Genomic DNA, 72,089 nt, shown 5'->3' on the forward strand with positions numbered 1-72,089 from the left:
GCAGGATTAGAACCCATGACCTCTGACTCCCAAGCCCGGGCTCTTTCCACTAAGCCATGCTGCACTAGAATACTAATGGTATTTGTTAAGCGTTGATGCCGCACCAAACCCTGTTCTAAGCACCTGGGTAGATGCAAGCTCACCTCCTCCAAGAGGCCTTCACAGACTGAGCCCCCTCCTTCCTCTCTCCCTCACCATCCCCCCCACCCTACCTCCTTCCCCTCCCCACAGAACCTGTATATATGTTTGTACAGATTTATTACTCTATTTATTTTACTTGTACATAATTGCTATTCTATTCATTTTGTTAACAATGTGCACCTAGCTTTAATTCTATTTGTTCTGATGACTTGACACCTGCCCACTTCTCCCCCTTCTAGACTGTGAGCCCGTTTTTGGGCAGGGCCCATCTCTAGATGTTGCCAACTTGAACTTCCCAAGCACTTAGTACAGTGCTCTGCACACAGTAAATGCTCAATAAATACGATTGAATGAATGAATGAATGCAAGAGAATCAGATTGCCCCACGTGGGGCTCGCAGTTTTCATCTCCATTTTCCAGATGAGGTAACTGAGGGCACAGAGAAGTTAAGAAGGTTGCCTAAGGTCACACAGCAAAGTGGCGGAGCCGAGATTAGAACCCACGTCCTCCGACTCCCAAGCCCACGCTCTGGCCACTAAGCCATGCTGGCAGTCCCTAATACCATCATTATTATAACAAAGCAGGGAGACATTTTCCCTGGCCACGATGAGCTCATATTTAATTGGGTGCTGACTGCATGAAGAGCACTGTACTAAGCACTTCGGGGAGTAGGAAATCCTGTCTGTTCAACCTTCACAAAATTACTAAATTCCCCCCTCTAATCCCGGCCCTGATAAAATTGTGTGAAAATATCCGGCTCCTCACGGCTCCGAGTGACAGAAAGCTCATCATGGGCAGGTAACAAGTCTGTTTATTGTTACACTTTGCTCTCCCAAGTGCTTAGGACAGTGCTCTGCACACAGTGAGTGCTCAATAAGTACAACTGAATGGAGCAGGGGCTGATGGGAGTATCATCAGCTTGCTATGTGGCCTTGGGCAAGTCACTTAGCTTTCCTGTGCCTCAGTTTCCTCAACCATAAAATGGAGATTCAAAAGCTGTTCTCCCTCCTACTTCGAATGTGAGCCCCCTGTGGGACAATGACTGTGTCATTCATTCAATCGTATTTATTGAGCGCTTACTGTGTGCAGAGCACTGTACTAAGCGCTTGGGAAGTACAAGTTGGCAACATATAGAGACGGTCCCTACCCAACAGTAGGCTCACAGTCTAGAAGGGGGAGACGGAGAACAAAACAAAACATATTAACAAATGTCCAACCTGATAAACTTGTAACTATAATAATAGTAATAATTGTGGTATTTGTTGAGTGCTTACTATGTGCCAGGCACTGTCCTGGATTCAAGCAAATTGGATTGTACTTACCCCAGCGCTTAGAACAGGGCTTGACCCATAATAATAATGATAGCATTTATTAAGCGCTTACTATGTGCAAAGCACTGTTCTAAGTTCTGGGGAGGTTACAAGGTGATCAGGTTATCCCATGGGGGGGCTCACAGTCTTAAACTGCCTTACTGCCTAGAGGGGTAGACAGACATTAATATAAATAAAATTACAGACTGGTACAGTGAAGCGGGCCTAGGATTCATTCATTTATTCACTCAATCATATTTATGGAGCGCTTACTGTGCGGAGCACTGTACTAAGCGGTTGGAAAGTACAATTCGGCAACAGATAGAGATAATCCCTACCCAACGACAGGCTCACGGTCTAGAAGGGGGAGACAGACAACAAAACATGGGGGATGAATAAAGAGAGCAAGTCAGGACAATGTAGAAATGAGTCACTCGTATTTACTGAGCGCTTACTGTGTGCAGAGCACTCTTCTTGCTCTTGGGAGAGTACAATATAACACTGTAACAGACACATTCCCTGCTCACAACAATCTTACAGTCTAGACTGTGAGCCCACTGTTGGGTAGGGACTGTCTCTATATGATGCCAACTTATACTTCCCAAGTCGCTTAGTACAGTGCTCTGCACACAGTAAGCGCTCAATAAATACGATTGATGATGATGATGATGATAGAAGGGAGTGGAAAAAAGGAAAAGTGGGGCTTAGTCAGGGAAGGCCTCTTGGAGGAGTTGGGCCTTCAGAGAGGCTTTGAAGGGGGAGAGAGTCATTGTCTGTTGGATTTGGAGGGACTGTCTCTATATGTTGCCAACCTGTACTTCCCAAGCGCTTAGTACAGTGCTCTGCACACAGTAAGCGCTCAATAAATACGATTCATTGATTGATTGATTGATTGAGCCCACTGCTGGGTAGGGACTGTCTCTATATGTTGCCAACTTGTACTTCCCAAGCGCTTAGTACAGTGCTCTGCACACAGTAAGCGCTCAATAAATACAATTGATGATGATGATGATTTGAGGAGGGAGGGCATTCCAGGCCAGAGGAGGGTCGTGGGCGAGAGTTCGGCGGTGAGATAGGTGAAATCAAGGTACATTTGTTCATTCAATCATATTTATTGAGCGCTTATCTTGTGCAAAGCACTGTACTAAGCGCTTCAAAGAGCCTTCAAAGTGCTTCAAAGAGCCGAGTATAGTAAGAAGCTTGGCAATGGAGGAGAAAAGTGTGCTGGCTGGGTTGGAATAAGAGAATATAACAAATAATTCTGTTTGTTCTGACGATTTTGACATCTGTCTACATGTTTTGTTTTGTTGTCTGTCTCCCCCACATAGTCTATGAGCCTGTTGTTGGGTAGGGACCATCTCTATATGCTGCTGACTTGTACTTCCCAAGCGCTTAATAATAATAATGATGGTATTTGTTAAGCACTTACTATGTGCAAAGCACTGTTCTAAGCGCTGGGGAGGTTACAAGATGGTCAGGTTGTCCCACGGGCGGCTCACAGTCTTAATCCCCGTTTTACAGATGAGGTAACTGAGGCACAGAGAAGTTAAGTGCCTAAAGTCACACAGGTGACAAGTAGCGGAGCCAGGATTTGAACCCATGACTTCTGACTCCAAAGCCCGTGCTCTTTCCACTGAGCCACGCTGCTTCTCAATACAGTGCTAGTACAGTGCTCTGCACACAGTAAGCGCTCAATAAATATGACTGAATGAATGAATAAATGAGAATAGCCAGGTGAGGTAGGTGGGGACAAGGTGATTGCCTGCTTTAAAGCCGACAGTAAGGAGGGATAACAAATATTGCTATTATCGTTCCCCCATGAAAATCTAAAGGTTAATGTTATTCGGGAGCCTATTTTACTTGGAGAATATGTTATTTCATTAAAGAGCTTAATTAAGGCCATTACAAAGTATTTCTGCACTCTGGTTGAGGGTTTTTATATTTGCATTTTTATTAAACCCTTATCCATGGTTTCTGTTCCTCACAGCCCAGTTATTTAGGAGGAGAGAATGCACAGGACCCTACAGTAATATCTGAGGGGTGAAACCAGGCCTCTGATTTCATGGTATTTATTGAATCATTGCTTGTCTCCACATCAGCGCTTAGTACAGTGCCCGGCACACTGTAAGCACTTAACCAATATCAGAATTATTATGTATTATTATAATCTCCCAAAGGTCCTTCTCCTATCATTTACAGCATTCATTCATTCATTTAATCGTATTTATTGAGCACTTACTGTGTGCAGAGCACTGTACTAAGCGCTTGGGAAGTACAAGTTGGCAACATTCATTCAACCGTATTTTTTGAGCACTTACCGTGTGCAGAGCACTGTACTAAGCGCTTGGGAAGTACAAATTGGCAACATATAGATATGGTCCCTACCCAACAACAAGCTCACAGTCTAAATGGAGACCACAGGTTTATGGGCTGGGAAAGTTCCATTGATTATAATAATAATAATAATAATAATAATTTTGGTATTTGTTAAGCACTTACTATGTGCAAAATACTGTTCTAAGCCCTGGGGAGGATACAAGGTGATCAGGTTGTCCCATCTGGGGCTTAAAATCTTAATCCCCATTTTACAGATGAGGTAACTGAGGCACAGAGAAGTGAAGCGACTTGCCCAAAGTCACACAGCAGACAATTGGCAGAGCTGGGATTTGAACTCATGACCTCTGACTCCAAAGCCCAGGCTCTTTCCATTGAGCCACGGGGATTATTTGTTTGTTTTTCTCTAAACACAAAGTTCTTTGTCTAGCTAGAATGGTGCTTGGCACATAGAAACTCCTTAACAAATGTCGTAATCATTATTATTATTATTATTATTATTATTATCATTAGCGCAAAAGTTGTTGAGAAGCAGCATGGCACAGTGGCTACAGCACAGTCCTTGGAGTCAGCAAGTCCTGGGTTCTAATCCCTGCTCCACCACTTGTCTGCTCTGTGACCTTGGGCAAGTCACTTCTCTTCCCTGTACCTCAGTGACTTCATTCATTCATTCATTCATTCATTCATTCAATCGTGTTTATTTAGTGCTTACTGTGTGCAGAGCACTGTACTAAGCGCTTGGGAAGTCCAAGTTGGCAACATATAGAGACGGTCCCTACCTAACAGTGGGCTCACAGTCTAGAAGGGGGAGACAGAAAACAAAACAAAACATATTAACAAAATAAAATAAATAGAATAAATATGTACAAGTAAAATAAATAAATAGCATAATAAATATGCACAAATATATATATATATATATATACATCTGTAAAACGAGGATTGAGACTGTGAGCCCCACTTGGGACAGGGACTGTGTCCAACCCGATTTGCTTGCATCCACCTCAGCGCTTAGTACAGTGCCTTGCACATAGTAAGAGCTTAACAAATACCTTAATTAGCTGAGGGGCCTCATCATCAATCATATTTATTGAGCGCTTACCGTGTGCAGAGCACTGTACTAAGCACTTGAAGGGCCTGAAGCTGAGATAGAGATAACGGGTCAGTGCTGGGCACCATTGCATTGAGTAGGATAACGAGTTTTTCTGCACACAGTAAGCGCTCAATAAATACGACTGAATGAATGAATGAAGGTTCAGGGCTGGACACCTTCTCACTCGTCTCAATTTGCCATTGTATTGATTAGACAGGTGCAATTGCTTTGATCACCAATTGGAAAAGAACTTATCAAAGGCATTGACCAACTATCTCTGGGAGTCAGAGACCACACAAAAAGCTGAAGAGCCATTCAGGGCAGAATTGCTCTATTTCTGAGTACCTCACCCTCAGAAATACCAAATATGGTACCAAATACCATAATTATGTGTACATGTACTCATCTATAATTCTATTTATTTATATTAATGCCTGTTTACTTGTTTTGATGTGTATAGATCTATAATTCGATTTGTTTATATTAATGCCTGTTTACTTGATATCTGTCCCCCCTTCTAATAATAATAATGGCATTTATTAAGCGCTTACTATGTGCAAAGCACTGTTCTAACCGCTGAGTAGATACAAGGTCATCAGGTTATCCCACATGGGGCTCACAGTCTCAACCCTCATTTTACAGATGGTAATTCTATTTGTTTATATTGATGCCTGTTTACTAGCCTTGATGTCTATCCCCCCTTCTAATAATAATAATAATGATGGTATTTGTTAAGTGCTTACTATGCACAAAGCACTGTTCTAAGCACTGGGGAGGTTAGAAGGTGATCAGATTGTTTCAGAAGACATTTTATTCATTCAATTGCATTTATTGAGCACTTATTGTGTGCAGAGCACAGTACTAAGTGCTTGGGAAGTACAAGTCAGCAACATATAGAGACAGTCTCTACCCAACAATGGGCTCAGAGTCTAGAAGACTTGGGAATAATAATAATAATGATGATGATGATGGTATTTGTTAAGCACTTGCTATGTGCAAAGCACTGTTCTAAGCACTGGGGAGATTACAAGGTGACCAGGTTGTCCCACAGGGGGCTCACAGTCTTAATCCCCATTTTACAGATGAGGTAACTGAGGCATAGAGAAGTTAAGTGACTTGCCCAAAGTCACACAGCTGACAGTTGGCGGAGTCTGGATTTGAACTCATGACCTCTGACTCCAAAGCCCAGGCTCTTTCCACTGAGCCACTCTGCTTCTCTGCTTCTATACTGTAAGCCCAGTGTGGGCAGGGATTGTCTCTCTTTATTGCCGAATTGTACTTTCCAAGCAGTTAGTACAGTGCTCTGCACACAGTAAGTGCTCAATAAATACCAATGAATGAATGAATTAATTAATTAATTAATATTAGTAGTAAAAGTAATCAGTTGGTCAGTTCTATTTTTTGAGCACTTACTGTGTGCAGAGCACTGGTCTAAGTGCTTGGAGGAGTACAGTATAACAATAAGCATGGCTTAGTGGAAAGAGCCCGGGCTTGGGAGTCAGCGGACATGGGTTCTAATCCTCGCTCTGCCACTTGTCGCTGTGTGACCTTTGGCAAGCCGCTTAACTTCTCTGGGCCTCAGTTACCACATCTGTAAAATGGGGATTAAGCCTGTGAGCCCCATGTGGGACAACTTAATTACCTTGTATCTACCTCAGCGCTTAGAGCAGTGCTCGGCACATAGTAAATGCTTAACAAATACCATCACTATTATTATTAATACTATTAATATTAATAGGACTACTAATTAGTACTATTAATACTATTATTAATATATAATAATACTATTATTATTATTAAGAAACAGACACATTCCCTGTCCACAATGAGCTTACAGTATAGAGGGGGAGACAAATATTAATATAAATAATTATCAATCAATCAGTGACGCAGCCTGGCCTAGCGGAAAGAGCACGGACCTGGGACTCAGAGGACCTGAGTTCTGGCTCTGCCACGTGTCTGCTGTGTGACCTTGGGCGAGTCATTTTACTTTTCTGTGCTTCAGTTTCCTCGTTTGTAAAATGGGAATTCAATTCCTGTTCTCCCCGCTACTTGGACTTTAAACCTCTTGTGGGACAGGGACTGTGTCCAACCCGATTTATTTGTATCTACCCGAACATCAGGAAGAGTGCTTGACACATAGAAATTAACAAACATCACGATGATGATCATCTATCAGTAATATGGCTGCTTGCTGTGCGAACAACACTGTACTAAGCGCTTATAAAATGGATTATCAATACTTATGAATTGCTATTCACTGCGCTTTAAGCATGTAGTTAGTTTTCATTACAATAAGATCTTTTTTTATGCAATTTTCAAACCTCTTCAAAAATATTAATGAATACATTCTCAGGTCACAAAGCACGACCATTTCTTATTCTTAAAACTTGAGTCTGATCTTGGTTTCTACCATTTTTCAGGTACAGAGTCATTCCTTAAATTTCATTTAAGTCAATCTCCTAAATTTTCACTGGGAGGAGAAGACACAGGGAAGGGGGAGGAAAATCATTTCGTTCTTCTATGAAAATTTCCGGGCGACAGCAGCGGTATTCAATCAAAGTACCGTAAGGCGAGAAACCTGAGTGTGATGATTGAAACCATTCTGCGCTCAGCCTGCCGTCCAGCAGGCTGGTCATTTTAGGACGAAGAATATTTTTTACCTCTCTCTGTCCTGATTTGCCTGATTTAAAACGATGATGAGAAATGAAGTTGATCTCAAATGGTGTACGTGTGTGAAATGGAGGGAGGGAGAATATGGTGAGGAGATGAGAGATTAGTCATCATCATCATCAATCATATTTTTTGAGCACTTACTATATGCAGAGCACTGTACTAAGCGCTTGGGAAGCACAAATTGGCAACAATTGTATAATAATAATAATAACAATAATAGTCAGGGATGACTTCCTGGAAGAGGTGGGCTTTTGTAAGGTCTTTGAAAAGGGGGAGAGTAGGTGTGGTCTGTCAGATGTGAAGAGAGAGGGAATTCCAGATGTGAACAGGGAGGGAATTCCAGGAGGGAGGGAGGATGAGGGCAAGAAGTCCGGCTGAATTATACTGTCCAAGCGCTTAGTACAGTGCTGTGCACCAAGGAAGCGCTCCATAAATATGATTGAATGAATGTAGGAATGAAAGAAGTCGATGATGAGACAGCTGAGATCAAAGAACCAGGAGAAATAGCGTGGAAAGAGTCCCCGCCTGGGAGTCAGAGGCTCTGGGTTTTAATCATGGTTCAGCCACTTACCTGCTCTGTGACCACAGGCAAGACACTTCACTTCTCTGGGCCTCGGTTTCCTCAGCTGTAAAATGGGGATTCAATATCCACTGCTCCTCCTACTTAGCCTACTGAGTTCCATGTGGGACAGGGACTGTGTTCAACCTAATTAACTTGTATCTACCCCAAGGCTTGGAGCAGTGTTTGATTCACAGTAAGTGGAAGAAGAGGAAGAGAAGGAGAAGGAGAAGGGAAAGGAGAAGGAAAAGGGGAAATTACTCTGCCTCCATTAATAATAATAATGGTGTTTATTAAGCGCTTACTATGTGCAAAGCACTGTTCTAAGCGCTGGGGAGGTTACAAAGTGATAAGGTTGTCCCACGGGGGGCTCACAGTCTTAATCCCCATTTTACAGATGAGGTAACTGAGGCACAGAGATGTGAAGTGAATTGCCCAAAGTCACACAGCTGACAAGTGGCGGAGCTGGGATTTGAACCCAGGACCTCTGACTCCAAAGCCCGGGCTCTTTCCACTGAGCCACGCTGCTCCATTCAAAGCCTTATTGAAGGCCCACCTCCTCCAAGAGGCCTTCCCTGACTAAGCCCTCCTTTCCTCTTCTCCCATTCCCTTCTACATAACCCTGACTCATTCACTTAATTCACCTTTCCTCCCCACCCCACTTACATACATAGCTTAGTCTGGGACTTTGCACACAGTAACTGCTCAATAATATGTTGCCGACTTGTACTTCCCAAGCGCTTAGTACAGTGCTCTACACACAGTACGTGCTCGATAAATACGATTGAATGAATGAATGAATAAATATCACTGATAATAAATCTAATATCTGTAATTTATTCATTCACATTAATGTCTGTCTCCCCCTCTAGACCGTGAGCTCACTGTGGGCAGGGAATGTGTCTGTGTATTCTTACACTGTCTTCGCCCAAACGCTTAGTACAGTGCTCTGCACACAGTAAGAGCTCAATAAATACAACTGAATCGGATGAATAAAGGAATGAATTTCCTGGTTTAGGGTTCAGTGCGGCTGACGAGAGGGCGGCTCCTGGAGCCTACCAGAGAAGTGGCGTGGCTTAGTGGCTAGAGCCCGAGAATCAGAAGGTCATGGGTTCTAATCCCACCTCTGCCATTTATCTGCTGTGCAACGTTGGACAAGTCGAATCACTTCTCTGGGCCTCAGTTCCCTCATCTACAAAATGGGTATTAAGACCATGAGCCCTTCGTGGGATAGGGACTGTGTCTGACCTGATTATCTTATATCTACCCCAGCGTTTAGAGCAGTGCCTGACACATAGTACGCGCTTAACAAATGCCATTATTATTATTATTCTATGAATGAATTACCTTGAAGCATCATATGATAAATCTGCTTCAATGTGGCTCAATGGAAAGAGCCCAGGCTTGGGAGTCAGAGGTAGTGGGTTCAAATCCTGACTCCGCTAACTGTCAACTGGGTGACCTTGGGCAAGTCACTTAACTTCTCTGTGCCTCAGTTACCTCATCTGTAAAATGGGGATTAAGACTGTGAGAGCCCCACGTGGGACAACCTGATCACCTTGTATCCTCCCCAGTGCTTAGAACAGTGCTTGGCACATAGTAAGCGCTTAACAAATGTCATCGTTATTATTATTATTGTTCAACAAGTGATGAACAATTCATCCATTCATTCAATCATATTTACTGTGCGCTTACTGTGTGCAGAGCACTGCACTAAGCCCTTAGAAAATGCAATTCAACAATAAAGACAATCCCTGCTCACACTCCCAGCTTCCGATACCCGGAGCGACGAGTCATCATCATCAATCGTATTTATTGAGCGCTTACTATGTGCAGAGCACTGTACTAAGCGCTTGGGAAGTACAAATTGGCAACATATAGAGACAGTCCCTACCCAACAGTGGGCTCACAGTCTAAAAGGGGGAGACAGAGAACAAACCAAACATACTAACAAAATAAAATAAATAGAATAGATATGTACAAATAAAATAAATAAATAAATAAATAAATAGAGTAATAAATCTGTACAAACATATATACATATATACAGGTGCTGTGGGGAAGGGAAGGAGGTAAGATGGGGGGAATGGAGAGGGGGACGAGGGGGAGAGGAAGAAGGGGCTCAGTCTGATTCCAGTATTGTCTGCGTGATGCTAAGCAGAGGGTTTGATTTCACAAACGCCGTCCTCTGTGCCTCTCGAGCCATGGACGATGGAGATCGGAGAGGTGAGAGGTGATCTATTTTTCCAAGAGGAATCGATTCTAATTCAGTAGCTCTAGTCTATTTTGCAACCCAAACGGGGTCAGATTCGCCACTTTATTTCAGCGGGTGATGGATTAGTTTCATTTCCCTCAAACAGACGGTAGAAAAGAGGATAGCATTAAAATATCAAACGGTCACACTGCCGTTGTGGCGGACTTTAAGGCTCTGACATCCTGGGGATGTGGAAGAAGGCTTGATTCTCCTTTTTCAAATGCCGTCGAGTCATTTCCGACCCATAGCGACTGCATGGACGCCCCATCTTCTGTCATACTTCATTCTGGTGCGTGTCTCAGGGTTTTCTTGGTAAAAGTACGAAAGTGGTTTCCCCTTGCCTTCTTCGGCCCAGTAAAAATCGAGTCTCTGCCATTGTCCCTGATCAGTGCTTAGAGAAGCAGCCTGGCTCAGTAGAAAAAGCCCGGGCTTTGGAGTCAGAGGTCATGGGTTCAAATCCCTCTTCCACCAATTGTCAGCTGTGTGACTTTGGGCAAGTCACTTCACTTCTCTGAGCCTCAGTTCCCTCATCTGGAAAATGGGGATGAAGACTGTGATCCCCTTGTGGGACAACCTGGTCATTTTGTAACCTCCACGACGTTTAGAACAGTGCTTTGCACATAGTAAGCGCTTAATGAAATACCATCGTTTTTATTATCCAAGTTGTGATCATTACCTGTGCCTCTTTCCCGGCCCACTGCCACCCAGCACGGGTGAGTCGACTTCGAAGCTTTGCTGAGATGTTTCCATCCTGGGTAGCCCCAGATTGGGCAGAGATCTACGCTTCATCAGCCCCCTCAAACTCTCCTGCCGTGACAAGACACGTTGCCAACTTGTATTTGCTAAGCGCTTAGTACAGTGCTCTGCACACAGTAAGCGCTCAATAAATACGATTGAATGAATGAAATGAATCATCAATCGTATTTATTGAGCGCTTACTGTGTGCAGAGCACTGTACTAAGCACTTGGGACGCACAAGTTGGCGACATATAGAGGCGGTCCCTACCCAACAACGGGCTCACAGTCTAGAAGGGGGAGACAGACAACAAAACAAAACAGGTGGACAGGTGTCAAGTCATCAGAATAAATACAAATAAAGCTAGATGCACATCATTAACAAAATAAATAGAATATGTACAAGGCTTCTATTCACAGGCTTGATTACGATAACGCGAATGTTGGCGATCGATTTGATTCCAAGGTGAACGCGCTTGAACTCTAAACATATTCCTGACTCATTCATTCATTCATTCATTCAATTGTACCTATTGAGCGCTTGCTGTGTGCAAAGCACTGCACTAAGTTCTTGGGAGAATATAGTTTGACAATAAAATGATAAATCCCCATCCCACAATGAGCTCGCAGTCCAGAGACTCATTTATTCAATTATTCATTCAATTGTATTTATTGAGCACTTACATACATCCGCCAAACTAGCTCTCTTCCTCCCTTCAAAGCCCTACTGAGAGCTCACCTCCTCCAGGAGGCCTTCCCACATTGAGCCCCCTTTTTCCTCTCCTTCTCCCCATCCCTCCCACTCTACCCACTTCCCCTCCCCACAGCACTTGTATATATTTGTACAGATTTATCACCCTATTTATTTTACTTGTACATATTTACTACCCTATTTATTTTATCAATGAGGTGCATATAGAGAAGCAGCGTAGCTCAGTGGAAAGAGCCCGGGCCTTGGAGTCAGAGGTCATGGGTTCAAATCCCAGCTCTGCCAATTGTCAGCTGTGTGACTTTGGACAAGTCACTTCACTTCTCCGTGCCTCAGTTACCTCATCTTTACAATGGGAATGAAGAATGTGAGCCCCTCATGGGACTACCTGATCACCTTGTAATCTCTCCAGTGCTTAGAACAGTGCTTTGCACATAGTAAGCACTTAATAAATGTCATCATTATTATTATCACATAGCTATAATTCTATTTATTCTGATGGTTTTGAAACCTATCTACATGTTTTATTTTGTTGTCTGCCTGCCCCTTCTAGACTGTGAGCCTGTTGTTGGGTAGGGACCGTCTCTGTATATTGCCGGCTTGTACTTCCCAAGCGCTTAGTACAGTGCTCTGCACACAGTAAGTGCCCAGTAAATACGATTAAATGAATGAATGAATGATTCATAGGTTTCATTATGATACTCAAATGTTAGCAATTTGATTCCAAGATGAACACACTGAACTCTGACCCATTCATTCATTCATTTAATTGTATCTATTGTGCACTTGCTATGTGCAAAACACTGTACTAAGCACTTGGGCGAGTACACTTTGACAATAAATGGATACATTTGCTGCCCACAATGAGCTCTTAATCTGAGACATTCATTCATTCAATCATATTTATTGAGCACTTACTGTGTGCAGAGCACTGTACTAAGCACTTGGGAAGTACAATTCAGCTACAAATAGAGACAATCCCTGCCCACAAGGCACTCACAGTCTAGAAGGGGGGAGACCACCTGGATTCCACCAGTAATAATAATAATAATAATAATAATAATAATATTATGCCCATGCTCTATCCACTATACCAGGCTGCTTCTCTAGTAGCAGTATCTTATATTGTACTCTCCCAAGTGCTTAGTACAGTGCTCTGCATGCAGTAAGCACTCAGTTAATTGATCAATCAATCTGTGGTATTTATTGAGTACTTTCTATGTGCAGAGCACTATACTAAGTGCTTGGGAGAGTACAATGCAGCAGACTACAAATTTGTCTCTAAACTGTAAATCTGTCTCTAGACTATAAACCTATTGTGGGCAGGGAACTCATCTGATTATTGTTATATTGTACTCTTTTAAGCGTTTAGTACAGTGCTGTGCATACAGTTAGCGCTCAATAAATATGATTGAATGAATTAATACAGTGCTCTACACACAGTAAGTGCTCAATAAATATGATTGAATGAATGAATGAATGAATTAGTAGCTTACAGTCCATAATGAGCTTACAGTCTAGAGATGAGCACAGATATTAAATGAATAAATAATTGATTTATAATATATAATTTACAGATATATAGATAAGTGCTGAGGGGTTGAGGTGGGGCAAATATCAAATGTCTAAAGGTCACAGGGCAAATATTAATTATTTAAAGGTCACAAGTGAAAGTGCATATACGATTCATTGATTAACTTACCAAGGTATGAACTATTTCATTTTCTTTTTCTTCATGTAGTATTCCCTAGTCATGTTTGTTTTTGTTTTTATGCTACTCTGGGCCAAAATAATAATAATTGCAATAATGATGGTATTTGTTAAGTGCTTTCTACGTGCCAGGAACTGTACTAAGCGCTGGGTTGGATACATACAAATCAGGTTCATTCATTCATTCATTCAATCGTATTTATTGAGCGCTTCCTGTGTGCAGAGCACTATACTAAGCATTTGGGAAGTATAAGTTGGCAACATTTAGAGACGGTCCCTACCCAACAATGGGCTCACAGTTAGAGAAGCAGCGTATCTCAGTGGGAAGAGCACAGGCTTTGGTGTCAGAGGTGATAGTTTCAAATCCGGGGCTCCACCAATTGTCAGCTGTGTGACTTTGGGCAAGTCACTTCACTTCTCTGTGCCTCATCACCTTGTAACCTCCCCAGCACTTAGAGCAGTGCTTTGCACATAGTATACACTTAATAAATACCATTATTAATATTATTATTATTACAAGGGGGAAACAGACAATAAAGCAAAACATGTAGACAGGAGTCAAAATTGTCAGAACAAATAGAATTAAAGCTATATGCATATCATTAACAAAATAAATAGTAAATCATCATCATCATCAATCGTATTTATTGAGCGCTTACTGTGTGCAGAACACTGGACTAAGCGCTTGGGAAGTACAAATTGGCAACACATAGAGACAGTCCCTGCCCAACAGTGGGCTCACAGTCTAAAAGGGGGAGACAGAGAACAAAACCAAGCATACTAACAAAATAAAATAAATAGAATAGATATGTACAAGTAAAATAAATAAATAAATAGAGTAATAAATATGTACAAACATATAAACATATATACAGGTGCTGTGGGGAAGGGAAGGAGGTAAGATGGGGGGGATGGAGAGGGGGACGAGGGGGAGAGGAGGGAAGGGGCTCAATCTGGGAAGGCCTCCTGGAGGAGGTGAGCTCTCAGTAGGGCCTTGAAGGGAGGAAGAGAGCTAGCTTGGCGGATGGGCAGAGGGAGGGCATTCCAGGCCCGGGGGATGACGTGGGCCGGGGGTCGATGGCGGGACAGGCGAGAGCGAGGTACGGTGAGGAGATCAGCGGTGGAAGAGCGGAGGGTGCGGGCTGGGCTGGAGAAGGAGAGAAGGGAGGTGAGGTAGGAGGGGGCGAGGTGATGGACAGCCTTGAAGCCCAGGGTGAGGAGTTTCTGCCTGATGCGCAGATTGATTGGTAGCCACTGGAGATTTTTGAGGAGGGGAGTGACATGCCCAGAGCGTTTCTGGACAAAGACAATCCGGGCAGCAGCATGAAGTATGGATTGAAGTGGGGAGAGACACGAGGATGGGAGATCAGAGAGAAGGCTGATGCAGTAGTCCAGACGGGATAGGATGAGAGCTTGAATGAGGGGGGTAGCGGTATGGATGGAGAGGAAAGGGTGGATCTTGGCAATGTTGCGGAGCTGAGACCAGTAGGTGATGGTGAGGGCTTGGATATGAGGGGTGAATGAGAGAGCGGAGTCGAGGATGACACCAAGGTTACGGGCTTGTGAGACGGGAAGGATGGTAGTGCCGTCAACAGAGATGGGAAAGTCAGGGAGAGGGCAAGGGTTGGGAGGGAAGACAAGGAGTTCAGTCTTCGACATGTTGAGCTTTAGGTGGCAGGCAGACATCCAGATGGAGATGTCCTGAAGGCAGGAGGAGATGTGAGCCTGGAGAGAGGGGGAGAGAGCAGGGGCAGAGATGTAGATCTGGGTATCATCAGCGTAGAGATGATAGTTGAAGCCGTGGGAGTGAATCAGGTCACCAAGGGAGTGCGTGTAGATCGAGAACAGAAGGGCACCAAGCACTGAACCTTGGGGAACCCCCACAGTAAGGGGATGGGAGGAGGAGGAGGAGCCTGCAAAAGAGACTGAGAATGAACGACCGGAGAGGTAAGAGGAGAACCAGGAGAGGACGGAGTCTGTGAAGCCAGAGTCAGATAGCGTGATGAGGAGAGGGGGTGGTCCACAGTGTCAAAGGCAGCTGAGATGTCGAGGAGGATTAGGACAGAGTATGAGCCGTTGGATTTGGCAAGCAGGAGGTCATTGGGGACCTTTGAGAGGGCAGTTTCCGTGGAATGTAGGGGACGGAAGCCAGACTGGAGGGGGTCGAGGAGAGAGTTGTTGTTGAGGAATTCTAGGCAGCGAGTGTAGACAACTCATTCAAGGAGTTTGGAAACGAATGGTAGGAGGGATATGGGGCGATAACTAGAAGGTGAGGTGGGGTCAAGAGAGGGTTTTTTTATGATGGGAGAGACATGGGCATGTAAATATGTACAAGTAAAATAAATAGAGTAATAAATCTGTACAAATATATATACAGGTGCTGTGGGGAGGGGAAGGAGGTGCGGGGGGATGGGGAGGAGGAGAGGAAAAAGGGGGCTGAGTGTGGGAAGGTCTCCTGGTGGAGGGGAGCTCTCAGTAGGGCTTTGAAGGAAGGAAGAGAGCTGGTTTGGTGGATGTGAGGAGGGAGGGCATTCCAGGCCAGGGGAAGGATGTAAGCGGGGGGTTAACGGCAAGACAGGAGAGAAGGAGGCCCAGTGAGGAGGTGAGCAGTGGCAGAGGAGCAGAGGCTGCGGGCTGGGCTGGAGAGGGAGAGAAGGGAGGTGAGGTAGGAGGGGGCGAGGTGATGGACAGCCTTGAAGCCGAGAGTGAGGAGTTGGACACAGTCCCTGTCCCACATGGGCCTCATAGTCTCAATCCCCATTTTACAGATGAGGGAACTGAGGCACAGAGGAGTGTAGCGACTTGCCCAAGGCCACACAGTAGACAAGTGGAGGAGACAGGATTAGAAACCTCGGGCTCTAGCCACTAGGCCACTAGGCCAAACTGTTTCTATCAAAGATACTCTAATTATCTGTCTACATTCTATTGCCTGTTTGTTTTGTTGTCTGTCTCCCCCTTCTAGACTGGGAGCCCTTTGAGGGCTGGGATTGTCTCTATCTGTTGCCGAATTGTACTTTCCAAGCATTTAGTACGGTGCTCTGCACGCAGTAAGCCCTCAACGAATACGATTGAATGAAATGCTAAACTGTCTTTGTGAAAAGCCTACTTTCAAGTCCCCAGTCAGAGACAGCGAAGGAGAGAAATGAGTCAAGTCGAGAATAATTGGCAAAGATTCCTTCCGCTTCCAAGGGAATTTGCTCTAGAGGAGCTGAGTGGTTTGATGATGAACTTGGGCTCCTGCCAGATACTGCAGAAAGTTTGGCAGAGGAGAAAAAAGATCAGTTAACTGAAACAGAGAGCAAAGATGCTCCAGAAAATTAACAGAGGGACTTGGGGAAATTAGACTGCTCCAAGTGCTTAGTACAGTGCTCTGTACACAGTAGACTGGACACTCCATGAGGGCAGGGATGGTATCTACTAACCCTATTATACTTCCCCAGTACTTAGCAGACGTTCTGTACAGAGACTAGAACCCAGGCATCCTGAACTCCAGAGCCAGGCTCTTTCCCCCAAGCCCACAAAAGGCAGAGCCGAGAATAGAATCCAAGTATCCCAACTTCCAGAATGTTCATTTCTCCCTCCATTCATTCGTTCATTCAATCGTATTTATTGAGCACTTACTGTATGCAGAGCACTGTACTAAGCGCTTGGAAAGTACAATTCGGCAACAGATAGGGACAACCCCTACCCAACAGCGGGCTCATAGTCTAGATTGTGAGCTCCATATGAGCAGGGAATGTGTCTTCCAACTTTGTTATATTGTGCTCTCCTGAGCACCTATTACAGTACTCTCCACAGAGTGAACGCTCAATAAATACCACTGATTGATGGTTGACTGACTGAGTAGCCAAGTGGACTATGGACTTCTCGGCCCAATTCCCCAGCAGTGCAGGATGGAGGGAATTTTGATGATGATGATGATGATGATGGTCATGGTTTAAATCCCGGCTCTGCCAATTGTCAGCTGTGTGACTTTGGGCAGGTCACTTAACTTCTCTGTGCCTCAGTTCCCTCATCTGTAAAATGGGGATTAAGACTGTGAGCCCCCCGTGGGACAACCTGATCACCTTGTACCTTCCTCCAGTGCTTAGAACAGTGCTTGGCACATAGTAAGCACTTTACAAATGCCATCGTTATTATTATCATTATGATGGTATTTGTTAAGCGCTTACTATGTGCCAAGCACCATTCTAAACCCTGGGGTAGATACAAGATAATCAAGTTGGACCCAATCCCAGCCCCGCATGGGCCTCACAGTCTTAATCCCCATTTTTCAGATGAGAGAACTGAGGCACAGAGAAGTGACTTGCCCAAGGTCAACAACAGACAAATGGCGGAACCAGGATTGGAACCCAGATCCTTCTGACTCCCAGTCCCAAGCTCTATCCACTAGGCCACACTGCTTCTCTTTTACCTCCTCTTCAATCCCCTCCTTCTGACCCAAGATTCCCTCCATTCTACTGGCAAGTTCAGGCTCTCTCCTGGACATTATTATTATTGATATTATTATTATTATTATTAATATTATCATTATTTTCATATTAGTTAAGCACTTACTATGTGTCAAACACTGTTCTAAGGGTTGTGATAGAAACAAGCTAATCAGGTTGGACAGAGTCCCTGTCCCACATGGGACTGACAGTCTAAATCAGAGGAAGGTGAAGCAGAGAAGCACTACGGCCTAATGGAAAGAGCCCGGGCCTGCGAGTCAGAAGGCCCTGGGTTCTAATCCTGGCTCTGCCACTTGTCTTCTGTGTGACCTTGGGCAAGTCACCTCACTTCTCTGGGCCTCAGTTCCCTCATTTGTAAAATAAGGATTAAGACTGGGAGCCTCACGTGGAACAAAGACTGTGTCCATCCTAATTTGTTTGTATCTCCCCCAGAGCTTAGTAATAGTAATAATAATGATGGCACAGTACCCAGCATATAGTAAGCACTTAACAAATACCATAGAAAAGGTGGATTTTATCCTCATTTTACAGGTGAGGTAAATGAAGCTCAGGGACATTAAATGACTTGCCCAAGGAGGAAGTGTCAGTTTCCTTCTCGCCCCCCAATGTCGCTTTCGCACTACCCCTCCTCCCCCTTCCCTTTCCTTCCCTTCCTTTGAAGCCCACATTATTCGCCTCTACCACCCCCTCCAGATTCTTGTAGCGGTCATCTACCGCCCTTCCGGCCCCACCTCCAACTTCTTTAACGACTTTGACCCCTTCCTCACCTTCCTGCTCTGCTCCTCCATGCCCACTCTGATCCTTGGAGACTTCAACATCCACATGGATATCCCTGATGACTCCGCTGCCACCCGCCTTCTATCTCTCCTCGACGCTGCCAACCTCTTGCTCCACCCCACCTCACCCACTCACCAACTTGGTCATACCTTCGACCTCATCATCTCCTATCGCTGCATTGTGTCCACCCTCACCAACTCTGAAATCCCTCTCTCTGATCATAATCTTCTCACCTGTCTCCGCACTCACACCCCTTTCCCCTGTAAATCCATATCACTCCCTCACAGAGATCTCCGCTCTCTTGACCCCATCCATCTTTCTGAGCACCTCACACCCCACCTCGCCGCCCTCTCCTCTCTACCCAGTCTTGATGATCAGATTACGTCTCTCAACTCTACCCTATCTTCTCAGCTAGACTCACTCGCTCCCCTTTCCCTTCGCCGCTCTCGTACCACTAACCCACAGCCCTGGATCACTGCCACTGTCAGCCTCCTTCGCTCTTATGCTCGAGCTGCCGAACGCTGCTGGCAAAAGTCTAAACACCATGCCAACCTCGTTCACTACAAGTTTATCCTTTCCTGCCTTAACTCAGCCCTCTCCTCTGCCAGACAAAACTATTTCTCCTCCCTCATTGATACCCATGCCCATCACCCCCGCCAGCTCTTCCGTACATTCAACTCCCTTCTCAGACCCCCGGTTCCTCCCCCTCCTCCTTCCCTCACCCCCAACGATCTGGCCTCCTACTTCATTAACAAAATTTAATCCATCAGGTCCGACCTCCCCAAAGTCACTTCACCCCTTCTCCAACCCCCCAGCTCTCAACACTCTCTGCTACTCTCCCATCCTTCCCAGCACTATCCTCAGAGGAGCTCTCCTCCCTGCTCTCAAGTGCTACTCCGGCCACCTGTGCTTCTGACCCCATTCCCTCTCATCTCATGAAATCTCTCACTCCATCCCTTCTCCCCTCCTTAACTTCCATCTTCAACCGCTCACTCTCCACTGGTTCCTTCCCCTCTGCCTTCAAACATGCCCATGTCTCTCCCATCCTAAAAAAACCCTCTATTGACCCCACCTCACCTTCCAGTTATCGCCCATATCCCTCCTACCATTCCTTTCCAAACTCCTTGAACGGGTTGTCTACACGAGCTGCCTCGAATTCCTCAGCACCAACTCTCTCCTCGACCCCCTCCAGTCTGGCTTCCGTCCCCTACATTCCATGGAAACTGCCCTCTCAAAGGTCACCAATGACCTCCTGCTTGCCAAATCCAACGGCTCCTACTCTGTCCTAATCCTCCTCGACCTCTCAGCTGCCTTCGACACTGTGGCCCACCCCCTTCTCCTCAGCACGCTATCTGACCTTGGCTTCACAGACTCCATCCTCTCCTGGTTCTCCTCTTATCTCTCCGGTCGTTCATTCTCAGTCTCTTTTGCAGGCTCCTCCTCCCCCTCCCATCTCCTTACTGTGGGGGTTCCCCAAGGTACAGTGCTTGGTCCCCCTCTGTTCCCGATCTACACTCACTCCCTTGGTGACCTCATTTGCTCCCACGGCTTCAACTATCATCTCTACGCTGATGACACCCAGATCTACATCTCTGCCCCTGCTCTCTCCCTGCACACAGTAAGCATTCAAGAAATACCGCTGATCGTTTGATCGATTGATTATTGATTCAACCCAGCCTGGAGGCACTGACTCAGTGCTGTCATTGAACCTTCCCCAAAAGAATACCAGGCTCTGTTAACCCTTCTCAGTAGGCTTCCTGAAAATAGTGTTTAGCTAAACACATTTTAGCCAAGTCAAACAAAGTTGAAGAAAATATAATTTCCCACAGCAAACAGCAGAAAGTGCATTAGTGTATTCCCGGGATCCAGACTATTCTCCTAAACGATATGAATATCCATAAGAATGGAGAAAAGCTAATTGATGATAGTGGCACGATTAAATAGCAAGATGAATATGCACCAGTAATGAAAGATTTGGAATCATATTTTTGCATTCATTCATTGAATTGTGTTTAATGAGCACTGATAGCGTGCAGAGCGCTGTACTAAGCACTTGGAAAGTACAATTCGCAACAAATAGAGACAATCCCTACCCAACCACGGGCTTGCAGCCTAGTAGGGGGGAGAGGAATATGTATTGAATTTTCCAGGTGTTATCTTTCCCATCCCATTTGGCAAAATAATAGAGATGTTTTATCTAGCACAAAATAAAACAGACTATAATCCCTCTTTTCAAAGGAGATGAAGTACTTCGAAGAAAGGGTAAAAGAACTGCTTAAAACAGATATTCTTGATAGGATTTAAATGAGGGAGCTATAATTCATTTCATAATTAAATTAAGAAGAGAGGTTTTTCTCTATATTTCAACAGATTCAGTGATTCAGAGAAAGTTTATCCCATCCACCTCCTCTCCCCGGCTGCTGTGGCCAGGAAATGTGTCTACCAACTCTGTTATATTATATTCTCCCGAGTGCTTAGTACAGTGCTCTTGTGCACAGTAAGTGTTCAATTATTTATTTATTTATTTATTTATTTATTTTACTTGTACATATCTATTCTATTTATTTTATTTTGTTAATATGTTTTGTTTTGTTCTCTGTCTCCCCCTTCTAGACTGTGAGCCCACTGTTGGGTAGGGACCATCTCTATATGTTGCCAACTTGTACTTCCCAAGAGCTTAGTACAGTGCTCTGCACACAGTAAGCACTCAATAAATACGAGTGATTGATTGATTGATTGATTGATTGATAAGTACGATTGATCGATTACCTCTTTTTTTATCTCTACTCCTAGAGCTCCTTAAGGAACCCAAGATATTTGGCGAGGTGGGGGTGGGGGTTAATGGTATTTTTTAAGCACTTACTATATTCCAGGCACTGTACTAAGTGCTGGGGTAGATACAGGATAATCAGGTTGGACATTCATTCATTCATTCAGTCGCATTTATTGAGCACTTACTATGGGCAGAGCACTGTACTAAGTGCTTGGAAAGTACAATTCGGCAACAGATGGAGACAATCCCTATCCAACAATGGGCTCAGAGTCCATGTCCCACAAAGGGCTTACAATCTTCATCCCCATGAGAAGCAGCATGGCAAAGCGGATAAAATCCAGGCCTGGGATTCAGAAGGTCATAGGTTCTACGCCTGGCTCTGCCACTTGTCTGCTGTGTGACCTTGGATAAGTCACTTGCTTCTCTGGGCCTTAGTTACCTCATCTGCAAAATGAGAAATAAGACTGTGAGCCCCACGAGGGACAGGGACTGTATCCAACCTGATTGTCTTGTATTCACCCCAGCGCTTAGTACAGTGCCTGGCACATAGTAAGCTCTTAACAAATTCCATAATTTTTATTATTTTTATTATTTTACTGATCAGGTAACTGCGTCCCGGAAAAGCGAAGTGACTTACCCAAGGTCACACAGCAGACATGTGGCGGAGTGGGACCGTCTCTATATGTTGTCAACTTGTACTTCCCAAGCGCTTAGTACAGTGCTCTACACACAGTAAGTGCTCAATAAATACGGTTGAATGAATGAATGAAAAACGAGGTCCTCTGACCTCGTTCCATTCCCTTTCCCCTAAGCTCTGCAGCTTCTACCTATTCTCCTTGGAATAAAAAAACTTCATATGAAAAATTGCATCCACATCACCTAAAGACAACGTTTCTGGCATGTGTCAGAGAGTGACAGTCGGGTCATGCCACAAGCCTCAGGTGGTAGAAAAATGAAATGTCAAATTGGAGCTGGCATTTAAGGAAATTGCAGAAATATCTACTTCACGAGCTTTTCCAAATAGCACTGTGTAGTTTAGTCGTTATAGCCTCACAACGAAACCCAGCGCCAGGGTCCAATTAGACGTTCATGAATAGCCTGAATACACATTAGCAGGCTCTCATTGGGTATTTTAATTGGAATTAATTAATAGAATTGAGATTTATCACTCCAGATTTTCCAAATCCATCCCCTTCATCATTAATATTTATTTGACTGGCTTTGATAAGTGCTCAAACAGTGCATCAATTAAGGGTGAAATAAGCATTTTTTTCAGGTCGCAGAAGTCTTTGCGGCTAAGAATCCAAACTGCGCAGAATTCAGAAGCCTGCGTGTAAATACAAACTTAAACTCTCTAAGGGCAGGGATGGTGTCTACTATGGTACGTACTCCCCCAGGCTCAGACCGTGAGTCTTTGAGGATAAGGGATAGTTTTGACTAATGCTATCCTACGCTCCTACACTCTTAGTAATAATAATAATAATAATGATGGCATTTGTTAAGCGCTTACTGTGTGCAAAGCACTGTTCTAAGCACTGAAGCACTGTTCTAAGTGCTGAAGCATGGTTCTAAACCCTGAGCCCCCCTGCCTTACCTCCTTCCCCTCCCCACAGCACCTGTATATATTTATATATGTTTGTACATATTTATTACTCTATTTATTTATTTATTGTATTTGTACGTATTTATTCTATTTATTTTATTTTGTTAATATGTTTGGTTTTGTTCTCTATCTCCCCCTTCTAGACTGTGAGCCCCCTGTTGGGTAGGGACCGTCTCTATATGTTGCCAACTTGTACTTCCCAAGCGCTTCGTACAGTGCTCTGCACACAGTAAGCGCTCAATAAATACGATTGAATGAATGAATGAGCACTGTTCTAGTACAGTGCTCTGTGCCCAGTAGCCTGTAAGCTCCTGGAGGAGAGAGATCACATCTTCAAATTCTAATGTGCACACAGTGGAGAGAATACAAAAGAGTTTATTCTGCCCTCAAAGGAGCTTCTAGTCTACACTGAAATAGTATCTAAGCTTAGTTTCAGAGTCCTCTCCTGGTTCTCCTCTTATCTCTCTGGCTGCTCATTCTCCATCTCCTTGGTGGGCTCCTCCTCTGTCTCCCACCCCCTAACTCTGGGGTTCCCTCAAGATTCAGTTCTGGGTCTCCTTCTCATCTCCATCCCATCCCCTTGGAGAAATTCGCTCCCACGGTTTCGACCACCATCTCTATGTGGATGATTCCCAAATCTCCATCCCCAACTCTGATCTCTCTCCTTCTCTGTGGTCTCGCATTTCCTCCTAATAATAATGATGATGATGGTATTTGTTAAGTGCTTACTATGTGTTCTACGCACAAGGTAAGCAGGTGTCCCAAGTGAGGCTCACAGTCTTAATCCCCATTTTACAGATGAGGGAACTGAGGCACAGAGAAGTCAAGTGACTTGCCCAAGGTCACCCAGCAAACAAATGGCGGACCCGGGATTTGATCCCACGGCCTCCGACTGCCAACCCCGGGCTCTTGCCACTAAGCCATGCTGCTTCCTACCTTCAGTTCATCTCCACTTAGACGTCCCACCGGCATTTCAAACTTAACTCGACCAAAACGGAATTCCTCATCCTCCCACCCTGTCCTCCGCTTGTCTTTCCATCACTGTAGACAACACAACCATCCTCCTTTTCCCAAAATGTCTGCATCTTCCCTTTCCCAAAATGTCTTGCTTCTTCTCCTATCCCACACATATTCAATCTGTCACCAAATCCCATCCGTTCAACCTTCCCAAAATCGCTACCATCCACCCCTTCCTCTCCAAGTTCTTATCCAAGTTCTAATCATATTCTGCCTCGATTACTGCATCAGCTTCCTTGCTGTTTCCACTCCAGTCCCTATTTCACTCTGCTGCTAGGATCATTTTTCTGCGTTTTTCTGCACATCAAGCAGAAACTCCTCACCATCCATTTTAAAGCCATCCATTCCCTCGCCACCTCCTACCTCACCTCGCTGCTCTTCTACTTCAACCTACTCAATTTCACTTTTCACACCACCAACCCTTCACCCACATCTTGCCTCTGGCCTGGAATGCCCTCTCTCTTCAGCACTTAGTTCCGCGTCGGGCACATAGTAAGCGCTTAACAAATACCATCATTAATATTGTTATCATCTGACAGATGATCACTCTCCCTAATCAATCAATCATAGATATCAACTGCTTACTATGTGCAGTGCTCTGCACTGAGTGTTTGGGAGAGTATAATACAACAAAATTAGCAGACACTTTCTCTCCCTATAACAAGCTTACAATCTAGAGGGGGAGATTGACATTAATATGGAGAAGTAATTTAGAACATATAATTTAAAGATATGAACATAATTGCTGTGGGTTTTGGGAGGGGTGGTGATTATATCAAATATCCAATGTCCAATGGTCCAAAAGTCTAGACTCTAGACTGTAAGCTCGATGTGGGGTGGGAATGTATCTGTTTATTGTTATATTTTTACTCTCCCAAGTGCTTAGTACAGTGGTCTACACACAGTGTGCGCTTATTGAATACGATTGGATTGAATGAATGTTACGGATCGAAATGCATAGACGATGCAGAAGGGAGAGCAAGCTGGAGAAAAGAGGATTTAATACAGGAAAAGGGGGCTCAATGTGGGAAGGCTTTTTGGAGAAAATGTGACCTTAATAATGTTTTGAAGGTGGAGGGAGTGGAGGTCCGATGTATAGGGAGGTGGAAGGAATTCCAGGCTAGAGGAGGACGTGGGAAAGGGGTTGGCAGTGAGATAGACAAGACTGGGGCACAGTGAGTAGGTTGGCATTAGAATAGTGCTTGGCACATAGTAAGCACTTAATAAATACCGTCATTATTATTAGAGGAGTGAAGTGTGTGGGCTGGGCTGTAGGATGAGATTGGTGAGGAGAGGCAGGAGGGGGCCAGCTAATTGACTGCTTTAAAGCTGATCATGAGGAGTTTCCGTTGGATGCAGAAGTGGATGGGCAACAATGGGAGGTTTTTGAGGAGGGGGAGATACGATATGAACGCTTTTGTTGATAAATGATCCATGCAGCTGAGTGAAGTGCATGAATCAGCATGGTAGCAGTTTGGATGGAAATGAAAGGGCGGATTTCAGCAGTATTGTGAAGGTTGAAGCTGACAGTATTTGGTGATGGACTGAATATGTGGGTGAAATGATAGAGATGAGTCATTCATTCGTTCATTCAATCATATTGATAATAATAATAATAACGGTGGTATGTATATATATCTATATATCTATAGTTCTATTTATTTTAATGGTATTGACACTTTGATTCATTCAGTCGTATTTATTGAGTGCTTACTGTGTGCAGAGTACTGTACTAAGCACTTGGGAAGTACAAAGTCAGCAACGTATAGAAACGGTCCCTACCCAACAATGGGCTCACAGTCTTGTTGCCTGTCTCCCACTTCAAGACTGTAAGCCAGTTGTTGGGCAGGGATGGTCTCTATCTGTTGCCAAATTATACTTTCCAAGTGCTTAGTACAGTGTTCTGCACACAGTAAGCCCTCAATAAATGCGATTGAATGAATGAATAAGTGCTATGTGCCAAGCATTGCTCTAAGCACATAAGTAGATACAAGATCATCAGGTTGTCCCATGTGGGGCTCACAGTCTTCATCCCCATTTTCCAGATGAGGTAACTGAGGCCCAGAGAAGTCAAGTGACTTGACCAAAGTCACACAGCTGATAAGTGGCAGAGCCGGGGTTAGAACCTACAACCTCTGACTCCCAAGCCCGGGGTCTTTCCACTGAACCACACTGGTTTTATTGAGAGCTTACTGTGTGCAGTGCACTGTACTAAGCGCTTGGAAAGTAAAATTCAGCAATAAGGACAGTCCCTGCCCACAGGGCTTCCAGTCTAGAAGAGGAGAGACAGACATTAAAACAACATGAGCGGCATAATGCCTAGTAACAAGCTTATGAGGTAAGGAGAACAGTGGTGTGGTCTACAGTGATGGGAAAGACAAAGGGAGGACAGGATTCAGGTGGGAAGAGAAGGAGTGCAGTTCGGGATGTGTTTAATTTGACATATCGGTGGGACATCCAAATAAATACATCTTGAAGACAGGAGGAATTGTGAGATTGCAGGGAAGGAGAGAGGTCAGGGCCGGAGATGCAGATTTGGGAATCATCTGCATAGTGCTGGTAATTGAATTATTACTCTATTTATTTATTTTACCTGTACATATCTATTCTATTTATTTTATTTTGTTAATATGTTTGGTTTTGTTCTCTGCCTCCCCCTTCTAGACTGTGAGCCCACTGTTGGGTAGGGACTGTCTCTATATGTTGCCAACTTGTACTTTCCAAGCGCTTAGTACAGTGCTCTGCACACAGTAAGCGCTCAATAAATACGATTGATGATGATGATGATGAATTGAAGCCGTGGGAGTGATTGAGTTCTCCGAGGGAATGGATGAGACTAGAAGGGGACCTAAAACTTGTGCCTCAATGGCCCCCCCCCCCCCCCCCCACAGTTAGAGGGTGGGAGACAGAAGAGAAGCCAGCAAAAGAGAGTGAAAAGGAGCAGTTAGAGAGAAAAGAGGTAAACCGAGAGAGGAACTTGTCAGTGAGCCAAAATTGGACAAAAATTTCCAGAAGAAGGGGGTGGTCTACAGTGTCAAAGGTGGCTGAGGGGTCGAGGAGGATGAGGATGGAGTAGAGACTGTAAGATTCGGTGAGAAGAAGGTCACTGGTAACCTTAGGGAGGGCTGTTTTGTGGAATGAAGGGGACAGAATCCAGAATTGAGGGGGTCGAGGAGAGAATCGGAGGAGAGGAAGTGGAAACAGCAACTCGCTCAAAAAGTTTGGAGAGGAAGGGTCTGCTGTGTGACCTTGGGCAAGTCACTTAACTTCTCTGTGCCTCAGATACCTCATCCGTAAAACGGGGATTGAGATTGTGAGCCCCACGTGGGACAATCTGATTACCTTGTACCTACCCCAGATCTTAGAACAGCGCTTGGCACATAGTAAGCGCTTAACAAAATGCCATATTTATTAATCCCCATTTTACAGATGAGGTCACTGAGGCACAGAGAAGTTAAATGACTTGTATTATAAAGCATGACTCCCCATTTAGTCAGTCAGTCCTGGTATTTATTGAGGGCTTACTGTGTGCAGAGCACTGTATTTATTGAGGGCTTACTGTGTGCAGAACACTGTACTAAGCGCTTGGGAGAGTACATTACAACAAAAAAAGACACGTTCCCTGCCCATAACGAGTTTACAGTCTAGACTGTAAACTCCTTGTGGGAAGGGAACTTGTCTACCAATTCTGTTGTGTTGTACTATCCCTAGCACTTAGTACAGTGCCCTGCACCTAATAAGGGTTCGATACATACCACTGATGGGGAAGCAGCATGGCCTAGTAGAGGGAGGAATTCCAGCATTTAGTACAGTGCCTGGCATGTAGTAATCGCTTAACAAATGCCACAGTTATTATTAACGGATAGAGCCGGAGCTGGGAGTCAGAAGATCATAATAATAATAATAATGGCATTTATTAAGCGCTTACTATGTGCAAAGCACTGTCCTAAGTTCTGGGGAGGTTACAAGGTGATCAGGTTGTCCCACGGGGGGCTCACAGTCTTCATCCCCATTTTACAGATGAGGGAACTGAGGCTCAGAGAAGTGAAGTGACTTGCCCAAAGTCACACAGCTGACACTTGGCAGAGTCAGGATTTGAACCCGTGACCTCTGATTCCAAAGCCCAGGCTCTTTTCCACTGAGCCACGCTGCTTCTCATGAGTTCTAATCCTGGCTCCGCCACTTGTCTGCTGTGTGACTTTGGGCAAGTCATTTCACTTCTCTGAGCCTCAGTTCCCTCATCTGTCCAATGGGGATTAAGACTGTGAGCCCTGTGTGGGACAGGGACTGTACCCAACCCAACTATCTTGTATCTGCCCCGACGTTTAGAACAGTGCCTGGTACATAGTAAGCTCTTAACAAATACTATAATTGTTATTATTATTATGAATTGATGGTTTTCCATCCTAATTAAACTGTGAACCCCATGAGGGACAGGGTTTGTGTGTCTGAACTGATTATCTTTTTATCCCCCGCACGGCTTGGCCTAGTGGATAAAGCCCCAGTTTGGGAGCCAGACGACCTAGTTATGGTATTTAGTATTTGGTATGAACTTACTATGTGTGAGGCACTGTACTAAACGCTAAGGTGGATACAAGCAAATCAGGTTGGACACGAGTCCCTGTCCCACAGGGGGTTCACAGTCTTATCCCGACTCTGCCACTTAAATAATAAATAATAATAAATAATGATGGCATTTGTTAAGCGCTTACTATGTGCAGAGCACTGTTCTAAGCGTTGGGAGGGGATACAAGGTGATCAAGTTGTCCCACGTGGGGCTCACAGTCTTAATCCCCATTTTACAGATGAGGTAACTGAGGCTCAGGCAAGTTAAGTGACTTGCCCGAGGTCACACAGCAGACATGTGGCGGAGTAGGGATACGAACCCATGACCTCTGACTCCAAAGCCCGGGCTCTTTCCACTGAGCCATGCTGCTTCTTGCACTTGCCTGCTGTGTGATCTTGGTCAAGTCATTTCACTTCTCTGTAGCTCAGTTTCCTTAACTGCAAAATGGGGATTTTGTTCTCCTACTTAGGCTGTGACCCCCATGTGGGACAGGGACTGTATCCAGACTTATTAACTTGTATCTACCCCATCGCTTAAAACAGTGTTTGACACATAGCAAGCGCTTAACAAATACCATAAAAAGTACTAAAGAATACCACAGTCATTATTGTTACAATTATTATCATTATCATTATAATATGATTGAATGAATGAATGGAGGGGTAAATGCATTAATTTTTGCTCAAAACTGAATTCAGTCTAAAACTGAATTTTAAGGAATTAGGCACATTTCTTAGAATCAATCAATCAGTCGTATTTATTGAGAGCTTACTGTGTGCAGAGCACTGTACTAAGCGCTTGAAAGGAACTCAAGGAACTCAAGCTTCAGAACCACGATTTATCGACAACATGTCCTTTAAATCCTGGGTGTAGCAGAACCCATATCTACTCGTCAATTTAATTTAGTGTCTGAATCTCTTTCTAAGCTGTAATTTCACCCACAAGACTGGAAATTCCTTGAAGAGGGGGTTTATCTATTGATTCTATTGTACTCTTCTAAGGGCTTAATGCTGTGCTCTGCCCAAAGCGAATGCTCGATAAATACAATTGACCGATTGATTTTTTTTTAATGGTATTTGTTATGCTTTCGGTCAAGCTCTGCTCTAAACTCTGGGGTAGATACAAATTAATCAGGTCAGACACAGCCCCCGTCCCATAGGGGATTCACAGCCTAAGTAGGAGCAGTTGAGTAAGTGCAGTGACTTACCCAAGGTCACCCAGCCGGCATGTGGCAGAGCCAGGATTAGAACCCAGATCCTCTGGCCCCCAAACCCGTGTTTCATCCACTAGGCCAGGCTGCTTCCCATTTCTGATTATTGATTGTTTTGGTCTCCACCCTAGTGCTTAGCACAATGTCCGGCACAAAGCAGTCATTGACGCAGTGTCCCGATTGCTCTCAACTGTGTTCGACAGGAGGGAGAAAGGAGAAGGATGAAATCAGATTGCAGCATCAAAGGTTTGACAATTTCTCAGCCAGATACCCAATATAGGAGGGCATTTTAATTAGCACATCCTTATCCTCTCAGCAAGGACGACGGACAAGGTCACAGATCTGCAGAGAAGCAGCCCACGATGGAAACTTATTTCATGCTGATCACCAAATAGCCATCCGGTGGCCATAATAGGAGGAAGCCGGGGACGGAAAATGATTCTCCAAATGGAAAACAAGCCCTCGAGAAATCTCATCTCTATGGTATAAATCTCTCCCGCGGCATTTACTGCTGCGCAAGGTCAATTTTTCCCCAGTCTTGAGTTTGTTGGTGACTTCACAGAGCCTCCCCCTCCTTGCCACGCAGGATGCTATTTTTCCTTTGTCATTCCGAGTTGTCCGGGGCTTTTGATTCATCTCTCCGAGCGCTCGGCACGAGTTTTGTTGTCATTCCTTACAGATGCCGCTAATGCTTTCAAAGAATGTCAGTTATGAATTGTCAGGCCCAAAGGAATCCAGTGACTCACAAGAGCCCCACAACTGAAAGAATTATGGCCACTGCCGTCGTTTGAATCACTTCTTGATTAAGCTGGTGTCTGAGGAAGTAGTAATAATGATGGCATTTGTTAAGCGCTTACTATATGTGAAGGACTGTTCTAAGCGCTGGGCGGGCGTTCAAGGTGATCAGGTTGTCCCACGTGGGGCTCACAATCTTAATCCCCATTTGACAGATGAGGTAACTGAGGCCCAGAGAAGTGAAGTGACTTGCCCAAAGTCACCCAGCTGACAAATGGTGGAGCTGGGATTAGAACCCATGACCTCTGACTCCCAAGTCTGGGCTCTTTCCCCTGAGCCATGCTGCATGACAGAAGCTGTGTGGCGTAGTGGATAGACTCCTATCCACCAGAAGTCCTCCTCAAACCCCCTGTTCCCCAGCCCTTATTTCCTGCCCCAATCGACCAGGCTCGCAGCATGGTGTTGTGGCTAGAACACGGATCTGGTTGTGGGTTCTAATCCCAGCTCCGCCACTTCTCTGCTGTGTCACCTTAGGCAAGTCATTTCACTTCTCTGGGCCTCAGTTCCCTCATCTGAAGAACGGGGATTAAGTCTGTGAGCCCCGTGTGGGACAGGGACTGTGTCCATCCCCATTTGCTTGGATCCACTCCAGCGCTTAGTACAGTGTCTGGCACACAGTAAGCGCTTAACAAATACCAGAATTATTATTATTATTCTTGAAAAAAAATGGAAACCGTCGGACGTGATCTCCCTAAAAACTCCCCTGTTCCTCTACAGTCCCTTACTCCTCTTCAACTCCCCCATCTTTCCCAAGAGTATCTCAAGAGATCTCTTGCATCCTCTCAAAATCCACCCTCTCCACCTGCACTTCTGTTCCCATCTCTTTGTACCTTATCAAAACCCTCGCCCCCTCCTTTCTTCTTTCCCTAACTGCCATCTTCAACGGTTCACTCTCCAATAGTTTCTTCCCCACTGATTACAAACTGCTACCTGTTAATCCAAGCTCTTATCCTATCCTGCCTTGACTATTGTATCAGCCTCCTTGTTGACCTCCCGGCCTCCTGTCTCTCCCCACTCCAGTCCAACTTCACACTGCCGCCTGGATCATTTTTCTACAAAAAAGCTCAGTCCATGTTTCCCCACTCCTCACCATGAACCTCCAGCAGTTGCCCTTCCACTTCCACATCAAACAGAAACTGGTCACCATCGGCTTTAAAGCCATCCATCACCTTGCCCCCTCCTACCTCACCTCACTGCTCTCTTCCTCCAACACAGCCCTTACACTTCAATCTCCTAATTTTGACCTGCTTACTATACCTCAATCTCATCTACTTCAATCAATCAATCGATCATAACCCTTCTAGACTGTGAGCCCATTGTTGGGTAGGGAATGTCTCTATCTGTTCACGAATTGTACTTTCCAAGTGCTTAGTACAGTTCTCTGCACACAGTAAGCGCTCAATAAATGCGACTGAATGAATGAATGAACGGATTTATTAAGTTCTTACTCCCAAATCTCCATCTCCAGCCCTGCTTCTGTAGTTGTCTTCTTAATAATGATAGTAATAATAATAATTATGTTATTTGTTGAGCTCTTACTATGTGCCAGGCACTGTTCTAAGCATTGGGGTAGATTTCAATTCAATTCAATCGTATTTTTTGAGCACTTACTGTATGCAGAGCACTGTACTAAGTGCTTGGGATGTACAAGTTGGTAACATATAGAGACAGTTCCTACCCAACAGCGGGCTCACAGTCTAGAAGATGCAAGATAGTCAGGTTGGGTACAATCCCTGTCCCAAAAAGGGCTCACAGTCTTAATCCCCATTTGACAGATGAGGGAACTGAGGCTCAGAGAAATGAAGTGACTTGCCCAGGGTCACACAGCAGGCTAGTGGTGGACCTTCACACTGGACCACCAGAACCTGGTAAGTGTGTTTGTGCGTGCACGCGGGGGAGGTGAAGAGAGGGTGGAGAGTAGGGCCTCAGTTCCTTCATCTGTAATATGGGGATTAAGAGAGTGAGCTTTATGTGGGAAACCGAGCAAAGGCCACTGCGACCGTGGTGCTGGAGAGCGTGGTCCGCATTGTGAAAGTCCAACTCCCCACCTACCTCAAGCAGCTCCCGGTGCCCAAGAGCATCGCCGGATTCGCCCGGCTGACAGTTTCAGAATTGCTTGCAGTTACTGCCATTCCTGGGCGTACTTGCCCTGCTGGGCTATCTCGCGGCCCGTCCCTTCCTCCCCAAGAAGAAGCGACAGAAAGACAGCTTGATTAATCTCAAGATCCAGAAGGAAAACCCCAAAGTAGTGAATGAAATCAACATTGAGGATCTGTGTCTCACTAAAGCAGCTTATTGCTTATAGCAGCTTATCTAAAACATTTCCTGCCTGTGATGGCTCGCATACCAAACACAATGAATTGATGGGAGACAGCGTGGGTCCACTAATATTGAAGGAGAAGGAGGTGAAAGAATGGAATTGATCGATAATATTGAAGATTTCTGAATCTGGTGGAGCTATTCCTGGTTCAGAGCAGTGACCCTGGAGTCCTTTTTTTTCCAATTTTTGAGCCCCTCCAACACTCCTCCTATCCACTTGATCCTGTTCCTGCGTGGGGATTTCAGGACATCCATCAGTCAGTGGTACCAAGTGCTTAGTACAGTGCTCTGCACAGTAAGTGCTCAATAAACACGATTGAATGGATTGAACTGGGTAGAAAACTGGAGGAGCAGGTATGGTGACATGGAGCAGGAGGTGACAGTGATGGGGGGTTACCATGTTTTGTTTTGTTGTCTGTCTCCCCCCTTCTAGACCGTGAGTCCGTTGTTGGGTAGGGCCTGTCTCTATATGTTGCCAACTTGTACTTCCCAAGCGCTTAGTACAGTGCTCTGCACACAGTGAGCGCTCAATAAATGCGATTGAATGAAAGAATGAACAGGGACTATGTCCAACCCGATTTTCTTGTATCTACCCCAGAGCTTAGAATAGTGCCTGGCACATAGTAAGTGCTTAACAAATACCATAATTATTATCACTATTATTATAAAGTGCTTAGCAAATATCATAATAATAATAACAATAGTAATCCTGTACCTATTCCAGTATTTAATATTCATTCATTCAATCGTATTTATTGAGCACTTACTGTGTGCAGAGCACTAGACTAAGTACTTGGGAAGTACAAGTTGGCAACATCTAGAGACGGTCCCTACTCAACAACGGGCTCACAGTATAGAAGGGGGAGACAGACAACAAAACAAAACATGTGGTCAGGTGTCATGTCATCAGAGTAAATAGAAGTAAAGCTAGATGCACATCATTGACAAAATAAATAGAATAGTAAATATGTACAAGTAAAATGAATAGAGTAATAAATCTGTACAAACGTATATACAGATACTGTGGGGAGGGGAAGGAGGTAGGGTGGGGGGGATGGGGAGGAGGAGAGGAAAGAGGGGGCTCAGTCTTACTAAAGGCTTAATAAACGACAAAATAAAAGAATAAAAGGATGTAAAAGAGAGAACATCACAAGGTGCTACAAATGTAAGTTCAACAACACAGTAATAACTGTATTATCTGTTGAGCACTTACTGTGTGTCCAGCACCGTTCTAAGCACTGAAAAACTAAGATAATCAAGTCAGACACAGTCCCTGTCCCACACAGGGCTCACAATCGAAGCAGGAGGGAGAACAGGAGTTCATTCTTTCATTCAATCATATTTATTGAGTGCTTACTGTGTGCAGAGCACTGTACTAAGCGCTTGGGAAGTACAAGTTGGCAACATATAGAGACGGCCCCTACTCAACAGTGGGCTCACAGTCTGGAAGGGGGAGACAGAGAACAAAACAAAACGTATTAGCAAGATAAAATAAATAGAATAAATATGTACAAATAAAATAAATAAATAAGAGTTGACTCTTCATATTACAGATGAAGGAACTGAGGCCCAGAGAAGTGAAGTGACTTGTCCAAGGTGACACAGCAGACAAGGGAAGCAGCGTGGCTCAATGGAAAGAGCCCGGGCTTTGGAGTCAGAGGTCATGGGTTCAAATCCCGGCTCCGCCAACTGTCACCTGTGTGACTTTGGGCAAGTCACTTAACTTCTCTGTGCCTCAGTTTCCTCATCTGTAAAATGGGGATGAAGCCTGTGAGCCCCCCGTGGGACAACTTGATCACCTTGTAACCTCCCCAGTGCTTAGAACAGTGCTTTGCACATAGTAAGCGCTTAATAAATGCCATCATTATTATTATTATTATTATAAGGGGCAGAGCCGGGATTAGAACCCAGGTCCTCTGACTGAACCCTTTCCACCACTAAGTCTATATATATTAATGTCTGTCTCCCCCTCCGTACTGTAAGCTCGTTGTGGGCAGGGAATGTGCCTGTAATATTGTTGTAATCGCCCTCCCAAGTGGTTCGTGCAGTGCTCTGCACACAGTAAGAGCTCAATAAATATGACTGACTGACTGACTGACTGATTACACTGCTCGTCTCACACAACAATGGACAACATTTCTTCGTGTGCTCAACGTAGCAATGACAGTGGGTGCCAAGTTGACTTTCTCAGCCACATATGTTCGTTCTTTCATTCACTTAGTCATATTTCTCAATCAATCAATCAATCAATCAATCAATCGTATTTATTGAGTGCTTACTGTGTGCAGAGCACTGTACTAAGCACTTGGGAAGTACAAGTTGGCAACATATAGAGACGGTCCCTATACAACAGTGGGCTCACAGTCTAAAAGGGGGAGACAGAGAACAAAACAAAACATATTAGCAAGATAAAATAAATAGAATAAATATGTACAAATAAAATAAATAAAAGAGTTGACTCTTCATATTACAGATGAAGGAACTGAGGCCCAGAGAAGTGAAGTGACTTGTCCAAGGTGATGCAGCAGACAAGGGGCAGAGCTGGGATTAGAACCCAGGTCCTCTGACTGTGCCCTGTCCACCACTAAGTCTATACATATTAATGTCTGTCTCCCCCTCTAGACTGTAAGCTCGTTGTGGGCAGGGAATGTGCCTGTAATATTGTTGTAATCGCCCTCCCAAGTGGTTCGTGCAGTGCTCTGCACACAGTTAGAGCTCAATAAATACGACTGACTGACTGACTGACTGATCACACTGCTCCTCTCACACAACAATGGACAACATTTCTTCGCGTGCTCAACGTAGCGATGACAGTGGATGCCGAGTTGACTTTCTCAGCCACACACGTTCGTTCTTTCATTCACTCAGTCATATTTCTCAATCAATCAGTCAGTCATATTTATTGAGCGCTTACTGTGTGCAGAGCACTGTACTAAGCGCTTGGGAAGTACAAGTTGACAACATCTAGAGACAGTCCCTACCCAACAGTGGGCTCACAGTCTACAAGGGGGGAGACAGAGAACAAAACCAAACATACTAACAAAATAAAATAAATAGAATAGATATGTACAAGTAAAATAAATAAATAAATAAATAAATAGAGTAATAAATATGTACAAATATATATACATATATACAGGTGCTGTGGGGAAGGGACCGTGTGCAGAGCATCGGGAGAGGACAATAGAACAATGAACGGACACATTCCCTGCCCCAAACGGGCTTCCAGTCTAGAGAAGCAGCGTGGCTCAGTGGAAAGAGCCCGGGCTTTGGAGTCAGAGGTCATGGGTTCAAATCCTGCCTCCACCCATTGTCAGCTGTGTGACTTTGGGCAAGTCACTTAACTTCTCTGGGCCTCAGTTACCTCATCTGTAAAATGGGGAGGAAGACTGTAAGCCCCCCGTGGGACAACCTCATCACCTTGTAACCTCCCCAGTGCTTAGAACAGTGCTTTGCACATAGTAAGCCCTTAATAAATGCCATCATCATTATTGTTATTATTAATATTATTATTATTAGGGGGAAAGTACAATACAATCAGTCAAAGGTACTTATTTTGTGCTTACCGTGTGCAGTGCACTGTACTAAGCACTTGGGAGAGTACAATACAACAACAGACACACACATTCCCTGCCCACAATGAGCTGACAGTCTAGAAGCAGTGTGGGAAGCAGCGTGGCTCAGTGGAAAGAGAGCGGGCTTGGGAGCCAGACATCATGGGTTCGAATTCCGGCTCCATCACTTGTCAGCTGTGTGACCTTGGGCAAGACACTTCACTTCTCTGTGCCTCAGTTACCTCATCTGTAAAATGGGGATTAAGACTGTGAGCCCCACGTGGGACAACCTGATCACCTTGTATCCCCCCAGCGCTTAGAACAGTGCAAGAACAGTACAAGTCCCACTTGTACTTCCCAAGCCAACTTGTACTTCCCAAGCGCTTAGTACAGTGCTCTGCACACAGTAAGCGCTCAATAAATACGATTGAATGAATGAATGAATGAATGAACAGTGCTTCGCACGTAGTAAGTGCTTAACAAATACCATCATCATTATTATTATTATAGAAGGAGAGTACAATATATTCAATTCAGTTATTGGTACTCATTCCGTGTTTACTGTGTGCAGAGCACTGTCAATCAATCAATCGTATTTATTGAGCACTTACTATGTGCAGAGTATTGTCCTAAGTACTTGGGAGAGTACAATAGAACAATAAATAGACATGGTCCCTGCCCACAAGGAGTTTATGGTTTAGAGGGGGAGACAAACATTAATAGAAATAAGTGAATTACGCATTCTCACATCACCGTCAGGGCTGTCTGCTTCAATTCGGAAGGGTGACTGTGTATTTATTATTCATTTATTCACCTGTGTGACTTTGGGGCATTTTGGACCCCAAGCCTCGAAAGTCTCTGATGCTTCACTTCTCTAGCCACAGTGCTCCATTTCTCTCTTTCTCATTGTTACCGTCGCTTCGGATGTTGGTTTTGTAGGGGAAGGAGCATGGCCTAATGAATAGAGAAGCAGCATGGCTCAGTGGAAAGAGCCCAGGCTTGGGAGTCAGAGATCGTGGGTTCGAATCCCGACTCCTCCACTGGTCTGCTGTGTGACTTTGGGCAAGTCACTTTGCTTCTCTGTGCCCAAGTTACCTCATCTGTCAAATGGGGGACTGTGAGCCCCGCAAGGGACCAACCTGATGACTTTGTATCTAACGCAGCACTTAAGGACAGTGCTTGGCACATAGTAAACACTTAACAAATACCACCATCATTATTATTATTCTTAGAGCCTGGGAGTCAGAAGTACATGGGTTCTAATTCCTGCTCCACCACTTGTCTGCTGTGTGGCCTTGGGCAAGTCATTTCACAGCCTTTTAGACTGTGAGCCCACTGTTGGGTAGGGACTGTCTCTATATGTTGCCAACTTGGACTTCCCAAACGCTTAGTACAGTGCTCTGCACACAGTAAGCGCTCAATAAATACGATTGATTGATTGATTTCACTTCTCTGTACCTCAGTGACCTCGTCTGTAAAATGAGGTTTGAGACTGTGAGCCCCACTTGGGACAGGGACTGTGTCCAACCCGATTATCTTGCATCTACCCCAGTGCTTAGAACAGTGCTCGACACATAGAAAGCGCTTAACAAATATTATTGTTATTATTATTATTTCATCTTACCTTATGTTGTTGGATAGGGACTGCCTCTATATGTTGCCAACTTGTTCTCTCCAAGCGCTTAGTACAGTGCTCTGCACACAGTAAGCGCTCAATAAATACGATTGATTGATTGATTGATTATGTGTCTGTCGCCTGTCCTTGTCCTGAGTTTGGGAGGATCCTGAGGGCCTAACTGTCTTATTCCCAAACTTTATTTTCTCCCCGGTCCTTTGTACACAGTAGATGCTTAATACTAGGGAAGTAGTGTGGCTTAGTGGAAAGAGCCCGGGCTTGGGAGTCAGAGGACACGGGTTCTAATCCCAGCTCCGCTACTTGTCAGCTGTGTGCCCTGGGGAATTCACTTAACTTCTCAGTGCCTCAGTTGTCTCATCTGGAAAATGGGGATTAAGACTGTGAGCCCCACATAGGACAATCTGATTACCTTCTATCTACCGCAGCACTTAGAATAGTGCTTGGCACATAGTAAGCACTTAACAAATACCATAATTATTATTATCATTACTAGCACTTAAGCACAATGCTCCTTTCACTGTAAGCACTCAAATATTACCATTGCTTGATTAGTACTACTCCTATCAATTTAAACCATTATATCGCTCTTAGCCAGTCAATCAATGGTATCTAGTGAGCGCTTATTATGTGCAGACCACTTTTTCAAGCGCTTCGGAGAGTTCAGTCCAACAGAATTAGCAAGCATATTCCCTGCCCATAACGATCTTACAGCCTAGAGGAAGAGACAGACATTAATATAAATAAATAATCTACAATATTACAGATTACCTTGTATCCCCCAGCACTTAGAACAGTGCTTGGCACATATTAAGCACTTAACTAATGCCATCATTATCATTACTATTAATATTTCATTTTCAGATATGAACCTAAATGCTGTGGGCATGAGGATGGGGCAAATATCAAATTCATTCATTGTCATATTTATTGAGCACTTACTGTGTTTGGCGCACTGTACTAAGCGCTTGGAAAGTACAATTCAGCAACAGAGACAATCCCTACCCAACAACGGGCTCACAGTCAAGAAGTGGGGAGATGGACAACCACAACAACAACAAAAATCAAGTAGACAGGCAGCAATAGCATCAATACAAAGAAATAGAATTATAGATATGTACACTTCATTAATAAAATAAATAGAATAAGGAATATGTACCTATGTACACAATACCCAAATGCCCAAAGGTCACACATCCAGTTGCATAGACAAGACAGAAAGCCAGTCAGTCAGTTGTATTTACTGAGCGATTACTGTGTGCAGAACACTGTACTAAGCACTCGGAAGAGTACTATATAAGAAAGGGAGAGGGAGAGAGTTTGGGAAAAAGTGGACTTAATAGGGAAAGACCTCTTGGAGGAGATGTGATTTTAATAAGGCTTTGGAGTTGGGGAGAGAGCAGTCTGGCATATACAAAGGCAAGTAATCATCAGTTTATTTCCACTCTCCAGCAGTCACAAAAAGTATATGAAACAAGTCCATATAACAGAGATGAAGGGGTTTGGAATATTTAACAAGAGAGAAAGATGGATTCAGAAAGGAAGTTTTTCCATCTCCCCCTTCGACCGGAAAAGACCAGTGGCAGTGAAGTTCTAATGGACAGTCGTCTTTGGAAAACTGATTCCCAAGTCAAAGACATGGAAGCTTTATTTTCTAATCTGCTTCCTTGTTTTTCTCATAAAACCGTCTCATCTGGGGGGATATGCATCCCAGAGAAAAGTAGATACAATTTTCCTTTAAAAGGAAATCACTTCTAGCACCAGAAGGCAGTTAAGAGGTTTATTGTAATTAATTAATGTTATTATTATTGGTTCAGTAGAATGTTTAGCCGCACTTAACTAGATTAAAATTTAAATAGGTCAATTGGATTCAAATTCCGCTCTAATTAGTCAAGTTGGGTATAATTTTTTGATATTTAAAGGTCAGAGTTACTTTAATAAAAATACTAGTAGTGACGTGATTTACATGACTCAGAATTAATTTCGAAGGGCTGTTTGATCTCCTATGCTACTGCTGTACTTTTTTCTCTCACCAAATTATCATTCTATGCTGCTAATGAGAAACATTAATTTGGCTTTAAAGCAGATCATTAAATCCGTTGCATGAATTCATTAGTACTACAGACCACTCCGAACTGAAGCACAGATGGTTTCTGCCTTCGCATTGCTTCGATAGAAATGGCCTCCGTGAGTTCGGTAAAAACGCGTTCTTAGTATTCAAAGAGGAGGCAACCCAAAATCAAACCGTCCATCTGTTACTGAAAGCCTTTAACGGAAGGTTAATAGATTGCAAATGCAAATGAATTTCGATGTGTATGGTAAAAAGGCTAGAGGAATTCTGGAGCCCTCTCCATTTCAGTGGAAACTCCATGTGGGCAAGGAATTTCCCAAGCTCTCTTTTTCGCTTGTTTGATATTTAGGGTATTTGTTAATTCCTTCATTCATGCATTCATTCAACCGTATTCATTGATCGCTTACTGTGTGCAGAGCACCGTACTAAGGGCTTGGAAGAGTATGAGAAGCAGAGAAGCAGCGTGGCTCAGTGGAAATAATAATAATAATAATGGCATTTGTTAAGCGCTTACTATGTGCACAGCACTGTTCTAAGTGCTGGGGGGGATACAACGTGAAGTTGTCCCACACGGGGCTCACAGTCTTAATCCCCATTTTACAGATGAGGTAACTGAGGCTTAGAGAAGTTAAGTGACTTGCCCAAGGTCACACAGCAGACGTGGCAGAGTCGGAATTCGAACCCATTGACCTCTGACTCCAAAGCCCATGCTCTTTCCACTGAGCCACACTGCTTCTCAAAGAGCCCAGGCTTTGGAGTCAGAGGTCATGGGTCATGGGTTCAAATCCTGGCTGCGCCAATTAGCTGCGTGACTTTGGGCAAATCACTTAACTTCTGTGGGCCTCAGTTACCTCATCTGTAAAATGGGGATTAAGATTGTGAGCCCCATGTGGGACAACCTGATGACCTTGTATCTATCCCAGCGCTTAGAGCAGTGCTTGGCACCTAGTAAGCACTGAACAAATACCATCATTATTATTTTTATTATCAACCCATATGACTGACTGACTGAGTCCAGATCTCTGCACAGGGTAAGCGCTCGCTGAACACCATCGATCGATTTGAAATTCCATCATCCAGATCCTGCGGAGAGGTGGTTGAACCAGGCCGGAGATACTGGTTCTCCCCCTTCTAGACTGGGAGTCCGTTGTTGGGTAGGGACCATCTCTATATGTTGCCGACTTGCACTTCCCAAGCGCTTAGTACAGTGCTCTGCACACAGTAAGCGCTCAATAAATAGGATTGAATGAATCAATCAATCAGTCAATCAATCGTATTGATTGATTGAGATGCAGTAGCCCTGGCTTCTGCTTCTTTGTCCCTGGTCCTCAGAGCCCAAATCCTCTGCTTCGACCCTGAAAGAATCGAAGCTCCTTGAGCGTAGGGGTCATTCATTCATTCAATCCTATTTATTGAGCGCTTACCATGTGCAGAGCACTGTTCTAAGCACTTGGAAAGTACAATTCAGCAGTAAAGAGAGATAATCCCTGCCCACACTGGGCTCACAGTCTAGAAGGGGGTAGACAGGGATCAAATAAGTAAACAGCCATGAATAGATGTCTACTGACTCGATCGTCCTCTTCCAAGTGCTCAGTACAGTACTCTGCACACAGTTGATTGTATGCTCCTTAAGGGCAGTGATCATGTCTACTAATGCTATTGTTGTCTCCCAAGTGCTTAATACCATGCTCTGCACACATTGCCAAGATCCGCCCTACATTGCCAAGATCCGCCCTACATTGCCAAGATCCGCCCTTTCCTCTCCATCCAAACTGCTACCCTGCTCATTCAAGCTCTCATCCTATCCCGTCTGGACTACTGCACCAGCCTTCTCTCTGATCTCCCATCCTCGTGTCTCTCTCCACTTCAATCCATACTTCATGCTGCTGCCCGGATTATCTTTGTCCAGAAACGCTCTGGACATATTACTCCCCTCCTCAAAAACCTCCAATGGCTACCGATCAATCTGCGCATCAGGCAGAAACTCCTCACCCTGGGCTTCAAGGCTGTGCATCCATCACCTCGCCCCCTCCTACGTCACCTCCCTTCTCTCCTTCTACTGCCCAGCCCGCACCCTCCGCTCCTCCACCACTAATCTCCTCACTGTACCTCGCTCTCGCCTGTCCCGCCATCGACCCCCGGCCCACGTCCTCCCCCGGGCCTGGAATGCCCTCCCTCTGCCCATCCGCCAAGCTAGCTCTCTTCCTCCCTTCAAGGCCCTGCTGAGAGCTCACCTCCTCCAGGAGGCCTTCCCAGACCGAGCCCCTTCTTTCCTCTCCCCCTCGTCCCCCTCTCCATCCCCCCGTCTTACCTCCTTCCCTTCCCCACAGCACCTGTATATATGTATATATGGTTGTACATATTTATTACTCTATTTATTTATTTATTTATTTATTTTACTTGTACATTTCTATCCTACTTATTTTATTTTGTTGGTATGTTTGGTTCTGTTCTCTGTCTCCCCCTTTTAGACTGTGAGCCCACTGTTGGGTAGGGACTGTCTCTATGTGATGCCAATTTGTACTTCCCAAGCGCTTAGTACAGTGCTCTGCACATAGTAAGCGCTCAATAAATACGATTGATTGATTGATTGATTGATTGATTGCACACAGTAGGGAGTCAGATCCTGAAGGTCAGGGATTGTGTTTGCTCTTCTAGAGCCAACCTTCTCACTGGGCCTCTGTTTTATTATTATTATTATTATTATTATTATTATTATTATTGTTATTATTGTTATTGTTATTATTATTATCGTATTTGTTAAGTGCTTACTATGTGCCAAGCACTGTTCTAAGCACTGGGATAGATGCAAGGTAATCAGGTTGTCCCACGAGGGGCTCACAGTCTTAATCACCATTTTACAGATGTGGTAACTGAGGCCCAGAGAAATGAAGTGGCTTGCCCTAGGTCACAAAGCAGACAAGTGGCAGAGCAGGATTAGAACCCACATCCTCTGACTCCCAAGATGGGCTCTTTCCACTAAGCCACACTGCTTCTCTCGATCTCACCTGTCTCGCCCCGACCCCTGGCCCACGACCTGCCTCTGGCCTGGAACCCCCACCCTCCTCTAATTCATTCATTCAATTGTATTTATTGAGCGCTTACTGTGTGCAAAGCACTGTACTAAGCACTTGGGAAGTACAAGTTATCTAATCTAACCTCACAGACAATGCCTCTCGCCCTCTTCAAAGCCTTACTGAAGGCCCGTCTCTTCCAAGAGGCCTTCCCAGACTAAGCCCCACTTTTCCTCAGCTCCCGTTTCCTTCTGCATCGCCCTGACTTGCTCCTTTTAATCTTCCCCCCTCCCAGCCCCACACCACTTATGTCCAGATCTCTCATTTATTTATTCATATTACTGTCTGTCTCCCCGGCTGTAGACTGTCAGCTCACTGCGGGCAGGGAAAGTCACCGTTTACTGCTGTACTGTCCTCTCCCAAGCACTTAGTACAGTGTTTTGCACAGTAAGAGCTCAATAAATACAACTGAACGAATGAAAACAATCATTCATTCATTCAATCGTATTTATTGAGCGCTTACTGTGTGCAGAGCACTGTACTAAGCACTTGGAAAGTATAAATTGGCAACATATAGACAGTCCCTACCCAGTGGTATTTATTGAGCACTGACTGTGTGCAGAGCACTGTACTAAGCGCTTGTAAAAGTGTAATATAAAGGACTCATTGGGCACATTCTATGTCTAACAACTCTATCGTCCTCTCCCAAGCTCTCAGTACAATGCTTAGCACACAGTAGACTGTAACCTCCTTGAGTGCAGGAATCATATCCATTTACTCTATTGGACACTCCCAAACACTTAGTACAGTGTTCTGCCCCCAATACACCGAAAGCTATTGGAGAGCAGAGATCTAGACTGTGAGCCCACTGTTGGGTAGGGACCGTCTCTATATGTTGCCAACTTGTACTTCCCAAGCGCTTAGTACAGTGCTCTACACACAGTAAGCGCTCAATAAATATGATTGAATGAATTGAATGAATCTACCTACTCTAGTCTACTCTCCCAGATGTTCAGTACAGTGCAAGGCACACAGTAAGTGCTCATTAAATACCGCTGATTGGTAAAGATCACATAAATTCTAGGCTGCGGTCTGAATAATTATGCTACAATCGGGGGAGTTTTCATAGCATCTTCAAAGAGCAATGTAATTGTTCCAAACTGATCTTTCAGTTTAGTTAGTAAACTCCATTTATGACTCTTTCATTATCTCGTGGTCTGCCTTCATAAATAGAATAATAATAATAATGGTATTATTTTTTTCCACTGAGAAGCAGCGTGGCTCAGTGGAAAAAGCCGGGGCTTTGGAGTCAGAGGTCATGGGTTCAAATGCCGGCTCTGCCAATTGTCAGCTGTGTGACTTTGGGCAAGTCACTTCACTTCTCTGTGCCTCAGTTACCTCATCTGTCATATGGGGATTAATATTGTGAGTCCCACATGGGGCAACCTGATCATTTTGTATCTTCCCCAGCGCTTAGAATAGTGCTTTCCACATTGTAAGCGCCTAACCAATACCAAAATTATTATTATGATTATTATTTGTTAAGTGCTTACTATGTTCCAGGCACTGTACCAAACTCTGATAAAATAATTATTCCTCAACGGCCTAACAGTATCTGCTGCTTATTAGAAACCTGGCCCTTTGGGTTCTTAAGATTTCCCCTCCTTTGAAAAGTATGTTTATCTTCTTTGCTGAATGTATTTATTATGACTGATCTACAGATTATATCTGCTTATGAAGATGGTCTAGTAAATGCAGACTGAAGTTTATGCTTGAATTCAAGCCAGTTGTAGAAAACAGCACATTACGAGTGAGTCATATGTATATGTCAAAATGTAGCCTCGTAACATAGGTTTGCATTCCTCTTGTCATTAAGCCTTCACATCCAGAAGAAAAGGAAAGTTATTTTAAATACTAAGGATGCTTTTTATGGAGACTTTTATCTGGGATATCACTTAAAATGTATAAGGCTTCTGAAAAGGAGACAGAGCAGGGGTTATAAAGCAACCTATAAAGCAATTCGTTGCCACTAGTATTGATTTTGGAGGTGCGATGGATTATAATAATGATGGTATTTGTTAAGCGCTTACTATGTGTCAAGCACTGCTCTAAGTGCTGGGGTAGATACAAGGTAATCAGGTTGCCCTATGTAGCGTGGCTCAGTGGAAAAAAGCCCGGGCTTTGGAGTCAGAGGTCATGGGTTCAAATCCCAGCCCAACCAATTGTCAGCCAGTGTGACTTTGGGAAGTCATTTAACTTTTCTGGGCCTCAGTTACCTCATCTGTAAAACGGGGATTAAGACTGTGAGCCCCCCGTGGGACAACCTGATCACCTTGTAACCTCTCCAGCACTTAGAACAGTGCTTTGCACATAGTAAGCGCTTAATAGATGTCATTATTATTATTATTATTATTATCATTATTATTCACGGTCTGAATCCCCATTTTATAACTGAGGTGACTGAGGCACAGAGATGTTAAGTGACTTCTCCAAAGTCACACAGCAGACAACTGGGGGAGCCGGGATTAGAACCCATGACCTCTGACTCCCAAGCCTGGGCTCTTTCCACTGAGCCACGCTGCTTCCCATGATCTCCCCTAGACATCGTCATAATATGGGAGCTTGTTTAGATCTTGGAGAAATTCAAGTACCTTTCCTTAGAAGCAGCATACCTTAATGGATAGAGCATGGGCCTGGATGTCAGAAGGACCTGGGTTCTAATCCCGGCTCTGCCACATGTCTGCTGTGTGACCTTGGGCAAATTACTTCACTTCTCTGGGCCTCTGTTCCCTCATCTGTAAAACGGGCATTATGGGTTTGAGCCCCATGTGGGATAGGGACGATGTCCAACCTGATCAGCTTGTATCTACCCCAGCACTTAGAACAGTCCTTGACACATAAATAAATAATTAAGGTATTTGTTAAGTGCTTAATAATAATAATAATGATGGCAATTATTCATTCATTCATTCAGTCATATTTATTGGGCACTTACTGTGCAGAATAGAGATGGTCCCTACCCAACAATGGGCTCACAGTCTAGAAGCGGGTGACAGACAACAAAACAAAACATTTGGACAGGTGTCAAGTCATCAGAACAAATAGAATGAAAGCTAAATGTACATCATTAACAAAATAAATAGTATAGTAAATATGTACAAGCAAACTAAATAAAACAAAATAAAATAAAATAAAGTGCTTACTATGTGCAAATCATTGTTCTAAGCGCTGGGGAGGATACAACGTGATCAGGTTGTCCCACGGGGGGCTCACAATCTTAATCCCCCTTTTACAGAAGAGGTAACTGAGGCACAGAGAAGTGAAGTGACTTGCCCAAAGTCACACAGCTGAAAATTAGCAGGGTGGGGATTTGAACCCGTGACCTCTGACTCCAAAGCCCGGGCTCTTTCCACTGAGCCATGCTGCTTACTATGTGTCAATACTGTCCTAAGCACTGGGGTGGATCCAAACTAATCAGGGTGGACACAGTCCCTGTCCCACATGGGGCTCACAGTCTTATTCCCCATTTTCCAGATGAGGCAACTGAGGCGCAGAGAAGCAAAGTGACTTGTCCAAGCTCACACGACAGACAAGCTGTGGAGCCGGAATTAGAACCCAGGTCCTTCTGACTCTCAGGTCCAAGCTCTACCCACTAGGCCTTGTTGGTTCCCCTAGTGCTAGGAGAGCTAGTGGCCTGTACTGGACGTCTCAAACTCTCATTTCTGCCGGTAGTTTTCCGACTGAAACACAGAGAGCTAAGTGGGCGGTCTTCCTCTTATCGGCCATTGATTTCAGGGTCTTTCTTCACCGTTAGATGGTCAATAACACCATCATTCAGTCATATTTATTGAGCGCTTACTGTGTGCCGAGCACTGTACTAAGCGCTTGGGAGCGTAAAATAGAACAGACTATTCTAGACTGTGTGTCCGTTGTTGGGTAGGGACCGTCTCTATATGTTGCCAACTTGTACTTCCCAAGTGCTTAATTTAGTTCTCTGCCCACAGTAAGCACTCAATGATGATGATGATGATGATGATGATGGCATTTATTAAGCGCTTACTATGTGCAAAGCACTGTTCTAAGCACTGGGGAGGTTACAAGGAGATCAGGACCGTCTCTATATGTTGCCAACTTGTACCTCCCAAGCGCTTAGTCCAGTGCTCTGCACACAATAAGTGCCCAATAAATACGATTGAATAAATGAATGAATGCTCTGCACACAGTAAGAGCTCAATAAATATGACTGAATGAATGACTGAATGAACGGAGTTGGTAGATACATTCCCTGCCCACAACAAGCTCACAGTCTAGAGGGGAAAGCAGATATAAATGCAAATAAATAAATGACGGATTCATTCATTCATTCATTCATTCAATCGTATTGAATGAAGTGAGACTGTGAGCCCGTTGTTGGGTAGGGACCGTCTCTATATGTTGCCGATTTGTAATAATAACAATGGCATTTATTAAGCACTTTTACTAGTGCAAAGCACTGTTCTAAGCGCTGGGGAGGTTACAAGGTGATCCGGTTGTCCCACGGGGGGCTCGCAGTTTCATCCCCATTTTACAGATGAGGAAACTGAGGCCCAGAGAAGTTAAGTGACTTGCCTAAAGTCACACAACTGACAATTGGCAGAGCTGGGATTTGAACCCACGACCTCTGACTCCAAAGCCACCGAGCCACGCTGCTTCTCTCAGCGTGAGAGAAGCTTGTACATCCCAAGGGCTTAATACAGTGCTCTGCACACAGTAAGCGCTCAATAAATACGATTGAATGAATGAATGAATGAATAAGTGCTATAGAGCTGAGGGAGGAGGGAATGGAGGATGTAAAAGAGGATGTAAAAGGGAATGGGAGAAGAGGAAATGGGGGTCAAAATGGGAAGGCCTCTTGGAGGAGATGGGGCTTTAAAGGGAGGGAATAGTCATTGTCTGTCAGCTGTGAACAGGTAAGGAGTTCCAAACCAGAGATAGGATTTGTTCAAGAGGTCGGTGGCGAAAAAGACAAAACTGGGGTACAATCAGTAGGTCGGCATTAGAAGAATGAAGCAGGCAGCTGGCTTGTGTTGTGTGTTCTAATCCTGACTCCGCCACTCAATCAATCAATCAATCAATCAATCGTATTTATTGAGCGCTTACTGTATGCAGAGCACTGTACTAAGCACTTAGGAAGTACAAGCTGGCAACATATAGAGACAGTCCCTACCCAACAGTGGGCTCACAGTCTAGAAGGGGAGACGGAAAACAAAACCAAACATACTAACAAAATAAAGTAAATAGAATAGATAGGTACAAGTAAAATAAATAAATAAATAGGGTAATAAATATGTACAAACATATATACATATATACGGGTGCTGTGGGGAAGGGAAGGAGGGAAGATGCAGGGGATGGAGAGTCACTCATCATCTGTGTGACTTTGGGCAAGTCACTTAACTTCTTAAGCGCTCAGTACAGTGCACAGTCTTCTAGACCATGAGCCCGCTGTTGGGTAGGGACCGTCTCTATATGTTGTCAAGTTGTACTTCCCTAGTCCAGTGCTCTGCACACAGTAAGCGCTCAATAAATACGATTGAATGAGTGAATGAATGCTCTGCACACAGTAAGCACTCAATAAATACGATTGAATGAATGAATGAATGCTCTGCACACAGTAAGCGCTCAATAAATACGATTGAATGAATAAATGAGTGAACTTCTCTGTGGCTCAGTTGCCTCATCTGTAAAATGGGGATTAAGACTGTGAGCCCCACGAGGGTCAAGCTGATTACCTTGTATCTATCCCAGCGCTTAGAACAGTGCTTGGCACATAGTAAGTGCTTAACAAGTACAATTATTATAATTATTATTAAATCAGCTGATTACCTTGTATCTATCCCAGAGCTTAGAACAGTGCTTGGCACATAGTAAGTGCTTAACAAGTACAATAATAATAATAATAATAATAATTATTATTATTATTATTATTATTAAATCAGCGAGGTGAGGTAGGAGGGTTCACGGTGACTGAGTGATTAAAAGCCAATGGTGAGGAGTTTCTGTTTGATGCATAGATGGGTAATAAAAATAATAATAATAATTGTGGTATTTGTTAAGCACTTATTGTGTGCCAGGCACTGTTCAAAACACTGGGTCGGATACAAGCAAATCGGGTTGGACACAGTCCCTGTCCCACGTGGGGCTCACAGTCTCAATCCCCATTTTCCAGATGAGGAAACAGAGAAGTGAAGTGACTTGCCCAAGGTCATACAGCAGACAAGTGGTGGAGCCGGGATTAGAACCCACAACCTTTTGACTCCCAAGCCTGTGTGCTATCCACTACGCCATACCGCTTCCTATGGACAACCAACGTGACTTGGTGGACAAGAGCCCGGGCCTGAGAGTCAGAAGGACCTGGGTTCTAATTCCGACTCCGCCACTTGTCTGCTGTGTGACCTTGGGCAAGTCACTTCACTTCTCTGGCCTCAGTTACCTCATCTCTAAAGTGGGGTTAGCGCTGTAAGCCCCTGTGGGACTGTGGGACTGTGTCCAACCTGACTAATTTGTATCTACCGCAGAGTGGCTCAGTGGAAAGAGCCTGGGCTTGGGAGTCAGAGGTCATGGGTTCTAATCCCGGCTCCACCAATTAGCTGTGTGACTTTGGACAAGTCACTTAACTTCTCTGTGCCTCAGTTACCTCATCTGTAAAATGAGGATGAAGACTGTGAGCCCCCCGTGGGACAAGCTGATCATCTTGTAACCTCTCCAGCGCTTAGAACAATGCTTTGCACATAGTAAGCGCTTAATAAATGCCATTATTATTATTATTATTATGTCTGCTGTTTGACCTTGGGCAAGCCACTTCACTTCTCTGTGCGTCAGTTCGCTCATCTGTAAAACGGGGATTAAGACTGTGAGCCCCACATGGGACAACCTGATCACCTTGTATCCCCACATCGCCTAGAACAGTGCTTTGCGCATAGCAATCGCTTAACAAATGTCATTATTATTATTATTATAAGCTTGGTTCATTCATTCAATCGTATTTATTGAGTGCTTACTGTGTGCAGAGCACTGTACGAAGCGCTTGGGAAGTCCAAGTTGGCAACATATAGAGACGGTCCCTACCCAACAGCGGGCTCACAGCCTAGAAGAGGGAGACAGACAACAAAACAAAATGTATTAACAAAATAAAATGAATAGGATAAATATGTACAAATAAAATAAATAAATAAATAGAGTAGTAATAATAATGATGGCATTTATTAACTGCTTACTATGTGCAAAGCACTGTTCTAAGCGCTGGATTAATAAATCCGTACAAACATATATACATATATACAGGTGCTGTGGGGAGGGGAAGGGGGTAAGGCAGGGGGATGGGGAGGGGGAGAAGAGGGAGAGGAAGGAGGGGGCTCAGTCTTGTTTTATTATTTATTATTAATGAAATTTGGTTTATTATGTTCTGACAGGCTCACGTTCGATTTTCTGCGACTCCAACTCGTGAGGGGAGAGATGTTAAGGCGACCTCTCAGAAAAGCCAGTGGATTAGAAGCAGGGTGGCTTAATTGTGTGCTTAGTGCTTAGAACAGTGCCTGGCACATAGTTAGCGCTTAACAAGATCCGTGATTCTCATCAATTATTACATTAACCACCATTTTTCTGATGAGCGAACTGAAGCCCAGAGAATATCGCACAGCAGGTAGACGATGGAGGCTGGATTAGAACTCAGGTCCTCTGCCTCCCAGCCTCTGATCTTCCCACTAGGGCAAGCTGCTTCTCATTTAGATGAGCAACTGCTCCGCATCGTTGGAAATGAATATAATTTGAAGATAATGCCCGGAAAAAAAACAAAAGCGAGCTCCTTTTCCAATGGATAGGGGGAGGGAAGTATAATTAGGCTCTCACCGGCGCTTAAAACAATCTCGTGGCATTTCGAAAGCCGAGCTGTGGGTTCGTTCGGTGCCCCCGTTGTTAGGATCGCATTTATGAATAATTCAGAAGCGATCCGTGACCGCTGCCATGGAAAACACACCTGATTTCCTAGCAGTGACCCGCCTCAGGAGCCCAGCAGGTTCTGGACTTCCTCAAGAGTCTGGGAATTTGGGCCTTTTCCCGTCAGGCCCTGTAGAAAGAAATGACTCAAAATTTGGTTTATTATGTTCTTCCAGGCTCACGTTCGATTTTCTGTGACTCCAACTGAGGCTCATGAAGGGAGAGAGACAGTAAGGAGACCTCTCAGAAAAGCCAATGGATTAGAAAGCAGGGTGGCTTAACTGTGGTGTGTGTTAAGCGCTTACTATGTGTGAGGTGCTGTACTAAGCGCCGGGGTGGATGCAAGCAAATTGGGTTGGATACGGTCCCTGTCCCATGTGGGGTTCACACGCTCAACCCCCACTTCACAGATGAGATAACTGAGTTACAGAGAACAGAGGCCGAGCCTGAGAGTCAGAAGGTCATGGGTTCTAATCCCGGCTCTGCCACTTGTCCGCTGTGTGTCTCGGGCAAGTCGCTTCACTCCTCTGGGCCTCAGGTACCTCACCTGTAAAATGGGGATTATGAATGGGAGCCCCATGTCAGGCATGGACTGTGTCCAACGTGAATAAGCTCGAATTCATTCATTCATTCATTCATTCATTCATTCAATCGTCTTTATTGAGCACTTACTGTGTACAGAGCACTGTACTAAGCGCTTACCTTTCCATTGTATTTATTGAGTGCTTCCTGTGTGCAGAGCACTGTACTAAGCACTTGGGAAGTACAAGTTAGCAACATATAGAGATGGTCCCTACCCAACAGCAGGCTCACAGTCTTAATCCCCATTTTACAGATGAGGGAACTGAGGCTCAGAGAAGTTAAGTGACTTGCCCAAGGTCACACAGCGGACATGTGGTGGAGCTGGGATTCGAACTCATGACCTCTGACTTCAAAGCCCGGGCTCTTTCCACTGAACCACGCTGCTTCTCGATAGATACACTCTCTTCCCACAGTGAGTTTACAGTCTAGAAGGTGAGCTTACAGTCTCAAATCCGGACAATTTTTCTCCTGGGATTACCACTACAATAGCAGTGTGGCTCAGTGGAAAGAGCCCGGGCTTTGGAGTCAGAGGTCATGGGTTCAAATCCCGGCTCTGCCAATTGTCAGCTGTGTGACTTTGGGCAAGTCACTTCACTTCTCTGGGCCTCAGATTCCTCATCTGTAAAATGGGGATGAAGACTGTGAGCCCCCTTTGGGACAACCTGATCACCTTGTAACCTCCCCAGCGCTTAGAACAGTGCTTTGCACATCATCATCATCATCATCATCATCATCAACCATCGTATTTATTGAGCGCTTACTATGTGCAGAGCACCGTACTAAGCGCTTGGGAAGTACAAGTTGGCAACATATAGAGACAGTCCCTACCCAACAGTGGGCTCACAGTCTAAAAGGAAAGTTATATTGGACTAAAAGGAAATACCAAAGTTGTATTGGACTCTCCCAAGCGCTCAGTACAGTGTTCCACACACAATAAGTGCTCAATAAATACCACCGATGGTATTTATACTTCTCACATAGTAAGCGCTTAACAAATGCCATTATTATTATTATTATTACAATAAAATCGGCCCAATTATTGCCTTCAGGCCTTTCCCCGCCTTTGTTACAAATAAGTCAATTCAGCTTCCTGGTGTGTCGTCTGCAACATCCGTCTAGCCCAGTGTTGCGTTACAATTGATTCTCCTTGTATTTTTTCATCCACGGGAGGTTGAGGCCTTGGGGTTTATTCTAACATCCCCCATGCTTAAAGGACACTGAATCATGACCACGGACTTGCTAGAAAAGATGATTAATGAGCCCCTTCCTTCCTCTCCCCCTCGTCCCCCTCTCCATCCCCCTCATCTTACCTCCTTCCCTTCCCCACAGCACCTGTATATATGTATATATGTTTGTACATATTTATTACTCTATTTATTTATTTATTTATTTTACTTGTACATAGCTCTTCTATTTATTTTATTTTGTTAGTATGTTTGGTTTTGTTCTCTGTCTCCCCCTTTTAGACTGTGAGCCCAATGTTGGGTAGGGACTGTCTCTATATGTTGCCAATTTGTACTTCCCAAGCGCTTAGTACAGTGCTCTGCACATAGTAAGCGCTCAATAAATACGATTGATGATGATGATGATGATTAATGGAAAAGCTGTTCTTTGGCCCGCAATCTGCAACAGAAGTTTTTTTGCCGAAGGACAAAAACGAAAGAAAGAAAAAGGTTCATTCGCTCATTGCTCGCTTCGTTTAGCGCTCAGGAGAAAAGGGAGCTCATCTTGAATCCATCGGTGGTATTTATCGAGCGCTTATTGTGTGTGGAACACTGTACTAAGTGCTAAGCGCTTAGTACAGTGCTCTGCACATAGTAAGCGCTCAATAAATACGATTGATTGATTGATTGATTGTACTGAGCGCTTGGGAGAGTCCAATGCAACTTTGGTATTTCCTTTTAGTCCAATACAACTTTCCTTTTAGACTGTGAGCCCACTGTTGGATAGGGATTCCTTTTAGACTGTGAGCCCACTGTTGGGTAGGGACCGTCTCTATATGTTGCCAACTTGGACTTCCCAAGCGCTTAGTACAGTGCTCTGCACACAGTAAGCGCTCAATCAATACGATTGATGATGATGATGGTAGATAGGTTCTCTGAACACACCAAGTTTACGGTCTAAAAGAGGTGCTTCTAACAAGCCTACAAACATCACACAGAGAGTTCCTCGTGGGCAGGGATCATGTATACTCATTCTTTGAGGTTGGTATTCTTTGGGAAGCAGCGTGGCTTAGTGGAAAGAGCCCGGGCTTGGGAGGCAGAGGTCGTGGGTTCGAATCCCGGCTCCACCACTTGTCAACCTCGGGCAAGTCTGCTTCACTTCTCTGTGCCTCATCTGTAAAATGGGGATTAAGACTGTGAGTCCCACCTTGGACAACCTGATTACCTTGTATCTACCCCAGGGCTTGGCACATAATAAGCGCTTAACAAATACCGTAACTATTATTATTTTTATTCCTTGTTATTATTTTTATTATACTCTCTGAAGCACTTAGTACAATGTTCCACACACAGTAAGCATTCAATAAATGATGTAATGCCCCAAGCGTGGGCCTGGGGGTCAGAAGGTCATGGGTTCATTCGTTCATTCATTTAATCATATTTATTAAGCGCTTACTGTGTGCAGAGCCTTGTAGTAAGCGCTTGAAAAGTACAATTCAGCAACAGATAGAGACAATCCTTACCCAACAATGGGTGTCTGCTCTTCGACCTTGGACAATAATAATAATAATAATAATAATAATAATAATGGCATTTATTAGGCACTTACTATGTGCAAAGCGCTGTTCTAAGCACTGGGGAGATACAAGGTGATCAGGTTGTCCCATGGGGGGCTCACAGTCTTAATCCCCATTTGACAGATGAGGGAACTGAGGCACAGAAAAGTTAAGTGACTTTGCCCAAGGAGCCCATGCTCTTTCCACTGAGCCATGCTGCTTATCCACCTCAGCGCTTGGTACAGGGTCTCTAGCACATAGTAAATGCTTAACAAATACCATTATTATTAGTAGTAGTACTATTATAAATACCACTAATTGACTGACTGATTGATGGTGATCCTTGCAGTGAGATCTTTGAGAGCAGAGTGTAGAGGAAACATCTTTTCCAAATGATATTCGGTATCACTGCCATGCCCTGTGACTGCGGAAAGGAGCTTGGCTCATAGTACACCACTTTTGAAGACAAAATCCAACCATTTTAATAATAATAATAATAATAATAATAATAATGGTATTTGTTAAGTATTTACTATGTGCAAAGCACTGTTCTAAGTGTTTTAAGCCTTCAGAGGCTCACATTTGCACTGTGAATCCTTGCAATTCCCTTCTGTGAACATCAAGTACCCTGAAATAAACATTGTTTTTAATGCTATTCGTTAAAGTGCTTATCCTGTTCCAGGCACTGTTCTAAGCACTGGCGTGGGTACAAGCTAGTTCATTCATTCATTCAATCGTATTTATAGAGCGCGTAGTGTGTGCAGAGCACTGTACTAAGCGCTTGAAAAGTACAATTCAGCAATGGAGAGAGACAATCCCTGCCCATAACGGGCTCACAGTCTAGTAACTGATCAGGTTGGACACAGTCCTTAGCCCACATGGGGCTTACAGATGAGGTAACTGAAGTGCAGAGAAGATTAATAATAATCATTACGGTATGTGCTAAGCGCTTACTATATGCCAAGCACTGTTCTAAGCGCTGGGATAGATACAAGGTAATCAGGCTGCCCCACGTGGGGCTCACAGTCTTCATCCCCATTTTACAGATGAGGTAACCGAGTCAGCTGTGTGACTTTGGGCAAGTCACTTAACTTCTCTGTGTCTCAGTTACCTCATCTGTAAAATGGGGATTAAAACTGTGAGCCCCCCATGGGACAACCTGATCACCTTGTAACCTCCCCAGCGCTTAGAACAGTGCTTTGCACATAGTAAGCGCTTAACAAATACCATTATTATTATTATTAAGTGACTTGCTCAAGGTCACACAGCAGACGAGTGGCGGAGCCGGGATTGGAACCCATGTCCTCTGACTCCCAAGCCTGGGCTCTTTCCACTGAGCCACAATGCTTCTCGATCCACCTACCTATTCTATCTATTCTGTATCCACCCTAGTGCTTAGTACAGTGCTTGGCACGTAATAAGCACTTAACTAATATCATTTTATTTTCGGAGTCTCAGGCAGAGTAGCTGGATGATGTCTCCCGCACTCTGATCATTTCCAACGTGAAGAGACACCAGAGAACCGGCTGGGATTCAACTGACAGGTTAACTCTAGACTGTAAGCTCACTGTGGGCAGGGAATGTGCCTGTTTCTTGTTGCATTCTACTCTCCCAAACGCTCAGTACAGTGCTCTGCACACAGGAAGTGCTCGGTAAATACAATAGAATGCAACATCTTGCCTTTCAGCTCATTGAGCCCTTATGCAAAGTTTTCTTCAGCTTAGTATTCTGGCCATCCAAGGTACGCACAGCACCAGCATTGTTTATGACCCAACCCCCAAATCCAGAGAGATCTATATAATAATAATAATGATGGTATTTATTAAGCGCTTACTATGTGCAAAGCACTGTTCTAAGCACTGGGGAGATTACAAGGTGATCAGGTTGTCCCACGGGAGGCTCACAGTCATAATCCCCAATTTACAGATGAGGGAACTGAGGCACAGGGAAGTGAAGTGACTTGCCCAAAGTCACACAGCTGACAATTGGTAGAGCCGGGATTTGAACCCATGACCTCTGACTCCAAAGCCCGTGCTCTTTCCACTGAGCCATGCTGCACCAACTCTATTCTATTATACGTTTAGTACAGTTACTTCATCTGTAAAATGGGGATTGAGACTGTGAGCCCCACTTAGGACAGGGACTGTGTCCCAGCTCTGCCACCAGTCTGCTGTGTGACCTTGGTCAAGTCACTTCACTTCTCTGTGTCTCAGTTCCTTCTTCTGTAAAATGGGGATTAAGATTGTGAGCCCCACATGAGACAACCTGATGATCTTGTGTCTACCCCAGGGCTTAGAACAGTGTTTGACACATAGTAAGCGCGTAACAAATGCCATCATTATTATTATTTTTATAGTAAGTGCATAAAAAATATAATAATCATTCTTACAGTGCTCTGCACAAAGTAATCGCTAATAAATACCACTGATTGATTGATTAATATGAAATGGGAGATCAATGCTTTAACTTAGAAGTTCAGGCAAGATGAATGTAGGCTCCTTAAGGGCAAGGGAAGGGGTCTGCTAATCTGGTTGTACTCTGAGAAACAGCATGGTTTAGGGGAAAGAGCTCGGGCTTGGGAGTCCGAGGTCATGGGTTCTAATTCCGACTCTGCCACTTGTCAGCTGTGTGACTTTGGGCAAGTCATTCCTACTGTATCCTAATCCTCCTTGACCTCTCAGCTGCCTTTGACACTGTGGACCACCCCCTTCTCCTCAACACGCTATCCAACCTTGGCTTCACAGACTCCGTTCTCTCCTGGTTCTCCTCATCTCTCCGGCCGTTCATTCTCAATCTCCTTTGCGGGCTCTTCCTCCCCCTCCCATCCCCTTACTGTAGGGGTTCCTCAAGGGTCAGTCCTTGGTCCCCTTCTGTTCTCGATCTACACTCACTCCCTTGGTGAACTCATTCACTCCCACAGCTTCAACTATCATCTCAACGCTGATGACACCCAAATCTACATCTCTACCCCGCTCTCTCTTCCGCCCTTCAGGCTCATGTCTCTTCCTGCCTTCAAGACATCTCCATCTGGATGTCTGCCCACCACCTAAAACTCAATATGTCCAAGACTGAACTCCTTATCTTCCCTCCCAAACCCTGCCCTCTCCCTGACTTTCCCATCACTGTTGATGGCACTATCATCCTTCCCATCTCACAAGCCCGCAACCTTGGTGTCATCCTCAACTCCGCTCTGTCGTTCACCCCTCATATCCAATCCGTCACCAGAACCTGCTGGTCTCACCTCCGCAACACTGCCCAGATCCGCCCTTTCCTCTCCATCCAAACTGCTACCCTGCTGGTTCAATCTCTCATCCTAACCCAACTGGATTACTACATCAGCCTCCTCTCTGATCTCCCATCCTCCTGTCTCTCCCCACTTCCATCTATACTTCACACCGCTGCCCGGATCACCTTTGTGCAGAAACGCTCTGGGCATGTTACTCCCCTCCTCAAAAATCTCCAGTGGCTACCAATCAATCTGCGCATCAGACAGAAACTCCTCACCCTGGCTGCAAGGCTGTCCATCCATCCCCTCACCCCCTCCTGCCTCACCTCCCTTCTCTGCTTCTCCAGCCCAGCCCGCACCCTCCGCTCCTCTGCCGCTAATCTCCTCACTGTGCCTCGTTCTCACCCGTCCCGCTGTCGACCCCAGGCCCACGTCCTCCCCTGGCCTGGAATGCCCTCCCTCCCCACATCCGCCAAGCTAGCTCTCTTCCTCCCTTCAAAGCCCTACTGAGAGCTCACCTCCTCCAGGAGGCCTTCCCATACTGAGCCCCCTCCTTCCTCTCCTCCTCCCCATCCCCCTGGCCTTACCACCTTCCCCTCCCCACACCACCTGTATATGTGTTTGTACAGATTTATTACTCTATTTTACTTGTACATATTTACTATTCTATTTATTTTATTTTGTTCATATGTTTTGTTTTGTTGTCTGTCTCCCCCTTCTAGACTGTGAGCCCATTGTTGGGTAGGGACCGTCTCTATATGTTGCCAATTTGTACTTTCCAAGCACTTAGTACAGTGCTTTGTACACAGTAAGCGCTCAATAAGTACGATTGAATGAACGAATGAATTTCACTTATCTGGGCCTCAGTTCCCTCATCTGTAGAATGGGGATGAAGACTGTGAGCCCCACGTGGGACAACCTGATTTCCTATGGCTTAGAACAGTGCTTGGCACATAGAAAGTACTTAACAAATACCAACATTATTAGTATTATTACTCAGTGCTTGGCATATAGAAAGTGCTTAACAAATGCCATCATTATTATTATTATTACTCAGTGCTTGGCACATAGTAAGCACTTAACAAATGCCATTATTATTATTATTATTATTATTATTATTATTATTATTATTATTATTATTATGTGTGTTAGTATAGCGTTCTGCATGTGATAAATTCTCAATAAATATGATTGATGAGGATGAAAGACTACAATTCCGTGGAAATTATTATTAACAGAGTTTATTATTGCCTGTTTCATTCATTCATTCAATCATATTAATTGAGCGCTTACAGTGTGCAGAGCACTGTACTAAGCGCTTGGAACGTCCAGTTCGGCAACAGAGAGAGACAATCCCTACCCAACAACGGGCTCACAGTCTGGAGACAAGATGCACTCATTCAATGGTACTTACTGAGTACTTACAGTGTGCAGAACACTGTACTAAGCGCTTGGAAAGTACAATTCGGGAACAGATAGATGATGATGATGTGGATGATGGCATTTTTTAAGCACTTACTATGTGCCAAGCACTGTTCTAAGCACTGGGGTAGATGCAGGGTAATCAGATTGTCCCAAGTGGGGCTCACAGTTTTAATCCCCATTTTACAGATGAGTTCACTGAGGCCCAGAGAAGTTCAGTGACTTGCCCAAAGTCACACAGCTCACGAGTGGCGGAATTAGAACCCATGACCTCTGACTCCCAAGCCCGGGCTCTTTCCACTAAGCCACGCTGCTTCTCTAAAGGACAAAAAAGACAATCCCAACCCAACAACGGGCTCACAGTCTAGAACTGTCTCACCACGCTGCATCTTCCAGGAGATGTTCAGTCTCATTTTCTATCTTCTGAAGTTATTTTACATTTAATTCTTATTGACTTCCCCTTTTTAGGTGATTCATTCATTCCTTCATTCATTCAATCGTATTTACTGAGCGCTTACTGTGTGCAGAGCACTGTACTAAGCGCTTGGGAAGTACAAGTTTGCAACATATAGAGACGGTCCTTACCCAACAGTGGGCTCACAGTGTAGAAGCAGCGTGGCTCAGTGGAAAGAGCACGGGCTTTGGAGTCAGAGGTCATGGGTTCAAATCCAGGCTCCGCCAATTGTCAGCTGTGCGACTTTGGGCAAGTCACTTCACTTCTCTGGGCCTCAGTTCCCTCATCTGTCAAATGGGGATGAAGACTGTCAGCCCCCCGTGGGACAACCTGATCACATTGTAACCTCCCCAGCGCTTAGGACAGTGCTTTGCACATAGTAAGCGCTTAATAAATGCCGTTATTATTATTATTATTAGAAGGTGATTCCCTTCAAGGCCCTACTGAGAGCTCACCTCCTCCAGGAGGCCTTCCCAGACTGAGCCCCTTCCTTCCTCTCCCCCTCATCCCCCTCTCCATCCCCCGCATCTTACCTCCTTCCCTTCCCCACGGCACCTGTATATAGGTATATATGTTTGTACATATTTATTACTCTATTTATGTATTTATTTTACTTGTACCTATCTATTCTATTTATTTTATTTTGTTAGTACGTTTGGTTTTGTTCTCTGTCTCCCCCCTCTAGACTGTGAGCCCACCGTTGGGTAGGGACTGTCTCTATATTTTGCCAACTTGTACTTCCCAAGCGCTCAGTACAGTGCTCTGCACACAGTAAGCGCTCAATAAATACGATTGATTGATTGATTGATTGATTATTTCTCAGATGGGGGATAATTTGATTTTTTTCTGCAGCTGACAGTTACACTCGGCAATGTCATCGATCCAACTGATCTTTTTTTTTTGACACTTTTACACTCCTGTCTTTTTTTATTTAGGTTTTTTTGACACTTTAAGACTCCCGCCTTTTTTTCCCATTTGGGGTTTGGGGACTTCGGGGAGACAGCGCCGCCTCGTGGACAGAAAGAGGAATTGCCAATCAGGAAACTCGCCTTCTAATCCCAGCTCTTTCCTATTATTATCATCAATCGCATTTATTGAGCGCTTACTGTGTGCAGAGCACTGTACTAAGCGCTTGATTATTATTATTATTATTATTTTTAATAATGATGGCATTTGTTAAGCGCTTACTACGTGCCAAGCACTGTTCTAAGCGCTGGGGAGGATACAAGGTGATCAGGTTGTCCCACATGGGGCTCACAGTCTTAATCCCCATTTGACAGATGGGGGAACGCTCAGTGGAAAGAGCCCGGGCTTTGGAGTCAGAGGTCATGGGTTCAAATCCCGGCTCTACCACTTATCAGCTGTGTGACTTTGGGCAAGTCACTTCACTTCTCTGGGCCTCAGTTACCTCATCTGTAAAATGGGGATGAAGACTGTCAGCCCCCCGTGGGACAACCTGATCACTTTGTTAACCTCCCCAGCGCTTAGAACAGTGCTTTGCACGTAGTAAGTGCTTAATAAATGTTATCATTATTATTATTATTAATAGATGTTATCATTATTATTGTTATTATTATTGATCCCCATTTTCCAGGTGAGGCAACTGAGGCACAGAGAAGTGAAGTGACTTACCCAAGGTCACACAGCTGACAGTTGGCGGTGCCAGGATTTGAACCCATGACTTCTCCCAAGCCCGGGCGCTTTCCACTGAGTCACGCTGCTTCTCTATTAATAATAATAATAATAATAATAATAATAATGACAGCATTTGTTAAGCGCTTGCTATGTTCCAAGCACTGTTTTAAGCTCTGGGGTAGTTGCAAGGTAATGAGGTTGTCCCATATGGGGCTCACAGTCTTCATCCCCATTTTCCAGATGAGGGAACTGAGGCACAGAGAAGTGAAGTGACTAGCCCAAAGTCATCATCATCATCATCAATCATATTTATTGAGCGCTTACTGTGTGCAGAGCACTGTACTAAGCGCTTGGGAAGTACAAATTGGCAACATATAGAGACAGTCCCTGCCCAACAGTGGGCTCACAGTCTAAAAGGGGGAGACAGAGAACAAAACCAAACATACTAACAAAATAAATAAAGTCACACAGCTGACAAGTGGTGGAGACAGGATTAGAACCCACAACCGGACTCCCAAGCCCGGGCTTTTTCCACTAAGCCACGCTGCTTCTCAATATTATAACTGTCGTTAATGTTGTTATTATTATGATGATTATCACCATTGCTGTTGTTGTTCTTGTTGTTGTTGTTGGACTTCTTAAGCGTTCAATACATGTCAAACAGAAATCTCGGCCACGCCGCTTGGCTGCTGTGTGACTTTGGGCAAGTCGCTTCACTTCTCTATTCCTCAGTGATCTCATCTGGAAAATGGGGATAAAGACTGTGAGCCCCCCGTGGGACAACCTGATAGCCTTGTATCCCCCCCAGCGCTTAGAACAGTGCTTGGCACACAGTAAGCGCTTAACAAACACCATCATATTTTACCTGTTCTGTCACTCGTACTTTTCTCCTTCTACAGCATTGTGGCTCAGTGGAAAGCGCCCGGGCTTTGGAGTCAGAGGTCGTGGGTTCAAATCCCGGCCCTGCCACTTGTCAGCTGTGTGACTTTGGGCAAGTCACTTCACTTCTCTGGGACTCAGTTCCCTCATCTGTAAAATGGGGATGAAGACTGTGAGCCCCTCGTGGGACAACCTGATTACCTTGTATCTACCCCAGCACTTAGAACAGTGCTTTGCACACAGTAAGCGCTTAACAAATACCAACATAATAATAATTATTATTACTATTATTATTATTATTATCATCATTATTCTCCGTGCCTTAGTTTCCTCAATGGCAAAATGGGGATTCAATACGTGTTCACCCTCCTACTTGATTCTGAGTTCCAGGTGGATCACAGACTATATTCGGCACAATTAACTTGTATCAACCTTAGGGCTTAGAGTGGTGCTCAATGCAGAGCAGCAGTGTGGCCTAATCATCAATCATATTTATTGAGCGCTTACTGTGTGCAGAGCGCTGTACTAAGCGCTTGGGAAGTACAAATTGGCAACATATAGAGATAGTCCCTACCCAACAGTGGGCCCACAGTCTAAAAGGGGGAGACAGAGAACAAAACCAAACATACTAACATACTAATGGTTAGAGCACAGGCCCGGGAGTCAGAAAGTCATGAGTTCTAATCCCGGCTCCGCCACTTCATTCATTTGTTCATTCAGTCATATTTATTGAGTGCTTACTGTGTGCAGAGAACTGTACTAAGCTCTTAGGGGAGTATAATACAACAATAGACACATTCCCTGCCCACAACGAGTTTACAGTCTAGATAATGATAATAATAATGGTATTTGTTAAGTGCTTACTATGTGCAAAGCACTGTTCTAAGTGCTGGGGGGCTACAAGGTGATCAGGTTGTCCCACTGGGGGCTCGCAGTCTTAATCCCCATTTTACAGATGAGGGAACTGAGGCACAGAGAAGTTAAGTGGCTTGCCCAAAGTCACACAGCTGACAATTGGCGGAGCCAGAATTTGAACCCATGACCTCTGACTCCAAAGCCCGGGCTCTTTCCACTGAGCCGCGCTGCTTCTCTAGATAGTCTGCACTTACCTGCTGTGTGAGCTTGGACAAGTCACTTCTCTGCGCCTCAGTTACCTCATCTGCAAAATGGGGATTGAGACTGTGAGCCCCACGTGGGACAGGGACTGTATCCCAGCTCTGCCACTGGTCTGCTGTGTGACCTTGGGCAAGTCACTTAACTTCTCTGTGCCTCGGTTCCCTCATCTGTAAAATGGGGATTAAGATTGTGAGCCCCACGTGAGACAACCTGCTTACTCCGTATCTACCCCAGCACTTAGAACAGTGCTTGGCATATAGTAAGCGCTTAACAAAAGCTATAATAATTATTATTATTACTAATATAGTAAGCACTTAACAAATGCCATACGAATCAACGTCCTTTAGGAATAAAAGAGTTAAGACATCTCAGAGGTGAAGATATTATCCTTCCCTAGATTAAATTCTCTTTTTCCTGGGTCCCTCTCCCTTATGCTTTCCTTAAGCACTTTCTCTGTCCCCTTTAAGCACTTCATAGTCACCCCTCCTCAGCCCCATTTATGGCATTTATGTCCATATCTATAATTTATGGCATTTATGTCCATATCTATAATTTATTTTAATTTCTTCCCTCCTCTAAACTGTGAGCTTCTCTTGAGCATGAAGCATATCTACCAAATATTTTGTATGGTCCCAACACTAAGTATTCTTCCCACACTATATGTATGTGTATTTGTATATATGTGTAATAATAATAATGATAATTATGGCATTGGTTAAGTGCTTACTATGCTCCAGGCACTGTACTAAACTCTGGAGTGGATACAAGAAAATCGGGTTGGAAACAGTCCCTGTTCCAAGTGGGGCTCACTGTCTCAATCTGTGAGAGAAGCAGCGTGGCTCAGTGGAAAGAGCTCGGGCTCTGGAGTCAGAGGTCATGGGTTCAAATACCGGATCCACCCATTGTCAGCTGTGTGACTTTGGGCAAGTCACGTCACTTCTCTGGGCCTCAGTTACCTCATCTGTAAAATGGGGATTAAGACGGCGAGCCCCCCCATGGGACAACCTGATCACCTTGTAACCTCCCCAGAGCTTAATAAATGCCATCATTATTATTAATCCCCATTTTACAGACGAGGTCACTGAGGCACAGAGAAGTGAAGTGACTTGCCCAAGGTCACACAGCAGACAAGAGGCAGACAACCTTCTGAATCCCAGGTCCATGCCCTATTCACTATGCCATGTTGCTTCTCAATTTGTACTTCCCAAGCGCTTAGTACAGTGCTCTGCACACAGTAAGTGCTCAATAAGTACGATTGATTGATTGATTGATATGCATATAGCCGTGTATATATATATATATATGTATATATACAAATATATATATATATTTGTTGTCTGTCTCCCCTTTCTAGGCTGTGAGCCCGTTGTTGGGTAGGGACTGTTTCTATATGTTGCCAATTTGTACTTCTCAAGCGCTTAGTACAGTGCTCTGCACACAGTAAGCGCTAAATAAATACAATTGAATGAATGAATAAATATTATATATATATATGTATCTGTAATTCATTGATTTATTTCTATTAATGTCTGTCTCCCCCTTTAGACTGTGAACTCACTGTGGGCAGGAATGTGTCTGTCATTATATTGGACTCTCCCAAGCACTTAAGTATAGCACCTTGCACACAGTGAGCGCTCAATAAATACCATTGAATAAGCACTCAATAAATATTATTAATTGATCGATTGATTAATCATTTGCTGAATCCAAAGGAGGGCCGTTGTTCACCTTCTCCCACTTCGGACTACCGCTTTCCACCCATCCTCCATGTTGCACTAATATTTACCGACATGTTTTGGAATCGCTAAAAAAATGCCGGGAGGGATTTTTAGTTTTGTTGTGTTTTGTGTGTGGTATTCATAGAGAGGCAGCATGGCTCAGTGGAAAGAGCACGGGCTTTGGAGTCAGAGGTTGTGGGTTCGAATCCCGACTCTGCCACATGTCTGCTGTGTGACCTTGGGCAAGTCACTTAACTTCTCGGAGCCTCAGTTGCCTCATCTGTAAAAATGGGGATGATGACTGTGAGCCCCACATGGGACAACCTGATCACCTTGTATCCCCCCAGCGCTTAGAACAGTGCTTTGCGCATAGTAAGCGCTTAGCAAAATGCCATTACTATTAAGCGCTTCTGTTATCGACAAGTAGGGGGAAAAATAAGTTAACCGGGATAAATGGGCCGCAGGGTTTGAGAACCCAAGGTGGTGACGCCCATAGGGAAACTGAGTCTGAGACCTGAGTTCAGATAGAGCAGTAAAGGTAGGAAACTGACTGCTCAGAGAGGTACGAGTGACGAACAGCCCCGATTCCAGCCACTTCTTCCCTTTTATTTGGTTCCCTTGTCTGCTGTGTGACCTTGGGCAAGTCACTTCACTTCTCTGTGCCTCAGTCTTTTAGACTGTGAGCCCACTGTTGGGTAGGGACTGTCCCTATATGTTGCCAATTTGTACTTCCCAAGCGCTTAGTACAGTGCTCTGCACATAGTAAGTGCTCAATAAATAGGATTGATTGATTGATTGATTCCCTATCGGAGCTACACAAAGGATTTCCGCACGCGCGAAACCTTGGCACCCTATGAACAGGAGATGCTAGCAGAAAACATCGCCCACACAGGATGGGGTCGTCTCAGACGGGATCAAGCCGTATTGATCAGTGTCGACCCTCCTTGATTTACAGGATCTTTCGCGAGGCCTGTGCCTATTCCTCAAATATCCCGTTGTTAAACCCTGCCTAAAATGGAGTCGGTTATGCTAAGCCTTTAGGGAAAATGCAGTCAATGCGCTTCTGCTGGAGTTGGACCCAATCCGTATCCCACGTTGGGCTCACGGCCTTCCTAATCCAGGGTGTAGGTTGGCTGCAAAAATTTAGCTACGGAATAAATGCCATCGTCAGCTTCCGAAGCAAAGGGGGTTTGAGGAGAACACGCACCCCAAAAACCACAGAATTCCAACCCTTCTGCTAAAAGATGATAAAAGCCATCTCTCAGCTACGTGGGCTTCCATCTTTATTCGGTAGGAAAGGTTACTGCCGGCTCTGAAAATAGAGAGACCTACTTTTCATTCTTTATTAGTTATCTGAACACTTCAAAATACCAAGTCCTTATTTATATGTCAGGAACTTGGGTTTGGGGAAGAGAGATAGTGTTTATATCTTATATATATATATATATATATATATATATTCATATATATATGAATATAAAGATGGTGTTTATATATATAAATATATAAGATAGATATATATTATATATATACATACATACATATATATATAAGATATAAACACTATCTCTCTTCCCCAAACCCAAGTTCCTGACATATAAATAAGGACTTGGTATATATATATATATATATATATATATATATATATATATATATATATATATATATATATATGAATCTGCAGAGACTGGTATAATTAGGCCTCACGGGTAGTCAAAACACTAAACTTTATTTAAATTGTCAGTGGCAGAACTGCCTGGAAACATTTTCTTTATTTTACCCGTAATTTCTTGTTAGGGTTCCCTATAAATCCCCTCCTTAAGCCATAGTCGTATTGCTTTTTTTGTTGTCGTTTCTTTAATCTCGTTTCAGGGACTTCTTTCCCATCCCATCGTGTAATAAAGCAGTCAGAAGTCAGAAAGGACAGAGAGGCGCCGTAATGGAAACAAATCTTGCCCCTCAAGACTGTGAGCTCATTGCGGGCAGGGAACATTTCTCTCAACAAGGTTTAATTGTCCTTTCCCAATCGCTTAGTACAGTGCTCCGCACACAGTACGCACTCAAAAAATATCACTGACTGACTGAATCTGGCAAAGTGATGAAGATAACTGGCTTGGCAGGGGTTGGGACAATCTGATGACCTTGTATCTACTCCAGTGCTTAGAATGGTGCTTGGCACATAGTAAGCACTTAACAAATAACAATAATAATAATTATGGTATCTGTTTCATTCATTCATTCTTTCAATTGTATTTATTGAGCGCTTACTGTGTGCAGAGCACTGTACTAGGCGCTTGGAAAGTACAAGTTGGCAACATACAGAGACGGTCCCTACCCAACAGTGGGCTCACAGTCTAGAAGGGGAAGACAGTCAACAAAACAAAACAGGTGAGAGAAGTTAAGTGGCTTGCCCAAAGTCACACAGCTGGCGGAGGCAGAATTAATAATAATAATGATGGCATCTATTAAGCGCTTACTAGAGAAGCAGCATGGCTCAGTGGAAAGAGCACGGGCTTGGGAGTCAGAGGTCATGGGTTCAAATCCCGGCTCTGCCGCTTGTCAGCTGTGTGACTCTGGGCAAGTCACTTAACTTCTCTGTGCCTCAGTTACCTCATCTGGAAAATGGGGTTTAAGATTGTGAGTCCCACATGGGACAACCTGATCACCTTGTATCCTCGCCAGCGCTTAGAACAGTGCTATGCACATAGTAAGCACTTAACAAATACCAAAATTATTATTATTATTTTTATTATGTGCAAAGCACTGTTCTAAGCCCTGGGGTAGATAAAAGGTGATCAGGTTGTCCCACAGAGGGCTCACCGTCTTAATCCCCATTTTACAGATGCAGTAACTGAGGCACAGTTAATTGAAGTGACTTGCCCAAGGTCACAGAGCAGACCTGTGGCGGAGTCAGGATTAGAACCCACGTCCGCTGACTCCCAAGCCCAGGCATTTACGACTAAGCCACATTGCTTCTCATTGCCATCATTATTATTATTATTATTATTATTATTATTATTATTACTTAAAAGGTTACATCAATCAATCAATCAGTCAATCGTATTTATTGAGCGCTTACTGTGTGCAGAGCACTGGACTAAGCGCTTGGGAAGTACAAGTTGGCAACATATAGAGACAGTCCCTACCCAACAGTGGGCTCACAGTCTAAAAGGGGGAGACAGAGAACAAAACCAAACATACTAACAAAATAAAATAAATAGAATAGATATGTACAAGTAAAATAAATAAATAAATAGAGTTATGAATATGTAAAAACATATATGCAATATACATGTATACTCATGTTACATGCCATGAGTCTTCCAATTCAAGCGCTTAGTACAGTGCTTTGCACAGAGTAAGCGCTCAGTAGATACAATTGAATGAATGAATGAAAGTTTGGGTCCACTTTCTGAAAGAGGCCATGAATAGTGACAACCATACTACCCTGAAGCTTCAAAATCTAGAGACAAAAACCAACACAAGCTGAAATAAGAATTCACCCCCTCCTTCCTCTCCCCCTCCTCCCCCTCCCCATCCCCCCCACCTTACCTCCTTCCCCTCCCCACAGCACCTGTATATATGTATATATGTTTGTATGTATTTATTACTCTATTTATTTATGTATTTTATTGTACGTATTTATTCTATTTATTTTATTTTGTTAATATGTCTTGTTTTGTTGTCTGTCGCCCCCTTCTAGACTGTGAGCCCACTGTTGGGTAGGGACCGTCTCCATATGTTGGCAACTTGTACTTCCCAAGCGCTTAGTCCAGTGCTCTGCACACAGTAAGCGCTCAATAAATACGATTGAATGAATGAATGGATGAATGAATGAATGAATAAGAAGGAATACAGCCCAGGCCTGAGAGTCAGAAGGACCTGGGTTCTAATCCCAGCTCCTCCACTAGTCTGCTGTTTAATATTGAGAGTAAGCAGCATGGCTCACTGGAAAAAGCCCGGGCTTTGGAGTCAGAAGTCATGGGTTCAAATCCCGGCTCTGCCAATTGTCAGCTGTGTGACTTTGGGCAAGTCACTTCACTTCTCTGGGCCTCAGTTACCTCTTCTGTAAAATGGGGATTAAGACTGTGAGCCTCACGTGGGACAACCTGATCACCTTGTATCCTCCTCAGTGCTTAGAACAGTGCTTGGCACTTAGTAAGCGCTTAATAAATGCCATTAGTAGTAGTAGTAGTAGTAGTAGTAGTAGTAGTAGTAGTAGTAGTATCTTGGGCAAGTCACTTCACTTCTCTATGCCTCAGTTACCTCATCTGTCAAATGGGGGTTGAGACTGTGAGCTCCACATGGGACAAAGAACTGTGTCCAACCCAATTTGCTTATCCATCCCAGTGCTTAGTACAGTTCCTGGCACATAGTAAGGGCTTAATGTCTGTCTCTCCATGCCCCCCACCCCACCAGACTGTAAGCTCATTGTGAGGAGGGATTGTGTCTGTTAAATATGTTGTACGGTTTTAGTTTTAGTTCCAGACTAATTCAGGATTTAGATTTGCAGCTGGTTTGAAGCTTTCTTCGAATCATGTGGGACTTTTTCTATTTAGACATGAGTTTTCCATTTCTGATCATCTTTAAAATATTAGTATCCATTCCGTCTGTGTTATGAAATTTGGTCATTTGGTCCCCCTCGTCCCCCTCTCCATCCCCCCCATCTTACCTCCTTCCCTTCCCCACAGCACCTATATATATGTATATATGTTTGTACATATTTTTTACTCTATTTATTTATTTATTTTATTTGTACATATCTATTCTATTTATTTTATTTTGTTAGTATGTTTGGTTTTGTTCTCTGTCTCCCCCTTTTAGACTGTGAGCCCACTGTTGGGTAGGGACTGTCTCTATATGTTGCCAATTTGTACTTCCCAAGCGCTTAGTACAGTGCTCTGCACATAGTAAGCGCTCAATAAATACGATTGATGATGATGATGATGAAATTTGGTGAAAATTTTACCCTTGCACAACTGAGATTCACCATGCAAACGGTATACCAGTGTCTTGTAGATAGTATTTGCTGTTCTATCTGTGCTTGCTATGTGCCAATACCGCTACTACTACTACTGAATCATAAATCTGCATCTTTCTCACCCTTCTAGACTGTGAGCCCATTGTTGGGTAGGGACCGTCTCTATATGTTGTCAACTTGTACTTCCCAAGCGCTTAGTACAGTGCTCTGCACACAGTAAGTGCTCAATAAATACGATTGAATGAATGAATGTTCTGTCCCAAGTGCTTAGTACACTGCTCTGCACACAGTAAGCACTCAATAGGCCTCCTGGAGGAGGTGAGCTCTCAGGAGGTCTTTGAAGCTGGGAAGTGTGCTAGTTTGGCGGGTGTGTGGAGGGAGGGCATTCCAGGCCAGATCATCATCATCATCATCATCAATCGTATTTATTGAGGGCTTACTGTGTGCAGAGCACTGTACTAAGCGCTTGAGAAGTACAAGTTGGCAACATATAGAGACACTCCCTACCCAGCAGTGGGCTCACAGCCTAAAAAGGGGAGACAGAGAACAAAACCAAACATACTAACAAAATAAAATAAATGGAATAGATATGTACAAGTAAAATAAATAAACAGAGTAACAAATATGCACAAACATATATACATATATACAGGTGATTTAGGATGTGGGCCGGGGGTCGATGGTGAAACAGGCAAGAACGAGGCACATTGAGGAGGATAGCAGGGCCAGAGGAGCGGAGGGTGCAGCCTGGGCTGGAGAAGGAGAGAAGCAAGGTGAGGTAAGAAGTGGCAAGGTGATGGACAGCTTTAAAGCCAGTAGTGAAGAGTTCTGAGGTAGAAATGAGCTAATTACATTGGGCATAGTCCATGTCCCACGTGGGGCTCATCGTCTTAATCCCCATTTTACAGATGAAGGAACTGAGGCCCAGAGAAGTGAAGTCTCAAATTCGTCTCCTCCAATTCTCTCCTTGACCCTCTCCAATCTGGCTTCCGTCCCCTTCACTCCTCTCAAAAGTCGCCGATGATCCCCTTCTTGCCAAATCCAACGGCCTCCACTCCATTCATTCGTTCATTCAATCGCATTTATTGAGCGCTTACTGTGTGCAGAGCACTGGACTAAGCGCTTGGGAAGTACAAGTCGGCAACATAGAGAGACGGTCCCTACCCAACAGCGGGCTCACAGTCTAGAAGGGGGAGACAGACGACAAAGCAAAACACGTGGACAGGTGTCAAGTCATCAGAAGAAATAGAAATAAAGCTAGACGCACATCATTAACAAAATAAATAGAATAGTAAATATGTACAAGTAAAATGGAGTAAAAAATAAATAGAGTAGTAAATATGTACAAGTAAAATAGAGTAATAAATCTGTACAAACATATTTACAGGTGCTGTGGGGAGGGGAAGGAGATAGGGCAGGGGAATGGGGAGGAGGAGAGGAAATCCCCCTCGACCCCTCAGCTATCTTCAACACTGTGGACCTCCCCCTTCTCCTGGAAATGTTATCTAACCTTGGTTTCACTGACTCTGTCCTCTCCTGGTTCTCTTCTTATCTCTCTGGACGCTCATTCTCAGTCTCTTTTGTGGGCTCCTCCTCTGCCTCCCACCTCTTAACTGTGGGGGGTCCCTCAGGGTTCAGTTCTGGGTCCCCTTCTCTTCTCCATCTCCACCCACTCCCTTGGAGAACTCATTCGCTCCCAGGGCTTCAACTCCCACCTCTATGAGGATGATTCCCAAACCTCCCTCTCCAGCCCTGATCTCTCCCACTCCCTGCAGTCTCGCATCTCCTCCTGCCTTCAAGACATCTCTACCTGGCCGTCCTCCCATCACCTCAAACTTAACATGTCCAAAACAGAGCTTCCCATCTTCCCACCCAAACCCTGTCCTCCCCCTGACTTTCCCATCATTGTAGATGGCACCACCATCCTTCCTGTCGCAAAAGCCCATAAACATGGTGTTACCCCTGACTCTCGAAAGAGCACGGGCTTTGGAGTCAGAGGTCATGGGTTCGAATCCCGACTCCACCACATGTCTGCTGTGTGACCTTGGGCAAGTCACCTAACTTCTCTGAGCCTCAGT

The 72,089-nt window shown here is 44.3% G+C and overlaps 1 pseudogene; it reads left to right on the forward strand.

The window, feature by feature from the left end:
* Positions 1-10,317: 10,317 nt before the first annotated feature.
* On the forward strand, positions 10,318-33,137 carry LOC119928280 (annotated as a pseudogene).
* Positions 33,138-72,089: the final 38,952 nt, after the last annotated feature.

Source organism: Tachyglossus aculeatus, chromosome 5 (assembly GCF_015852505.1).
Source record: "Tachyglossus aculeatus isolate mTacAcu1 chromosome 5, mTacAcu1.pri, whole genome shotgun sequence".
NCBI lineage: Eukaryota > Metazoa > Chordata > Mammalia > Monotremata > Tachyglossidae > Tachyglossus > Tachyglossus aculeatus.